Source organism: Coffea eugenioides, chromosome 2 (genome assembly GCF_003713205.1).
Source record: "Coffea eugenioides isolate CCC68of chromosome 2, Ceug_1.0, whole genome shotgun sequence".
NCBI lineage: Eukaryota > Viridiplantae > Streptophyta > Magnoliopsida > Gentianales > Rubiaceae > Coffea > Coffea eugenioides.
Genome location: NC_040036.1, coordinates 30,568,544 through 30,640,632, shown reverse-complemented (window position 1 = coordinate 30,640,632; position 72,089 = coordinate 30,568,544). Strand labels below are relative to the sequence as shown.

Genomic DNA, 72,089 nt, shown 5'->3' with positions numbered 1-72,089 from the left:
CAATAATGTGTTTCTTCCTTGTTAAAAGTCAACAAAATAAGCTCCTAAATTCTCCAAAAGTTGGTACAAAATGCTCTTTTGTATCTTGTTCAAAATAAAGAAAGAAAGAGAAATCATGCAAGTTGGCAAGTTGTAGCCACCATGAATCCCTTGGATGAATCTCTCGAGGGATTCTCTAAGGGATTGTGTAGGACAATGGATTTGCTGTGAAATAGCTTGTTGGCCACAAATCGCGGGGAAACCGCGATCGGATTCCTTGACAGTTTCTTTTTTTTTTTTCAACCTTTCCTTGCACCACTTCTTTTAGCCATTATTGTGACTTCTCAAGCTTCTAATTGTCACTCATTTCACTTCCAATTAAGCTTGATCAGTTTATCTACAAAAATAAAGAGATTTGGCAAGTAAAATAACAACAATAACAAATAATTCACTTATCAACATAAGGTGCAAATTAGTGACATAAAATGGACAATTTATACCAATTAATTTTACAAATTGACTCAAAACCAATATGAAACACATTAAAAAAGATCACAAATTTAGCCATTATCAGCCAATTTGATTGTTATTGCTTGGCTTGTAGGCTTCTCAATCATAAAATACTAGTGGGCGAGGCAAACTCTATGCATTATGTGCATATTTTAGGAAAAAATAAATAATGAAAAAATGTAGTAACAAATTAGTTACAGCAAAGGCACTACAACAAAAATGGCCTTTAGCGGCATTTAAAGGTGTCAGTATAGATAATCTAACCTGACACTTTATCTATCCTCACACCTAGGGCGAGTGTTGTCCCTTCCAATGTGGGGATAGCCTCAAATCTTTAGCAACATTCAAATGTGTCAGGAAAATCATGCTGCTATAGCATTCCCTCTGCCAACAAAAACTTTTTTTATGATAATCGAAAGTGTCAGTATAGCATTAGAACATCAGTAGCGAATCAGTAGGATATCCAATTTATGAAGGCATCTTGAGTTGTCTTAATATATGGCTTTAAGGACACGTAGCCATGTGAATTTACACTGCTTTGGACGACATGCCCATTTGTCATTAGTGTTTTTCGAAGCTAAGCTATGCTGACACTTTTAATTGCCAGGAGTTTTTTCCCTGTTTTTTTTATATGGCAAGCAACCTGCAATTAGTCCTCCCTGCTGTACATTCCATCAACCAGAATCCCAAGGGACTTGTAAAATTATCCCAAAGAGCAGAATGCATATAGCAATTTAAAAGAAGAAGTCGATACTCAAATATAATTCATTGAATTAAAAGTCGGTAACAAGTACAAACATAGCAAGTACTAAAATCCCAAACAAGTACTAAAACATTCTCATGTACACAAACTTGAAATACTCTCTTGTGCACAAACTAAAAGATTCTCATCCCTAACAAGTTGAAAGAACTAACAGTAGCTTCCAAACTTTCCAATGAAATGAGAGCTTTCAGTCATAACCACGAAGTCCCCATCAATCTTCAGCTGGTTCCACCTATGCACAAAGTTTGTGGGGAGATCATTAGATCATCATACTAACAAGAGCTTTCCAGAAAAGCCACAATGTATTTGCTAAAGATCAAATTAAATTGCCATGATTCCAGAGGCGAAGCCATTCATGATGAGACCTAAGAGCCACGATGTAAAGACATGAACCCCTTTTCCACTACTCTGGGTTAGGCCACGAGCCATGTCATTTTGTTTGATTCAAAGTTAGGAACCATTCTAAGGATTTAAATTTGTTCAAATTTTCTGTATTCCACGAAATAATCACTTCCAGGGGGAAATTTTGCAACCCACTCACACTTAAGATCAATCTGCTATCAATGAAAAACTAAACCTTGTATCCACTCAGTAACATAAAGTCAACTGCTAACAAAACTAGTTACATGCATTTCATATCGGCAATTACAGGACAGATCAATGCGTAAAGTTAAAAGCTTTCAGAATAAGTATTAGCAACTCAATGCCCATAAAGCCAATACATAAATGTGCAGCAGTAGCGGATCATGAAGCTTTAGTTGCATTTACTTCTTAAATATTAGCTAGAGAAAAGATCATAACGTTTCCCACCTAGAAGCTTTAATTTCATCTATTAGTTACCACCTCATACTTGCCAACAACCATAATCACACCACTCATCCTCTTATACCAACCACAAAGTCCAATAAACCCAATCTCCTGCCCCCTGACCCTCCTCTTCCCCACCCCCACCCAAAAAAAAAAAGAAAACTAAAAAAAGAAAGAACAGAACAAGAAATGGTTCTTGGAACATTTACAATTTTCACAACCCTTTCACAACAAACACATGTAAAGCACTAATGAACATCATCTGGAGGCCCAATTGAATCAAACAAAACTGACTACTAGTCTTCAATTTACTGTACAACCACTAACCACCGATATGATTACTACCAAAAATGCATCTACAAAGCAGAAGCAACCTCTTTAATTCATAAAACAGAGTACAAAATCAACCCATTTTAGTACTCAACTTCCATCCTTAAAATCCAGAAAAGGCCATGTAACATCCTTAATCTTCCTCACAAAGACTAAAGACCGTTCTTTGATCAGCTTATACCAAAACCCCACAAAATTAAAACACATATTTTTCAGTTTCAAGAAAAATCATGAGCCAAGATTTACCTTTAGAGAAAACTTAAAGCAACCCTTCCGGTACACAGACTGGAAAACTTAATGATGTATTGCTGTCCTATCCTTGACCAGGGCCTTTTAAATACTTAATGTAATTACCTAGTAGATCAAGAATTTAGTTTCTTTTTGGTGTTAATGTTTTCCACATGAATCAAGAGTTTGTTTTATCTTTTCTTGGCTTCCTCGTGAATCAGGGAATGTAGAAAATGGAAACATAAGAGAGATCACTCAATAAAAAATCTATACTAGGTTGTTTTCGTATTTATGGTGAAACCATATATTACCTAATAACTTTTCAGTACATCAAATTGCAATCATGGACAGCAAAATGTGCATTGCATCCGTTGCTTTCGCGAAAAATTTGAACTATACTAAAAGGAATGTCCTAAAATTTTTACCTCCAAAGGAGGGAAGTTCTGCATTAGTGCTCATAAGAAGCTGTGCTTTTGTTCCTGTGCAGAGTCTCCATTTCCTTTCTTTAAGGTAAAAGTGTTTTGAGAGGCATTCATTGCTAAAGTTTCTTGATACAAAGCCTGCAAAAATAGTTTCCCCAAATTTTAGCAAAGACAAAAGCGAGGCTAAATCAAATGCTTGTATGAGAAAGATAGTTTACCATTTATCATTGCCAGATATACTCTCATTGCCCTACTTCCTAGATTGCAATTCAACTTTCAAAGCCTTAAGAAGGTCTTGCATTTCAATTTGTTGGTTTTGCATTTCAGCTTGTCAGTTCTCTAGCCTTTGCATAAGTTGCTATTGAGTTTGGACTTGAATTTCCATCTTAGCTGAGCGCTTTTCAGCTTGTTCAGCATTTTTCTTGAATTTTCCAACCATGTCAGGTACGAATAACAACAATTCCTTAAAAAACAAGACAAATTATGTCCCATCACAGAAGATTCAAAAGAAAGCTCCAAAGTCTGAATTATAAGTTGTAAGTGTGATTATAATTTTAAGCTAGTCCTAAAATTATACATCTCAAACTACACAACATCAACTCACAAGTTTGAAAAAGAATAACCAAAGGAGATTTCAAGTCATGAACAACCCCTCCATATGATACATACCCAGCCTACTCAATCAGATTGAATTTGAGGGAAAAAAATAGGGTCAGATCAAGCACATAACATCCCATCTGTTCCAATTCTGCGTACCCATACAAAAGCTCTAATTAGCTTGCTGGATAAACTAAATCAATCCCAAAAACTAGTGGCAAAACACATCTAATTTAATGTTTTCTAAGTTTGTTGAGTAGGTTTGTCTAATGAGGGAAAGAAGCAGAAAGTATGGTCAACATTTTACACTACCAACGACAACAACCAAAATTTTCCAACCGCTGGTCAATTTTTGTTCAACTCTCCCCCTGCCAAGTCCAGCCGTAGTTGGGTTTTGTGCAAAACAGGGTTGGGAAGTAGCAAGTCCTTCCCAAACGGGCCAAGAGGCAGATGATGCAATTAATCTAGGGGATTCATGATGACAAGGCAAAAATTTTTAACAATTTTTCCCCTAAGTTAAAAATTAGGGCAATAAAATTTCTAGGGATGAAAAGATTAATCATGTAAATAACCATAAAATTACACCCTAAATGCAGATTCGACAAGAATGCAGGTAGAAATTTTCAACAAAAAAAAAAAAAGAAACAGGCTTAGGGCCAAAATATTTGCAAATTATTTTAGAGAGAAAAAGGAGAGGGAAAGAACTAACCTTTGCTGCAGACACTTGGAGAATTACTTGGTCTTCATGCCAGAGAGCCATGGTACTTCACTGGTCTTCAATCGTCAGAGAGATTGAGATTGCAGTAGTAAGGTAGAAGTAGAGGTGAGAGTGGGCGTCTGAGTGAAAGTGAGGTAGAGGTGATTTGTGAGAGAGTTCAACACTTAGAAAAGCTTTGTTTTGCTTCTACACGGTAAAAGACAATTAGACAAGAGTCCGCCACTTTTTTTGCCTTGAAGAAGAAAATTTTCACTAAGTCTTTTGGCCTCCAAAATGAAACTTTGGAGTTTCCGCCAAAATCAAACGCTATCGTTTTGTGTCTTTTTTTTTTTGTACATCTTACATTTTCTTAAATGTCATGATAGGTAGTCTAAAGGCACATTATTATTTTTATATTAGATAAAATAAAAAAAATTATAGTATATATTATTGAGTTGATAATAAGTGTCATGATAGGATTGCTATAATGACACAAACCAGAAAGTGTCCTCATAGGCATGTCAGGAAAAGCCATTTTTGTTGTAGTGAGGGATTAATTATGAGATTTTCTATTTTTTTATTGAAGTTGGTAGAAAGACTTGGGATAATATAGTAATAGAATATAAGTATGGTAGCAGTAGTTATCTAAACATGGAAGTGGTATAGCAATAGTAGTTACATAAATATGGGAGTATGGAGCATAAGGTGGTTGTATGTTATTAACTTATTATATCATGTAAGGGTAAATTAAAATAACAAATAATGACAGATTTTTTTTTAACACAAAACCCATTGCTCATATATATTAGATAACCCATTCCTTGGCCCTAGAAATTATATAACCCCTAATTTAATGTAAAACAAGTACAATGGGGTTTTTGACAAAAACATTGTGGTAGATTCTGTATACATCTTTTGGTTCTTGTACTATTTTGGAATTTTCTTTCATATAAAGCATCCCTTCAATGAACATGGATTAATTTAGGTGATCAAGGACAAATCAACGAATCACTAATCAACTAGTATTGTAACCTGTGCTATGCATGGATTTATGTCTAATAAAATAATAATAGTAGTAAATGAATTATTTATATTAGTTACTTGAAAAAAAGTTTAAAAAAATCAAATGAGTGCTATTTTAGTATCTAATTTATATTGTATTTATGTACCTTATCTAAAACCTTAAAGTATATTAAAAAATATGAACAAAGATTACAGAAATACCTAGAGAAATACTAAAAGCACACCAAGCATAACATTATTACCCCTCCCTCCCACATTCTCTCTTTTTTGTGTCATTTCCTCTCAACATTTTCCTACTTTTCATTATTCTCTTTCTCACCTTCTTAACCCAAACTTTTCACATCCCTCCAACTCTTCTTCCTCTCATGAACTCTACCTTCCTTTTACCTTCCCCTACTTTTATCAAATTGTACAATCTCTTACCTAATTTCGCAATCTATTTATCTCCTATTATACTACTATTTTCACCCATTTATGGTTGTAAATAGTGACCAAATTGTCAACTCATTTTTCAACAAATGAGTATGGGTATGCAATGTTATTAGTTTCAAATGAGTAACCCAATTAAATCCATTAATTAGTGGCTATTAAATGGATAGATTGGGATTACGTATTTAAAGTTACTTAAATTAGATGTAGATTCAAATTCGTTAGTAAGTAAATTTAAATCACTACCAATACAAAATTATGTTCTACCTTTTGCAAAGGCATATTTAACGTTCTTTTCCTATTCTTTAATTTTTATTTTTTAAAATTTTTGTTAAATTTCATCCTACTTCCTCCTTCCCTTCCTTCACAATTTTAATTAACTCATTGAGTGTTAATTGATTTCTTGTATTCACATCTAAATTATTTTGAGATTCTTATAGAGTGCAAAATTTGAAACTCACTACTATTGGTTCCTTTGTGTAATTTTTTTAGTTGAAAATCAATTTATTAATATAATGTGTTTTTATTTTTGTTGATTACAATGATATCTTATTTTGTTGCTCAAAGAATATGGGAAAAAAAATAAATAAACTTTGTAGTGGATTGTAAATGGGTAAGATAACCAAAATCATGTAAAACTATATCCATTTAACCTAAATAATTCACTCATTTTTGATAGTTTTATCGCAACCCATAACTACATATCCCTTGACCCTCTCCAACTCTATACTCCTATCTTTATACTTGTTTTACTATTTAGGTTCATTATCTCACTTTTGTGCTTCCCAACCTTGTACTCCTATCTTTCTATTCCTTTTATTATTTATGATTCGTTATCTCACTTTTCAAGTGTGTTTTTTTTAAATAAAAAGTTATAATTATAGTCGTCAAGGAAAAGTAATTGGGTATAATTTTTGTGAAATACTACTATTTTTTGTGATGACCACCCAAGATAATTATTTAAACAAATATTTGTTTAAAATTTTTGATAAAAACTCCAAAAAAACCATCTAAATGGCCCTTTTATTAATTTAAAATTCATAAAAAAATTTTGTTTTATGTGAACTTTTTGATATACATTTTACATGAAAAATTATCCAGATGAAGTTTTGCATATGTCAAAAATTATCTAGATAACGTTGTATGTTAGAATGTTTATTTCATTGGTTGGAATAATCATTTCATAGGACAAGTTTAAGGCTAAAAAAATTGATTTAGTTGTGATAGATTAAATGGTTATAATTGGATATGTTATCTGAACGTTTGACAAATCTATATATACTAGTGTGAATACCCGTGCTACGTACGGTGCTGACATTATTGAAAAAAATGAAAATAAAATGGTGAATAAAAAAAGGTTAAAAAATTGTACCAACACAATTAAAATGTATTATCTGTCTAACAATAGTTTAAAATATGATAGAATGTGTATATCATTCAAAAACTGCCTTTTTTTGGAAGATAGATCCTGAAAAAATAATAAAAATTTATATTAGAAAATGAATGATATATGAATAAAAATGAATGTAATTGAATGTTGTTAAAATGAAATACTTAAAAATATTATGCATTCGATTTGATAATCTTGCATGAAGGTGCGAACACTCTTCACACCAATAAATTTTTAGTACGAAAGCCAAAATTGGTGATTTAATTAATTCTGTTGAATTTTGTGGAGTGCGTACTATAAATGAAAATGCACAATCTTTGCATGAATTGATTCGTTGGTTGAACAACCTATCACTATTTTCCTGAGAATTAAGTACATACGAAATTCAAAATTAGTGTATTTTTTACCATAGTTTATAAATAGCATTATAAAAAATAAATATATATCAAGAAATTCTACCTTCCTTTGTAATTCTCTGAGATAAGAAGCATCACAACCAAATGCGAATCGTGCATGTCTGTCTTGTAGATTAAGATGCATGTTACCACTGGAATTTCTGATTTGTATGTTAACATTGTACTTGTTTGACAAATAAAATGTTATATACAATACAGAAAAATATATTGAAATTAAAAGTACATGAAATTAATTATCTAACAACAGTGTTGACCACGTCATTACAATGCAGACCAAAGTGACAAAGAATCAGATAATGACATTCTTTTTGTGATAAGAAACATTAACTATTTTGGCCTAAAGGTGCGGAAACTGTCATCATGACAATATCAAATACTGTACATAGTTATCGAACTCCAAGAACCCAAACTAAGTCGCAAACAATCTAAAGACGTAAATTTTCTAATGTAAGAAATTTCTCATATCAAATTCTATCATTTTTGTATCTGGAGGGAACTTGGTTCTATCAAAAGTCAAATACCAATGCTTGTGCCATAGGGAAAAAGATGACATAAAAACAGTGATGGACATCTATTGCTCTGACTATAAAATAAATTTTTATGTTTATTGTTGCGTAATAAGTTGTTATTGAATCATGAGAAAATGAGTCTAAAATGATGACCTATTACCTAACATTTCACTTCTATTTAAAGACGAAAAATAATAACAGCAATAATCGATCGAAAATATTACATTATTGGGAATACTATTTTAAAAAAAATGCAAATGTTTAAAGAATAAACAGTACTGGAATTTCTAATTTGATGCGAACGACGTTTTAATCGGTGTAGTTGGGATTTTATCCTTCGAATTTGATGTGAGATTTCTCTTTTGTCAACGCAAAGTTGCTGAAACTTTTCGAACTGCTATGTGGAATCGTTGCGGTGTACGTTTCATTTTTTAAACAAATGTTTCCTCCTTTGCAATCTTGTGAGTTTGAAATTTAGCTGTAGTTGAAATGCTTGTAGGCGGGCATGTTCCAAAGTAAAATTAGGTTAAGGGCTAAGATGGATACCATAAAAAAGTTGAAGGAGATAATAAGTTCTTGGGAAAAATGCAAGAAAGTTCTCTTAATTGGAGTGAGCACGCAAGAAAGTTGAATGAGGATGCTATGTTTTGGAGGACTTTTAATTGGAGCGGAATTCTTAAATTGAAGGACTCTTAATTGAATCGGAAAGTGGGGGAAATGTAGGGAAAACGTGAGCACGATTTTAGGATTTTAGGAGCGATTATAGGATTAGTTAAGAGATAAACATTTCTTAAATTGAAGGACTCTTAATTGGAGTGGGAAACGTGGGGAAAATGTGAGCATAATTATAGGATTTGTAGTATACTCAATAACTTGATAGTATACTCAAATCACCGATGAGGTAAAGTTTGTCTAAATAAGTTTTACAGTGTCCTAATTCCTTACAAAAAAAAAAATGCTAAATAGTCCTAATTGGCATTGCAAATTACGGCAACGTGCCAATGGCATCTAGTCCTAATTTTTTTTTGGGGTCAAAATGTAGTCCTAATTGGTTCTGCAGAAGTGTGGTAAATTTACTATAAACTCCTAATATTATCTTCCCTAATTTTTGTATACTTTTTAAAAAATTTAAACTTTTGTCAACAGTAGGCTGGTCACGCAAATAAAAAAAAAAAAGAACTGGTCACACATCTCATTCTTTGCCCTAAAGAACTCAATTTAGCAAATTTCTTAGAATAATGGTGAAAAAAATCATAACAATGGAGGAACCTGGGTTTGTTTCTTGTTTTTTTTTGGGATCTGAAACAGCCCTATTCATTTTTTAAAAAATAAATAAATTGGCCATCTTACATTCATTAAGAAAGGAAAAATTTTTTGGTCACTACACATGGATGCCCGGCCATCCTAAAGGGGGAAAAAAAACAATTGTTCCGCTCTTGCAATTTTTTTAAGGTTAAATATAGTAAGCCCCTTAACTTTACATTTAGTTGCACTTTACCCCCTTAACTTTACATTTAGTTGCACATTTGTGATTTTTTTGAAACGTGATTGTAATTTGCAAAGCTCATTTGTGGGGGTGGTAATTGGATTAGTTTAGTGATAAATATTTTTTAATTATAAAAATGTAAAATTGTATTAAAATAGCATATGAATGTGCATTTGTCTTTAATTAAGGAGTAAAAATGATTTAAAGTATAAATAACAAACTATAAACGGTTTATGAAGTAGATAGTAGGAAAGTTTTAAATTTTAAATTTGACTGGTGATAGGGTTGGTTATAACCCACTACTTTTTATGTATTAAAATAAATACAAAAATCTAGAAAAAAGAATGAGAAGTTTGGAAGCCATTGAGAGGAAAAAATTGACAGGTGTCGAGCCTGTCCAATAATAATTACCTACTCGAGAAAAATACAGATTTTGTATATAGCGGTGAGTAGGGTCGAATCCACAGGGATTGGGGATAACTTATTTCTTTTAGAGTCCGAAGTATGGGGGGTTTCTGGAGAATATGAAATAACTAATTAACTAACTAATAAAGCAACTAATAGAAATAAATAGAAAGTAATCAATAACCAATACGACTCTAACCAAAGGTACAACTTTTCAGATACGGTCCATTCAACTGATCATCGATGCAAAGATATTTCATCCATTTGTCACTAGGTTGGTTATAATTATCAACAAGCTCTGATAACCAATTCTTCCTTACCTTTTCGACAGTCAAGGTACGACCATTAACTGCTCCCCTAACCAGATAACAACCCTAGGTACGACCGTAGGAATTTAATTATCCAATTGCATTAGAACTAGAAGAACCCAACCCTAACCAATAAACACGCTAAGAGGGTTTATTTAAGCTAGATCTTGCGTTTCCCCATCATAAAGCCAATTATGGTGGTTGCCACGGGGTGTTAACTAAATGAACAATTACGGATTCTATTTAATTAACGTGGCAGTAGGCTATTAAATTAAATCAAATACCCGGCCGTTGATATTCAATTAATAAAATACCCATGAACAATTAATTCAGGAAACGCACGAATAGCAATTAATTGGAGGAAATAATGAAGATTCGGTTAGATCTCACAGATATTATGGACCGCGCCCTCGCGTCGACCTTTGGGTAGAGGAGAAAATTAGCCGCTCCTCATCGTGTCAATCCCGCATGATTTAATTGAATTCATTCAATTAATTTCCCAAGAATCAATTGCCCAGAAATTGGGGAGGATGAATTAATCGAAGAAACAATCAATGAAAAACCTGGCTCTGTCTTGTATTGGAGCCGCAATTACAAAGCAAAAGCCAACGGAGAATTGTCAAAGGCGAAAAGAGCGAATTCGGGAGTCAGAGTCGCATAAAAGCAAAAGCTACAGAAAAGGAGAAAGTCTCCAATGTCTGACCCAAAGCCGCAGAAGAAAACAAAAGAAAAACAAAAGCGTCTGACCAATCTTGCAAAAAGGTAAAACTAAGGCTAAAAGTAGTCTCTTGAATCTTGCTTTTTCCTTTCTTTATAGCCGCCGCAGGAGCTCTCCAGACGTCTGGCCCAATTCCTCCCAACAAAAGCTAGCCTTTTGGAGTTTTATCCCATGTTTCTCGCGGTTCACGTGGACCGCAGTCCGGCTTTCGGTTTCGTCCACCTTCTAAGACGTGGCCACGCCCTGAGACGAAAAGTCTTCTGGAAATTTAGCCCGCGAGATCATTTTTCATGCCTACCACCTACAATTCACACAAATATCGAATTTGAGTGAAATTCCAATTCTTAGTACCGTGAATAGCCAAAATTAGGACAAAATAACAGTGCAAAATACGCCAAATAACCGTTCTATCAAATCCCCCCACACCTAGACAATGCTTGCCCTCAAGCATTTCGGAGCTCAGAAGTACAACCAAGAGAGCAGAGGTCATGCAGTAGTCTATACTAACACAAGCATTTCAGATCCCTGACAATATCACCAAAATTAGACACACCGGACATGTTGTAACTCAAAGAAAATACATGAATACTAGGAACGCTCAAATCAACATCACAGAATGGCATTACCATAGGCTTGCAAATTTATCACATCTCCACCACTCAAAAGTGAACTAAATACACAAATCAAAGGGACTTTAATTGGGTTGTAATGGGGTTTAGGTAAAAGACGGGATAAGAAGGTAAAAATAGGGTGTAATGTGTCAAGAGAATGTCCAATATCCACTACATAACCACAATGCTTTACCGGGGCAATTTCTCAAGTATGGCGTTTTCATTTGCTGTTTTCATTGTGCAAGTGTCGAAAATCGTTCCTCTTTTTTTTTTTTTTTTTTTTTTTTTTTTTTTTGGAGAGGACGTCTAGCAAGGCGTGGGCACGCCCTGGAAGACAGAGTCTTCTGCTCACCAGCTTTTTGCCGATTTCTCCCTTTTTTTTTCTTCTTTTCTTTATTTTTTTTCTTGGCTTTTCTTTCGATCTCAGATGTACAGAAACAGCACCATACAACATCTTTTTGACAATACTTGCGCCCATAGATTTATTTGCCTTGCACAAGTAATGAATTTCAGACATCCCTTAATGACACAAGGTTGAACAAGAAAGTCTAAAAAGGTCATGGGTTATCAAACATGGCTAACAAGCAAAAGTAAAGGACAAAAGCTCAAGTTGGTTCACTATTGGGAAATAAGATGAAGGCATGGTTTGTAGAAAGTTAAAGAAGGTCAAATCCTAAATGCCCTTATCATTTCAAATGCATCCAATTCAACAAAATATGGTCTTGAAATGTATAAAATAGCAAGTTCTAGAATGTCAATACCATGTGCGATACCCACTCAATCAAACAAAAATAGAGCAAACAAGAATAATATGCTCAAGTAAGGCTCAAAAGCTCCCAAAAGTTTCAAGAATGGGTCAAGTCCAGCATATTCAACATTCAACACTATTGTCGAGGAGAAACAAAATGCATAGCTTGTATATACAACCACATACCCGTGCACCTTGATTGTGCAATCCATTATAGCAACATGCTCTAGCAGTTAACAAATGTAGGACTAGAGAAGTCAACTAACTACACCTTTTTTTCTTTTCTTTTTTCTTTCTTTTTTTTTTCATTTTCCTCATCTTTTTTTTGTGTTTCTCTTTTTTTTTTTTTGTTTTTTTAAAGCAAAGCAAAAGGAGATAATAATGGAAGCCATCCCCCCACACCTAATACCTACATTGCCCTCAATGTAGAAAAGATGAATGAAGTATAAGGAGAAAAGGAGAGAAACTTCCCTGACCACCGAGAAGGTGCAGCGAGACACTAAGACGAAGGAGGGTGAGATGGCTGGAATCCAATGTGAGCAAAGAAAACTGTCTGATGAGAGAGAGAGTCTCTAGCGGCGGTGGACAAGGGGGAATCCTGGGACTAAAACAAAACAAAGAAGATTGAAAAGTAGAAGCTGAGACAATGGAAATTGACAAGACCATACAAGACAAGAAAAGAGAAAAGTAGAAAGTGGGATTAGAGAGGGTCCTGGTCAATCTTTGACTTTCGTTGGCGCAAAGGCTGGAAGGCGTGGGCACGCCTTGGAAGCTATAGTCTTCTGACCGTCAATTCCAAAACTTCACTGCTTAGGCGTGACCACCTAGTGTGGGCATGTCCAACTGCCAGTTTCCTGCCACAAAACAACAATCCACTAAATGACACTAACACTTAATAAAAATTCCAAAAATATAAGAAAACTAAAGCAAAAGAATCCTTGGGTTGCCTCCCAAGCAGCGCCTTTCTTTAATGTCTTTGGCTAGACATCGTCATGTTTATTCACGGAGGATAAAATCGTGTAGCTCGTTTCAGTGCTTCATCTTCTATGTAATCCTGATACCCCTCGTAAATAGAGTAATTCTTGAGTCCACGAGCTACGGTCTTCCATGGATTAGTAGATGGCGGCAAACAAACAAGTGATGACACTAAATCTTCAGTCACTCCTCCATCACGAGCACTTATTGGTTCGAGATATTTTGCCATCGCAACCCTTAACTTATTCCTGTCATGAAATTTAAAATCTTCTGGTATAATAAAATCAATTTCACCAACAGGAATTGAAGAATAAGAGTTAGAAAAATATTGATTAAGGAATGGAGGAGATGTCACCGCATTTGGAGATTGTTCACTAGATTCATTCATTTGAACAATTTGATATTGGGGTCTCATGTCTTGCACTTCAACTTTCTTTTCAACTGCATCTTTAGATCCTTCTTCATGAGACTCTTGCAGTTTCATGTCATTTGTCAGGATAATTATACCCCCATCTTCTTCATGGTCGATAATAGTCACTGAGGGCAATTCTTCACAAAATGGAGAAATCAATTTGCTCATTGTAGATGCCAATTCACGCCTTCCATCTTCCATCTCTTTAATCAACCTTTGTGTCTCCTGTTGAAATTGACGTGTCTCCTGTTGAAATTGACGTGTCTCCTGTTGAATTTGATGTGTCTCCTGTTGAATTTGATATGTGTTAGTAGCTATTAATTCAACTATTTCTTCAAGAGACATACCTGACATGGATGACGGCCCTTGAGACTCTAGCTGTTGAAAATCTATTGGCCTTTGTTCATAATTAAAAGTGGAATCATCCCACCATCCTTGCTCATACCCGTTTGAATAAGGGTCATGCCACGTTTGATACTGAGGTGAAAAATCTCCAAAAGTATCGATTGGAGTACTTCGACCATCTTGAAATGCAGGGCATATGTCGGGTGAAAAATTCGAAGTAAAATAAGCTCCACAATTTGCAACAGCCCATTGATCATTAGAAAAAGTATGAGTCTCATAACCCCTTGTAAAATTAAAATCCAGTCTATCACCAAAATACGGAATGTTAGCAGCCATAAAATATATACAAAAAAAATAAGAGAAAAATAAAAAAAATGAACTAAAAAAGAAACAAATTAATCAGGCACCAGTCCCCGGCAACGGCGCCAAAAATTGACAGGTGTCGAGCCTGTACAATAATAATTACCTACTCGAGAAAAAATACAGATTTCGTATATAGCGGTGAGTAGGGTCGAATCCACAGGGATTGGGGATAACTTATTTCTTTTAGAGTCCGAAGTATGGGGGGTTTCTGGAAAATATGAAATAACTAATTAACTAACTAATAAAGCAACTAATAGAAATAAATAGAAAGTAATCAATAACCAATACGACTCTAACCAAAGGTACAACTTTTCAGATACGGTCCATTCAACTGATCATCGATGCAAAGATATTTCATCCATTTGTCACTAGGTTGGTTATAATTATCAACAAGCTCTGATAACCAATTCTTCCTTACCTTTTCGACAGTCAAGGTACGACCATTAACTGCTCCCCTAACCAGATAACAACCCTAGGTACGACCGTAGGAATTTAATTATCCAATTGCATTAGAGCTAGAAGAACCCAACCCTAACCAATAAACACGCTAAGAGGGTTTATTTAAGCTAGATCTTGCGTTTCCCCATCATAAAGCCAATTATGGTGGTTGCCACGGGGTGTTAACTAAATGAACAATTACGGATTCTATTTAATTAACGTGGCAGTAGGCTATTAAATTAAATCAAATACCCGGCCGTTGATATTCAATTAATAAAATACCCATGAACAATTAATTCAGGAAACGCACGAATAGCAATTAATTGGAGGAAATAATGAAGATTCGGTTAGATCTCACAGATATTATGGACCGCGCCCTCGCGTCGACCTTTGGGTAGAGGAGAAAATTAGCCGCTCCTCATCGTGTCAATCCCGCATGATTTAATTGAATTCATTCAATTAATTTCCCAAGAATCAATTGCCCAGAAATTGGGGAGGATGAATTAATCGAAGAAACAATCAATGAAAAACCTGGCTCTGTCTTGTATTGGAGCCGCAATTACAAAGCAAAAGCCAACGGAGAATTGTCAAAGGCGAAAAGAGCGAATTCGGGAGTCAGAGTCGCATAAAAGCAAAAGCTACAGAAAAGGAGAAAGTCTCCAATGTCTGACCCAAAGCCGCAGAAGAAAACAAAAGAAAAACAAAAGCGTCTGACCAATCTTGCAAAAAGGTAAAACTAAGGCTAAAGTAGTCTCTTGAATCTTGCTTTTTCCTTTCTTTATAGCCGCCGCAGGAGCTCTCCAGACGTCTGGCCCAATTCCTCCCAACAAAAGCTAGCCTTTTGGAGTTTTTATCCCATGTTTCTCGCGGTTCACGTGGACCGCAGTCCGGCTTTCGGTTTCGTCCACCTTCTAAGACGTGGCCACGCCCTGAGACGAAAAGTCTTCTGGAAATTTACCTTGCGAGATCATTTTTCATGCCTACCACCTACAATTCACTCAAATATCGAATATGAGTGAAATTCCAATTCTTAGTACCGTGAATAGCCAAAATTAGGACAAAACAACAGTGCAAAATACGCCAAATAACCGTTCTATCAGAGGCTCTCTCCTAAAAACCCACTCTGCAATACATATAGATATAGATAGATACTTAGAAGAAAAGTGCTAAAAATATTGCCATGTAAATGATTAAAAAATAGGACTAATCACATTGTTTCTCAAATTTGACAATTTGATCTTTATTAATCAAGGAGTAAAATGGGTTAAAGTGATGAAGTTGTAATGAGGTGAATAATTTTAATACGGGACTAATCAAATTATCCAAATTTATTTGCTTTAATTATGGAAGGAAAAAGGGGTTAAAGTCGAAAATCAAATTATAAATGATTTATTAAACACTCATAAGTGTGAAAGTTTTAAATTTTAAGTTTGAATTGACATAGGATCAGTTGTAAATCACTATTTAAAACTTTTTAATTGAGTTTATGAATTAAAATAAATGAAAAAATCAAGAAAAAAATATGTAAGATTTGGAAGCCATCTAGAGGACCTCCATTGAAACTTCCCCTACAATCTATATCTATATGTATTCAGGAAGGGATTTTTAGCAGAAACCCTCTCAATGCCTTCTAAACTTATCATACTTTTTTCTAGATTTTTGTATTTATTGTAATACATAAAAAAGTAGTGGGTTATAACCCACCTTATCACCAATCAATATTCCCACTATCTCACTCCCACTATCCCACTATCTTAACTCATCCTACAATCACTTCTACAAATTCTCTCCCGTTTCCCACTCCAATTAAGAGTCCATTCCAACTATCTCTTAATGACCCATTTTTTTTTAATTCAAAATTGTGTCTTCACATAACACAGGAAAATACCTGAAAGCTATCCCATCCTGGTACCAGAACTCCGGTGCTCTTCTTAGTACGCATCATACTTCTTTTCTTGAACCTTCGGCAGACGTCACGAAGCCGGCGGTGACTACCTTTCAATAAGTGACCCTGCTCATTTAGCTATTGATTAGTATTATTGTGTTTTTTCACCTTCGCCCCACTTATCTGCTGTCCCAAATTCAAGTTGTCCTATTATTTAATATATTAAAATTTTTCACTCAAAATTTGTAGGGAACCCATCTAAAGTTTCCTCACCATGGAATTTGCCTGCCTACAAGCATTTCAACAACAACTAGATTTCAAACTCGCAAGATTGCAAAGGAGGAAATATTTGCTTAGAAAAAGAAACATACGCCGCAACGATTCCACACACCAGTTGGAAAAGTTTCAACAAGTTTGCGCTGACGAAAGAAAAATCTAAAATCAAATCCGAAGAACAAAATCCAGGCTACACTGATTAAAACGTCGTTCGCATCAAATTAAAAATTCCGGTACCGTGTTTTCTTTAAATATTATTCCCCATATTGTATTCTTTTTATTTTCGATTTTTTCCAATAATATAATATGTCTATAATTTTTTTTCAACCCTTTACTGATCGACTTAATTAACTTATCGAGTCAATTCCCTCACCCTCTCTCTCAGTTTCTTATTTGTTTTGGGTTCTCTATTGATTTTGTAAATGTATTGATTTTGTTTCTTTTGTGAGCAGTAGTGGAAGATATTATGTGCAGAGACTCTAGCAGAAATCAACCTTCTTGCGGCCGGCTTAATTTTCCAGGTCGGTCCCCTCTGCCTTTTAAGTATGTTGTGCTTTTGCTTTACTTTTTGTCATGAATGATATTGCATTGATTTTCTGATCATCCATTTTTTCTGAAAATTTTTTACAAAATCCTATGAACGGTTGTTTGTTTATTGTTACACTGTAAAGCAAAGATAAAAAGGTAGTGCTTGCTTATATAATTGTGGATGGTATAGGTTCATGATTGAGGGTTCTACTATTTCTAACATAAATTGTATATTATAAAAATTTATTTGTTTGTATTACTGAAATTTTTTTAATTATTTTTTATTGCACATTTATCACATAAAATAGGTGTTACGATAGTTATTTTCATAATTTTATTCCAAAAATGATCGTGCATGAAATAAAAAAAGATTTTTTGATAATTAAAAATGGTTTATAATTGGAGAAAAACAATTCAGATACTACTAATAACTAAGGCACTATACGCCCATTATTAAAATTCGATTAATTTTTAATTTCGTCAGAAATCCTTTTGGCAAAGTTGCATTCTAGCCTTTCTTTTCTTTATCAACAATGACAATTATAACTACGTGATTCATCTATCTAGCAACAACACAATTCAACTCATGGAATAAATAGTTCATTGCTTAAAGTACTTAAACGAAAGGTTAGAGCCAAGTCCTACTTAACACTTGCAAGTAATATATTACAATTAGAAAAAAGAAAATGATTCAAGAGGAGCAAAAAACTCACCAAGCCCCTGACATATGTGCAATCGTCAAGGCACTTTTGAGCATTTAAAACTGCATTCCTTAGTTCAGGTAACCACTTCTCTGTAATTGTTTTCATTTGATTACAATGCAATTCTATTAAATTCTATTGATTCTATTTCTATATTAATTATTGTATTTTTTTGGTTAACAGTTCTCATACAATGTATCACTATTTACACATAAAATAAATACATAAACTATTGATTTTTAATTTAATATATATTTTATTTCTAGATCAAAGAAATGAAAAATCTAACTGTCTTCAAGATCGCCAGGCATCCACATCACCAATGATTTTGCGTGATCATGGTAAATATACAGCTTCTTATATCGTCATACTCATCTTACATACACACTTTTTGGCTGCACTATCTTGCTAAATCAACTATAGATACAATACAATACAATTGTATTACAATTGTTCGATTACAATACAATTGTATTACATTCTATTGATGCTATTTATAGACAACTTAGCAATTTTATAGATTAGCAATTTATTTTATTTTATAGATTACCAATTACTACATGTACCAAAATATATTTATATAGGGATTACTTCATTAACTATGGGTGCTAATAACAATTCAATTGGTGCGTATTTTTCATTTGATTACAACACAATTGTATTAAATTCTATTGATGCTATTCTATATTAACTATTGTATTTTTTTGTTAACAATTCTCATACAATGATAAAAAAAATTCTCATACAACCGAAAAAAGACGGTTCTTAAATGATATATACATTCTATTATATTTCAAACTATTGTTAAATAGATGTTATATTTTAATTTTATTGGTAAAATTTTTTCACCTTTATTTGTTCACCATTTTATTTTTTTTCCAATAATGTCAGTATCGTGCATAGCACGGGTATTCCCACTAGTACATATAGATAGAGATATAGATTGTCTAAAAAGATCAAATTACGACAAAATCTCCTAATTTATTGCAAATTAAACTCCAAAACCTTCCCCAACTAAGAAAAGCCCCAAGCATACACATCGTGGACAAGACATGTCACTTGTGATAAAATTTCCTCAAGTAGTGGCATCATTTAACTGAGCGAATATTCTTTATTCTGCATTTTTTCCACTTTTTATGACTTTTGTTAATAATTATTCACAATGAAGTGCATAATATTTTTGCAGTTCTAAGCTACAATGGTATTTTTTTTAAAATTTTGGGTAAACTATGAAGAGTTGCAAGATCGTATGCACAATATCCTCGAACAAGAACAAATACTCGAACTCCAATTGCATCCCAGCATACTACACGGGGTCTTCCATTCCCAAGGTCTCAGCAGAAGAACAAACCCGAAATGCCAAATAGGAAAATTACAATAAGGCAAGTAGAAGAATGAAAACCAATGAAAGTGAATAAAGACTTTTAATCGTAATACATAATTGCGTGCTCTTATGTGGCATTATTGCATTTGCGACTATTCTTACAATTGCGACAAATTTTGGACAACCAATTTGACCTAGACAACCAATAAATGAATTTAATGACTGATGGATATTAAATTGGGGTTCTTGGATATTACATTAATGAACTTGGTTTTGAAGATTTATCAAGCTTTGTTGGTGGTAATTAATTTTGGGCCCTTCCAAACTTGGAAAGTATCAGGCCCAAATCGCATTACCAGTTTTGAATCTGTAGCATTTCAATTGACGAAGATAAATGGGCTAGGAATTGCAAAAGTGCCAATGTTATGTCTTAGTTCACCATGTGGGCTAAATTTTCGGTCCATCTTTAGTACCGACAAAGTTGAGCCTACATCTCGTGGAGTGACCCAGACCCAATTCAAATTGTACACCAAAAGCACCCACCCAGGGAAGCTTTTTTTGAAAAAAAAAATTGCGATGGTTTCAAGGGAGACTTCAAGCAAGGGTAGAGGGAAGAGAGAGGACTTTGAGTAGGAATCTTGTATCATTTGGCTAATCTTCTTATCAGTTAAGTTGTTGAAAAATAGAGAAGTCTCTCCCATTAAACCCATTCATGCAAGAAACTAATTAACACAAAGGTTTATTTATTGCTTTTTATATTTGGTACACTTTTAATTATCTAGAATTTGTAATTTTTCAAAATTTCCCTTTCTATATGCAAAGTTTAAAATTTCCTTAATCCTAAAAAGATATGGGTCCAGACAAGGTATGCATGGATTTTTATCTTGTATAGAAAAGTATTACGAAACAAATAGAAGTTAGTAATAAGCTATTAGTTTAAAGTTCTCCAGATTTAGGGTACGTTTGATAAAACTGAACCTTGAAATCTAAAATCTGAAATTTGAATCCATTAAATTATTGAATGGTTAAATATTAAATTTAATACAGTTGAGTGCATATCACATTCAATGATAACTGAATAGCTTATCACTTAATTGTGGGAGCAAATTTTACCTAGAAAATTAATTCAGATATTCAATTTTTCGTTATCAAACGGTATGAATATATTAAGATTTGAATCCAATTAATTTAAGGGTGCGATTGATAAAACTGAAATTTGAAATCTGCAGTCTGAATCCATTAAATTATTCAATTGTTCAGTATTAAATCTAATACATTTGAGTATATATCACATTTAGTGATAAGTGAATAACTTATTACTTATTTTTTGAAACAAGTTTTGCCTAAGAAATTCAGCACCACTTAATTATTTTAGATGTTCAATTTTTGGTTATTAAATACATCTGAACATGTTAAGATCTGAATCCCTTAAATTTAAGTGCTGAGATGGTTATTAAACAGGGCCTTAGTTTAGTTAGTAGGAATATTAATTAGTTTTTTTTAACGGGTGCCCTATGTATACTAGTTAATACACCTGCATTCCATTCAACCTAATATATATATACACACACTAACAATTACTATTTTCTCTTGCACTTTTACACTTTCCCTAATTGATTCCATTATATTTATATATTTTGTGACGCCCCCACTTCTCCCAAGGGCGAATCCAAGGGTATCGGCGGAACGCCTGCCCAGTTCTCACCAGGACTCGAGACAAATCGATTCAAGCTTAACAATATATAACAATTTATATTAGTCTAATAAGGAAAAGTCGCTTCCATAATCAAATATCCAAATCTTGCACCACGAGTTCAGAATACATCAGTTACCCAATTCTTACATCAGGATCCAAAAGATACATCAATTCCCAAATATATACAACATCCAAAAGTTGTCTAGACAAATACATCCAATATGCCAAATCAAAAGTGCATCAAGTTTCAAAATACAACAATTATAAGTCGACTAAACAATTATAACCAAGGTACTAATCAAAAGAGTAATCTAGTCGGCTTTTCTCCAAAATCTTTCCATCCGATCCTGTTAAGGAAAACAAATCTAACGGGGTGAGCGAATGCTCGTGAGGCCAAGAAACACACATGCAAGCACGTATTCCAAATAGCAACAACAAATACACAGTAAGTAAAGCTATAAAGTTCGAATAATTCACATTTCCAGTAAGAAAAGTAGACAGAAACAATTCAAGGATACTGTAGCTCTCAGGAGCTAAATTCCACATAGTCGAGCCATGGTCTTGATCAAATTTCATGTTAACACTCCGTCAACCACATAAGTATCAAATCCTGTAGATACACCACTTTCTTCGAATCCCCTCACCGTTACACCCCCTTACCGGACCGACTCATCAAAGTTTTGATAATACTCGAGTATATCATGGCAATACTGCGCGAGTAATGCCGAACAAGATCTCTCCAATAGATCATGCTCTACGAATATCTCATGGTTTGCTAAGCTTACCGACCAAGCCCATGCTGGCTCGATTCGCAAAGTAACCAATGAGTTTGGGCGTCCCCCGAATACGAATATAAGTCGATGAGCAACGCTCAAATCGACGATTCCGACCAGGAATCACAAATACGAATCATATATACGAATCATATCCACATTACTACATACAAGTCGAATATGAATTCACATAGCAAAATTCGAATATAATTTCATTTGAAAGAGAACGAGTGCGGTAAAGTACACACTCGTATCTAAATTTCCAAATTCAAATAACGGATAAGAAGCAGTAAACACTTAGCAACAAATTCATGCACTTGACACTCACCGAGTGATTCAAGTAGCAAGTTCAAATGATGGTTTAGACGTCTCCCGTGAGATCCTCTGGAAGGTCCTCTTGAGCGCCTGAGCATTTAATAATAAACTATCACTTATAAACCCCAATTAATAAGGAAGATTGCACTCTTGTACAATTTAAGAAAATTTCACGAGAATGAGCCTTAATTATTCGTAAATTGAGGCTCAAAAGTGGAGTTTTAAAACACAAGCAAAATTTGATTTACATCCTTAAAATCGAGTGTAAAACGATCAAGTGATATTAAAAGGGAAAAGAGAGTTTGAAAAACTCCATTTCCTTTAAGTTAGAAATTTTCAGATTTGTTATACTTACTTTGAAAAATCGTATCTCATTCTTTACACGTCCGAAATTGGAAAATTTGGTACCGTTGGAAACTACTTCCAAAGTACTAAAAGTTTCTAGAATACACTTTTCCATGATTCCAAATGGAAGGTATCCAAAATTTGGCTCAAAGTTGCTGTTCTGGGGCATTGAAGACAGGTTTAGGTTGGTTTTTGGCCAATTTTGAAAATTCAGAAAAATTCACTTGATCCGAACTAACCTCTGAAATTTGGAACTCTATTAGAGTTGCAATCCAAGTTTAAAACAAAATAAACGGAACAAGATTCGGAGTTTTGAGCACCAAGATATGGTAGCTCAAAGTTACTAAAATTTCCTTGTTAATCAAGGATTTTCCAAACTCAAATCATGAACTTTGGAAGTTTAGTTGTGCAGCGAAACGGAGTCGGAATGGCACCAAATTTAGTAGTATAATACTACCATATAGGGACTATTCCTCTGCCAATTTTATTAGAAAAATATGTACGGAAAGTTGGTTAATGAAACCACTAAAGTCCCAAGAAGTTCCTCGGCAAATCTGCCTTGGACTTCCGTTTTTCCGTTTTCAAAACATTTGGCCAATAAAACACCTCAAACACGGTTCATTCCAGTAGGTAATGTCTAAAATATGTCCAAGGTACATTTGATAGGTGATTTACACTAAGAAGCTTCGGATATCAAGTCCCAAATGCTTGTTAGTTTCAAATCTGTCCAAATGCATGGTATTCCTTCACAAGACCAGATTCGAATTTTGATCATAAATCACTCAATTCAACTCGGAATCGAGCATGGTTGGAGGAGTTGGAAAACACATTCATAAAGCTATAATTTCTCAGAAGAAACCATTTTTAAAATCCGTCCATAACTAGCTCACATTTGAGCATCAAGTTGTAGTTCATGTTCTGCCCTGTAGTGAACCAATGAAACAGGACAGAAATTTTTAAACGGATGGTTTAGCTCACTCGAGTGGAACCAGAACGTGTATTTTATACCAAATGAAAGCTGGGAATGTCTAGTTTCCAGTGCCGTAAACGGCACTCGATTTCGACATCGGAGCGATGAATTATAGCCGAAACAAGATGACTGTTTGGGTAGTAAGGGGAATCATTTTCCAGTTTCTAAACTTTGGAAATCACTTCATTTAACCAACCAAATCATGTTATTTTTCCATGAAGTTTTTTACACAATCAATATAATATGTAAACAACATAAACAAGCCATTAGTCAATGCACCATACTTAAGTTTCTATCAACAACCCAACATTAATCCACTAGTTTAAGCACTAAATAAACATTATTACCATCAAAACACCACAAATCAGTCCATATATCCAAGGTGGGAGTTCATAGATCCCACACAACCAATTTTTCATCACAAACAAGCTACCCATAAACATGCAAGGGTTTAAACGTGCATTACTACTTCCATGAAGCAAGATTTGGAGAGTTGATCGGGCTCACCTTCTTAGATGCACAAGGACAGAATTTTCGGTCCCCTCTTGGTCCAAGAAATTTGTGAAAACAGCCCCTTTTTCTTAGTTAGATACAAACTCCAAGGGTTAAGCTATGTGTAGTTCAATTTTTGTGTGATTTGGTGATGTTTTTGTGCAAGAAATGAAGAGGAAAAATTTGGAAGCTTGGAGTTGTTCTTCCTTCCTCCTTGGCCGTTGGAATGAGAGAGGGAAATGAGAGTGTAGAGAGTGTTGTAGCTTCTTGAGAAAGCTTGAGAATTTGTGGCCAAGATTTGTCCTAAAAGTCAACTCTCTCTCTCGCGCGCACGCGCGCGTATTGTGCTCGATTCCTCTCAAGTTTATTTCATTAGTGCACTAAACCTCTAATGCACTTCCAATCATATCATCGTTATTCACTCTTAGTAGTCCCAAAATAATGGTCTAAAGGCTCTTAATTAAATGCGCACGCGAAAACGCGTACTTCCGATTTATACGTGATAGAGTGAAATTTCTAAGAAATTCTTATAACGATAATATTACTAACTAATAATTGAGCACTTAAACATAAAAATACCTATTTTGAGACTAATGTATAAGTTTCCAATTTTCCAAACTTATTGTATTCTCGAATCAATTATTTACTCCAGATCGCGTATTCACTATTTTCACTTAACGAGCCTTCGGAAATTAAATTTTGAAACGAGCCACTCTAAAAATATAAGTAAGTCATAGATCAATATAATTAGATCTCAAGAGGTTAGAAAATAATATTTGAAGCAAATGGCCAAGTAAATAATTAAATGAGCTCGAAATAAAAATTTAATATAAGAAAATTTGTGAGTCCTCACATATTTTCTCTAATTAATTTTACATTTTTAAAAATCTAACATCTGAAATACATCTTAACGAATGTTCATAGGGCGCCCATTAGAGAGACCATATTATTTAAGTGATTGTGATTCTTGAGATCCTTGATTTGGGTTTCAAATTCTTCTCTTATGCCCTTTCCTTTGTAAGATTTGGAGTCTACATTTGAACCAAAAAAAGAACTATTAGCTTAATATTCTTTTGTTTGTTATTATTAGTTCTCCTCTATTACTAGTATTTAGTCTCCAAAAAGATCAAATATTGGAAAATACAATTTTTCCTTCATTGAAACGAATGAAGGTGAAATTACACCAATGAGGTATTAGTTTAATGGCTAAGGTTAATAACTCTGGTATTAGAGGTTCTAAATTTAAATCTCCATGTCCCTTCTTGCTTCTTAAGTCTTGCCCTTTACCTGCTGGAAATTTTTTTTTAAAAAAGGTGGAATTACGAATTTTCCTTCCTTTTGATTTGTTATTAACTTAGGAAGCGGAAGAAGAAGTCCAGCTGTCTAAGAGAAGAAGTCCAAATTTGTACCTCCTGCTTACCTACACCAGCCAAACAGTATGCCACACAGGCACCTCTTGCAAGGTTAATTCTTCAATTTCCAAAGAATCATTTGAGAAAATTTATCAATTTGTGATGCACAAAATGTTCAAATCCTCAGATATTTGGGATGAATACCGTTTCTTGTCATTCCTATTCAAAGAAGTAGATAATTCGACAAATATCTATTAACGCAAAAGAAAAATGGCAATTTTTTTTACGGCTTCCTGGAAAGGAAAAGGAGTGATGAAGAAAAAAAAAGAGAAGAACGACGTTCATTCTAGTATGGTTCAATCAGACAAGAATACATTCTGTGTAGTTAACCACAGCCTTTGTATTTGTCGTCGATCTTTATTAAAAATAAGAGAGATTTATAAGTCCAACTTGGGACCAACAACACATGATTCAAACGTTTTACAAATCCAACTTTTGTATTTTGTTTCACATCATCTGAAGTAGCATAACTGCTTTTATGACTCCAGGAATTTCTTGTAGAAAAGAGTTGAAAGCTTGGGATACCTCTTCAATCCATTTTTTTAGTCCACGAAGACTAGGCCAACCCTTTGTGTAAAACCTGAACCCCATTCCCATGTATACAAAAAATGACCATGAAAAGTATCCCTTGCCGTTGGCGCCAAGGCTGCAAGATGTTCAAGAATGAGATAATGTTCAGGAATGAGATTATAATAGACTTTCTTTTCCCTTATGTTCTCTTCCCTCCTATTTTCAAGTAAAGAAAAATGATGTGGAAAATATAAATGACTTATTACTCTAAATAGAATACTAAAGATTCTGAGGTCTCACACAGACTCATATGGTATCCCTTCTCTCTCTATCTCTCTCTGGGTTACGGGGAAGGGCAAATTCAACATATACCCTGTATGATTAACAGCTTTTAAAGATACGAATTGTCCACTTACATCCCTTGTGTTCTAACTTTAAAATCTACTTTATTTATACAGAGCAACCATTTCAGTGTTACTCATTCTTATCATTTCGTCAAACACCTATATAACCCTTATAACAAAAAATAATAATAAAAAGAATCTTTCAAGTCTCTCATGAATATATTACAAATAAAGGAGTAACCTTCCACAATATTTCAAGATACATTGTTTTATAACTAACACAAAATTTTCTTTCCTAATTAAAATCACGGAGAGAGGTTCCAAATTAAAGTTGCTAATCCTAAATAAAAGGTATAAAAAAGGGGGTTGGCCTATGAATATTGTTGATGTGGCATGTCCCACATCGGTAAGGGAGTTTCTCCCTTATCCCACATCGGAAGAAGCCTAAGGAAAGCCTCCCCTTATTCACCTATAAACATAGGGGGTTTGTGTTAGGATTAAGTGCACCACTCAAGAGAGCATTATATGGGCTATTAGTTTCTTGGGTCATATCCATTTGTAGTCAAATATTTTAGACTCTCTTATTTTGAGTTTAGAAATATTTCCTAAACCTTATGTGTGCCTTATTGGCCTAGGAACCACTTTTCTATAGCTTTTTTATATCTTTTTCATAATAGAAATATTGCTCCTCTCTCACCCGTAGACGTAGGTCAATTTGACCGAACAACGTAAATTTTGGTTTCTTTTATTTTGCTTTGTTATTTGTCTTTATTGGGTTGTCACAACCTTTTTATATGGTCGATTTTACCGTCTAATTATTATATGACTGGTGTTTACCGCCTAACCATTATATAGTCGGTTATACCACCTATTTTATTCTAATTTTAGTTTGTTTATTCCTGGACCAATCCTAATAAACTGGTATCAGAGTTGGTTGATATATTTTGTAACACAGGTTCATCTCGTGGGACCCGTTCATCCTTTGGGGCCCGCTCATCTCGTGGGGCCCGTTCATCCTGTGGAACTCCTTTATCCTGTGGGGCTCGTTCATCCTGTGAGGTCCGTTCATCTTGTGGGGTCCGTTTATCCGTGGGACCCGCTCATCTGTAGGGTCCGCTCATCCCGTGGGGTCCACTCACCCTGTGGGGGCTCGCTCACCAGACTTGCATATTTGTTTGATCAATTTTTTGAGACAAATTTCAGGTTACAGGTTTTGTGGCAATAATGACGATAACAAAGACGGTTGTCGAAAAATTCAACAGGAATGTCAAATTCGACATGTGGCAACTCAAGATTGAGGTCATTCTTGTTCAAGACGGAATTGATTTGGCAATACAGGGAATTGAAAACAAGCAAGAAGATGTAAAGGATGCGGATTTCGTCGATATGGATAAGAAGGCTAAATCAAGTATAATTTTGAATCTCTCCGATGAAGTTTTACGGGAGGTTGCAACGGAGACTTAGGCTAAGACTATGTGAGGTAAATTGAAAGCCTTGTATATGAAGAAGACAGTCGAGAATCGGCTATATCTGAAACAGAGTTTGTATATGGTTCAGATGTCTGAGGGTACATCTATACTCTCCCATCTTGATAAATTTGATTCCATTATTATGGATTTGGAGAATATAGATTCTAAAATTGATGATGAGAATCAGGCCCTATTACTTTTGTGTTCCTTTTCCCAGTCTTTTAAGCATTTTCGTGATACTATGATTTATGGAAAAGAAACAATTTCGTATCAAAAAATTAAATCTGCATTAAAATCTAAAGAGCAGATAGATAGGGATATTATTGAAAAAACTAATGGGAGTCAAACCGATGGCTTGTTTGTTCGGGGTAGATCTGAAAAGAGAAATATAGAAAGTAGAAGTAGATACAAATTCAGACATAAAAATGTGGTATGCAAGTATTGTAAAAAGAAGGGTCATGTTATCTCTGATTGCTTTAAATTGAAAAAAAAAAAACAAAAGGAGAAAAAGAGTGAGACCACTGAGGCTAGTCTTGTAGTTTATGAGAATGGTGGAACTATTTTCTGTGCAACAGAAAATAATTTTAGGTCTAACAATGAGTGGATTATAGATTCGAGTTGTTCATATCATATGTGTCCCAATAGGGACTGGTTCTCAACATATGAATCAACTGAAGGTGGAGTTGTCTTAATGGGTAACAACGATATTTGTAAAGTTGTTGGCAAAGGCACAATCCGGATTAAAATGTATGATGGTGTTGTGAGGACACTCACAAATGTTAGACATGTTCCAGATTTGAAGAAAAATCTCATCTCTTTGGACACTCTTGAGTCTATTGGGTGCAGCTATTCAGGTGGAGGTGAAATTCTCAAAATCACTCGAGGTGCTCTTGTTGTTATGAAGGCACACAGATCTGGTACTTTGTATATTTTACAGGGATCTACTGTTACAGGTGTTACTGCTGTTTCAACATCAGCTTTGTCCGATTCTGATTTCAATAAATTATGGCACATGAGATTGAGGCACATGAGCGAGAAAAGCTTATCTATTTTATGCAAACGAGGTCTTCTTGGTAGTCAAAACATTGGAAAGATGGGATTCTGTGAATATTACATTTTTGGAAAGCAGAAAAGAGTTAATTTTCAATTGCCGACAGTTCACAGGACAAAATGAACTTTGGACTACATTCATTCAGACCTTTGGGGGCCTTCTCGTGCTCCTTCTAAAGGAGGTGTCAGGTACATATTGACTTTCATTGATGATTATTCAAGAAAAGTTTGGGTATATTTTCTTAAGTATAAAAATGATGTTTTCTTAACTTTCAAGCAATGAAAAGTTTTGATTGATAAACAAAGAGGAAAACATATTAAGCGGTTGAGAACAGATAATGGCATGAAATTTTGTGAAGGTGAATTTGATAGATTCTGTAAAAATGAAGGAATTGTTCGACATCGCACTGTTAGAATGACGCCTCAACAAAATGGTGTGATCGAACGTATGAACAGAACGCTTTTGGAGAGAACGAGATGTATGATCTCCAATGCAGGGTTGACAAACGACTTTTGGGCAGAGACGATCAATATAGCCTGTTATATTGTCAACCGTTTTTCTTCTGCATCTCTTGATTTCAAAACTCCTGAGGAAGTTTGATTAGGTACTCCTGCTGATTACTCCATTTTAAAAGTTTTTGAGTGCCCAGCATACATACATGTGAATGACGAAAAATTGGAGCCTAGGGCTAAAAAGTGCATTTTTCTTGGGTATGCTTTTGGGGTGAAAGGATATAGATTATGGTGTCCTGATCCCAAATCTCCGAAATTTGTGATCAGTAGAGATGTTACTTTTGATGAATTGTGTATGTTATCTTCCAAGAATGAGTTTTCTAGTTCTTGTACTACTGATAGTACACAGAAGCAGGTGGAGTTTGATATTGGCAGTTCTGGTCCTTCTCAGACCAAATCTTCTATTCAGTAAGAGCCAGTAGATGTACCTGAATCTACTATTGAAGATAGTTCAGAAGAAGAGGAATATTCCATAAACCAGTGATAGACCAAGGAGGAATATTCGACCACTACAAAGATATTCAGATTTTGTTGGATATGCTTTGTCTGTTGCAGAAGAAACTGATACAGTTGGTGAGCCTTCCACCTATTCAGAAGTAGTTTCTTGTGATAATTCTACAAAGTGGTTGATTGAAATGAATGAAGAAATTGAATCTCTTCATCAGAATGAAACTTGGGTTCTTGTAAAGCCACCGTCAGATAAGAAAATAGTTGGTTGCAAGTGGATTTTCAAGAAAAAAGAAGATATTCCAGGGGTTAAAGATGCAAGGTATAAAGCATGATTGGTTGCAAAGGGTTATAGTCAGGTACAAGATGTTGATTTTAATGAAATATTTTCACCTGTTGTTAACATAACTCTATTCGTGTTTTACTTGCTTTAGTTGCCATGTATAATTTGGAGTTAGAACAACTCGACGTTAAGACAGCTTTCTTACATGGCGAACTTGAAGAACAAATTTATATGAAACAACCCCAGGATTTTGAGATTGAAGGTAAGGAAGACCATGTTTGCTTGTTGAAGAAATCCTTATATGGATTGAAACAGTTTTCAAGACAATGGTATAAAAGATTTGATTCCTTTATGTTGGGTCATGGTTATTCAAGGAGCATGTATAATAGTTGTGTTTACTTCCGGAAGTTAGATGATAATTTTTTTATCTATTTGTTGCTGTATGTTGATGACATTGCTATTGTTGTCAAGAATTTGTCAGAAATTCATAATTTGAAATTACAGCTAAGAAGTGAATTTGATATGAAAGATTTGGAAGCAACTAGGAAAATTCTTGGCATGGATATTAAGCGAGATCGAGGAGCAGGAAAATTGTTTTTGACCCAAGAAAATTATCTGAATAAAGTCCTGAAGCGTTTTGGCATGAAAGATGCAAAACCTGTAAGCACTCCTCTTGCTAGCCATTTTCGGCTATCTGCTGCTCAATTACCATAGTCAGATGAAGAGAAAGAATATATGGCACGAGTTCCTTATTCCAGTGCAGTCAGCAGTATTATGTATGCAATGATTTGTAGTCGTCTGGATATTTCACAAGCAGTCAGTGTTGTTAATAGATATATGTCTTGTCCAAATAAAGAACATTGGCAGGCTGTGAAGTGGATTTCAGATACTTGCAAGGGACTTCAAACGCTTGTTTGGAGTTTGGAAGAAATAAAACCACTCTGGTTAGTTTTGTAGATTCAGATTATGCCGGGGATCTTGATAGAAGAAGATCATTTTTAGGCTACGTATTCTGCATTGGGGGTTGTGCAGTCAGTTGGAAAGCTACTTTACAACCCGCTGTGGCTCTATCTACTATGGAGGCAGAATACATGGCAGTGACCGAGAAAATCAAAAAAGTCTTGTGGTTGAAGGGGTTATTTTGCGAGTTTAATCTACATCAAGGTGTTACTATTATTCACTGTGATAGTCACAGTGCCATACACTTGACTAAAGATCAGATGTATCATGAGAGGACGGAACATATTGATGTGAAGTATCACTTCATTCGAGATATCATTGCTGAAGGAAAAGTCCTTGTTCAAAAGATCAATACCAAGGAGAATCCTACTGACATGTTTACGAAGCCTCTTCCGATTTACAAATTCAAGCAGTGCTTGGATTTGGTTGGTATTCGTTGTTGGTGATTTAGGCCCATTTGGCCTTATGTGGAGAAGGTGGAGCAGTTTTATTATTATCGATATCGAGGACACGCCAAGGTGGAGATTTGTTGATGTGGCATGTCCCACATTGGTAAGGGAGTTTCTCCCTTATCCCACATCGGAAGAAGCCTAAGGAAAGCCTCCCCTTATTCACCTATAAATATAGGGGATTTGTGTTAGGATTAAGTGCACCACTCAAGAGAGTATTGTATGGGCTATTAGTTTCTTGGGTCATCTAACCCATATGTAGTCAAATATTTTAGATTCTCTTATTTTGAATTTAGAAATATTTCCTAAACCTTATGAGTACCTTATTGGCCTAGGAACCACTTTCCTACGACTGTTGTATATTTTCTTCATAATAGAAATATTGTTCCTCTCTCGCCTGTGGACGTAGGTCAATTTGACCGAACCACATAAATTGTGGTGTCTTTTATTTTGCTTTGTTATTTGTCTTTATTGGGTTGCCACAACCCTTTTATATGATCGGTTTTACCGCCTAATTATTATATGGTTGGTGTCTACCGCCTAACCATTATATGGTCAGTTATACCGTCTATTTTGTTCTAATTTTAATTTGTTTATTCTTGGACCAGCCCTAACAAACATGAACAGCAGTCATATGCCCCTATGGGCATCATGACTAGATGGCTAAATTTGAAATTTCACCTTAACATGCTAGTATTGTACAGATTGAGTTGGGTTAGTGATACATTGGTTTTGTTGCCTTATTATGTGGCTAAATTTGAAATTTCACCTTAACATGCCAGCATACTACACGGGGTCTTCCATTCCCAAGGTCTCAGCAGAAGAACAAACCCGAAAAGCCAAATAGGAAAATTACAAAATCCATGTAGAAGAATGAAAACCAATGAAAGTGAATAAAGACTTTTATTTCTTTCGTAATACATAATTGCGTGCTCTAATGTGGCACGTTATTGCATTTGCGACTATTCTTACAATTGCGACAAAATTTGGACAACCAATTTGACCTAGACAACGAATAAATGAATTTAAAGATTGATGGATTCTAATCTTTTATTTGACATCACTCCACAGAGCTAAAATCAACGTATGGTACATATAACTGTTCATAAATTCACTTAGGACTGGAGGAATTTCTTGAACCAAAGAGCTGAACTTTTGGGGTATCTCTTCAATCCATTTTTGAAGTCAACAAAGACCAAACCAAATCTCTCTGTGAAACCTGAATTCCATTCCCAATCGTCCATGAATGTCCAAGGAAAGAAGCCCTTCACGTTGACGCCATTGCTGCAAAAAAAAAAAAAAAGGATTGTAATTATCTTTAGAAAATGTAATCAGGAGTTTCTGATCTATGAGAAATGTTGACAAATAAAAGAGGTGGAGTTACCCAATGGCTTCTTTGACTGCCCTTAGATGGGCTTGATAGAAGCGTGCTCTTTGCAAATCCTTGACCCCTCCTTCAACTTTAGTTATATTAGTCTCACCAAATCCTGGTAATAAATGGGAATGTGAATTTTAATTTGTGAATTTCAAAATAGATCACGTGGATTTACCATCAAATTAAGTTCTTACCATTTTCTGTAATATAAATGGTTGGATTCCCGTACTTGTTCTTTGTATAGACAAGAACATCACGAAGACCTTGAGGATACACATAAAGTGGTACTCCTTCCTGAACATCGTAACATGAGTTGGTAAAATGAGATAATACTCGAATTACTGCCCAAAAATTGAAAGAATTAAAACAGTTCCCGGGGTTCTTCCAATTTCATCCAGTTCGAAACTGATTCACCAAGGAAGTTCCTCTTTCATATATACCAGATCAAAATAGGAAAAAGGAGCATAAGCAAGACATGATTTCTTTCATGAACACTGCTAATTAAAATTTTCAGATGGTTTTGTGGAAAAGATCAATTTGAATAGTTTTCCTTGGATTGGAATAGTCATAAATTGACATCTACAATTGCCAAATTGAATCATATTACGAAAAATTTTCTTATTATGAGAAACACACGGTCAAATTCTTGTTTTTTATCTGCATTATCTTCCCTTTTCACTCGTTTCGAATATTATGATTTCCAAAAGTGACAGAGGTTTTGAAGATATAACATACCGCCTCACCAATAGCTAGTCCATTCCTTTCCGCTGTGACAAATAGAAGTTTTGAAAGATTAACAAACGCAATAAAAATCAGTAAAAGTTAATTGTTAACAAAATTACACACTATAAATTAAATCGGGATTATATATATTGGAACTCACTTGTCAGATTAACTTGATTGTCAGTTGTATAGCTATTATTAGGACCATTACGGAAGTGGGCATTTGCTGCAAAATTTGAGGTATAATAATTCACTCCAAGGAAATCCAAGGAACCTTTCACCAACTGGGATTGCTCCCTCGTGAATCTTGGTAACCTTTTACCCACGAGACGACGCATGCTTTGTGGGTAATCCCCGAAAACTAAGGGGTCCAAAAACCTGCAAATACCACAACGTTTTTGTCATTTTGTTTTTAAAAAAAAATTTACAACTAAAAGAATATATTAAGGCGATATTTAAAAAAAAAAAAGAAGAAAACTATGTAAACTCACCATCCATACACGAAGTCGATTGCGCGTTGTGCAGCTTCGGTGTCGGCCTTACTATTGGAATAAGGCACGTACCAAGTTGGGTTCAACACAATTCCTACTTCACCATTTTGTGATGCCTATATATAGAGAATATGAACACAAATTTATGTGTTATATTGTCAGATTAATTTTGCTTAAGATTTAACAAAATAGGCAATAAAAAAATTGAAACTGTATGTTTCGTTGTTTTTAAAATGGATAACCGTGATGATCATAATTTTGGTCATGCTTTGTCTTATTGCAGTCTCTTTTTTTTTTTTTTTTTTCCTTGAGATATTGTTCATTGACAAATACATTTGGCTTAAGGACTTGATCCAAAATTTTCATGTCTTCTTCTTCACTTTCATACCTAGATGTCAAACGTATGATACATGTATTTTTTGAAATAATTCAATATAGACATTTTTATTATTTTTTTGAAACTTCTATACTCCAAAAGTCATTTTTAATAATATGCAAATCCCCCAGAATCATAATAACACTAATTGATTTATCAAAATGAATAAGATAGCTATGGGGTGGTCACCTTGTACTTCTCCCTATACAGGTTAGAAATTGCTGCATGGGAGAGGAGAATATTGTGGGCAACCAAGTAAGGCTCAGCTGCGGAGTTGCCCGCTGGGCAGTCGTTGTTCCTCCAAGCTGAGCACCGGCCGGGGGCTAAGATGCCGGAGTCATACCCAGCTACACAAAATGTCAATGGCTCATTAACAGTGGTCCAATGCTTGACTCTATCACCAAATTCCTTGAAACAAAGTTCTGCGAAATCTAGAAAATCATCCCTGTGGGAAAAAAAGGCAAAGAAATAAATACACTTTAATCAGTACCACTAATGGGATTTTATCAGTTTGACTAGTTTTCATAATTGAAGATCACTTACACAATGCGCGGGCTTAGAAATCCACCATACTCATCTTCCAAAGGTTGAGGAACATCCCAGTGGAAAATTGTTACAAATGGTGTTATACCTGTTTGCATGGGGCAAATTATCTATATTAGTTGATAATTTGAGAGGTGAGAATTGTCAACATTAGCAAGAGACGGTTTTCTTTTAATTAATAAAGATATATATTGTTGTGGAATGGAGATTTCTGACCGTTTGCTAGAAGCTCATCAATGAGGCTGTTGTAAAATGCAATGCCTGCCTTGTTCACACCTTTACTTAGCTTCCCATCTGAGAAAAAGTTGAATATAGTCGAATTAATGATTGTACTATAAAGTAATAAAAGTTTACCGATTAATTTGTAAAGCAAGCAATTACACGCAAAAGTTTTTGTTGGAAAAAGAAAAGGTCAAGGATTCTCACGAGGTATAACTCTTGACCATGAGATGGACATTCTGAAAGAATCCAACCCTAAGAATTTCATGAGTTTGATGTCCTCCTGCATGTGACCATGGTGTTTTCAACTTAAGTGCATGCTTTAAAAGTAGTAAACTAATTTTTTGACATTATTGTAAAATTATAATTAATGATGAAGAAAATGTATGCATATCATACCTTGTAACGATGATAGAAATCAACAGCCATGTCACCAGTGCTATGATCCGCTATTTTATCTGCAATGTAAAACAAGCACAATATGATGGTATAAAATCCACATAAGCTTATTTCCTTGTTCATATAAATTCCTATAATTATGTTGAGCGATTTCTTGTAATTAAAATGTCCTTGCAGTTTAAATATAGAATACAATTTCCTCAATTTTGTTTAATATCTCAAAATTTTACTTGGATATTGGTGGCTAAAGGTATCCCATATACTCGGTCCCCTTCCATCTTCGAATGCTGCTCCTTCATACTGCAAGTTGATGAACACATTAAAATTTCACCAACAATATATGAGAAATATGACAAATAAATTTCACTGGAGTTGTAGGCTTGTACCCAGTACCTGATAGGCAGCTGAAGCTGCTCCAAATATGAAATCTTGAGGGAAACTTTTGCGGTTGAAAGTTGAAATATTTTTGGGTGCTACCCCAAATGAAAGCCCACTCAAGGAAAAGAAAAGAGCCAAGAATAGGAGGACATGTAAACCAATGCCTCGAGAAGCCATGCTCATTGAATGTTATTGCCTTTCTTAGATTGATTAATTTGGAGAAATACAAGCTTGCTATGAATATATGTTTTGGTTTCGTGTTCGGGAGTGGCTGATTTGTAAGGTTTCCCCCCTGATCAGAAGCCTTTTTATAGTCTTCATTATGCACGTGTTACTTAAGCAAGTCAGGATGGACCCATATGACATTTGAACTTGTCAATTTCTGAGAAAAGAAATAAAAAGTTGCTGGTCGAATTGAATTACTGATTTTTCAACATTAGATATATGCTGACGCCCCCATACTTCCATGTAGTCCCAAAAGCAATTTCTTAAACGATTATTTAGAATTTTCACTTTAGGTTGACAAATTAATCACACGTGTTACTTATTGGAACCTAACCATTAGGAAAATATTACGAACCTTTGAAACTTAGTCAATCCTTTGAAAAAAATACCAAATATATCAACCCACATTTATCGGAGTTTCGTGTCACGTACCTTGGACTGCGTAGAAGAAACCACGCATGGATCGTTAATGGACGTGGCTAAAGAAATGGTACTTCTCCAGTAACTTTGGATAGATTGGATGATTGAAATGGTGAGTAAAGAGAGAAAAATTAGAGGGATCACTCAGATAATTTTATCATTTTGATGACTGAAAACAGTTGATCTAAACCATGATGTCACGAAAACCATGATGTCACTTCAATATTTCTTCTAGTTGTTTTTCTATTTGACATTTCCCCCTTTACGTTTCACATTACCTCCCTGTTTCCACAAATTCAATTGCTGCTCTCTTTCCTCTTACTTTTAATCACCGTATACAATAATTTCTTTTGCATTTTTTTTTGGGTTAAAGCAACTCACAAGGAAAAGTAATAGTCCAAGATAGTAAAGGGTTGAAAACAGCAAACCTTTCAAGCGTCTCTAAGCCGCAAAGCTTACTTTTGAATCCATGCAAACCATTCAAAGTTGTTCTAAATCATTGTTGACTAACGGCAATTTGATATTTACTGTTAATTATTATTTCATTTTCATTAGTTGTTCTAAATCTGTCTAAAATCATAAACTTTGGGGACTAAATTTGTTTTGATTGAAACAATAGGCTAAATATTGGGGGATCAAAACTGTAATTTTTCCATACAAAATAATCAACATAGGTTGCAAAAAATCTACGTCTGTTTAAAAAGTATGAAAATTTTCTTTTTATTTGTGTTGCCATTGAAAAATTGTTGTGCCTCTGCTACAGAAATGCAAGGTATTCAAGGGGGAAAGTTGGATTAGGTGGTAAATAGGGAGGGATTGTAAGTAGGAGATTTTGGATTCAAAATTTCTCATTTAAAAAAAAAACAGTAATGGTATTCAAGTTTGAGACCACTTTACAGATTATTCCAAATTTTGCCTAAGACATAATGTTTAAAGGCTTAGCTAGAGTGGCTTGAATCCATTGCTCTTAAACCATTTACTATTGGGATGATTATAGAAACCTCCCCTGAGGTTTTTTCAGTAGCACTCACCTCCCCTATGATTTACAAAATAGCATTGACCTCTCCTAGGAACTAATTGGGGCCTATTGTTGTCAAAAGAGTGTGTGAATTTACCTAGTTACCCCAATTATTTGTGGTTATCTGATGAACGAATTTTACAAAAGAATGAATGTTGCTTGTGAACAAATTGAGGGAGTAAATAAGCTAATTAATTACTAATTAAACAAATTGAGTAACTAATTAAACTACTTTAAGAGTCCTTGTTTCTGCAGAGTTGTACCATCTTTAACCATCATTTGTAGAGCTAACCATCGGCGCCAATGGAGGAGGAAGATGGCACCATGAATTGGCGCCAATTTGTGAATGACAGCTCTTGAGGTGACAAGGCTGTCTACCAGCTCCATAGCTAGTGTTGTGACTGATAAAACAAACCATTGAGGGAAGGAAACATGAGGGAAGAAGCTGGAGCTTTTGCTTAGTTAATGAGAGGCAAAGCATTTGTGAGAAAAGAAGCACAATAGGTGGTAAAAAGCAACCACAATCTGAGTATCTCATTCATAATATTTGCAAGAATCACAGCTGTACAAGTAAATTATCCTTGATGTTGTCACTTGAAGAGAGAAAATTTTCATGTTAGTTGTTGTATGATAGAAAGCCCAAAATGTGATTGCTCAGTGAATGGATGATGTATCATGATTTGAATATGTTAGTAATGATCAATGGCATATGAATGTGATGTTATTCCAGTTGTTAAAGACTTGCTGCTCTGTTCGTAGTTAGAAGTTTTTTGACCTTGACAGCTCTTGTATAAACATGTTGTATTGGTCATTGTCTGAGTTCATGACTGGTTTATGATACAAATATAGAACATTGCAGTAGAATTGTAAGCTGTTGTGATTTCCTCTTTGTTCAATAACAATCACTTTTGGAACTTAGGATGGCTCTCCTTCCTGCTTATGACATAACTGTCCATTATGAGGGGAAATAATTAAGAATTTCAAATGTCGATCCAATTGGTTACTGTTACATTAACTTGCTGTTTGATGTTACCGAGAAGGTATTCAGTTAAGTCCTTAGACATCTGAATAAGTTACTGCACATGAGGTGCCTAATTCCTAAGACAGGGGACATGTTTGATATTACTAATGATGATAGTTTTAATGAAATGTTCAAAATGCATAAGTTTGAAATGGTGATTAATGTGCATGTGCTAGGTATGGATGTTATTCCCAATGATCAAACTAATGTTGAGGTGGACAATGGTCAAAACACCTACATGAACTTAGGAAAAAAAAGAAATGATAAGGTAATTGTTGTTGAGATTGATGATTCTGAGGGTGAATATAATGACTCCAGCTCTGATTCAAGCTGGTTGCACAACATAGGGATGACATAGATGTTGATAATGTGTCTCTGGCAAGTAGTGAGAATATTGACATGTCCTTTTTTGGTTTTGATGAGAATGAGAAGGGTGATGTTGTTTCTGATTCTGAAAGTGAGGAAGAATGTGACCCCATTCAGCAAGCCTTGAAATAAAAAATGTGGACGTACAACCCAAAGACAGACATAGAGTTTAAGAAAGGTCAGTTGTTCACTAATGTTGATGCATTTAGAACAGTTTTAAAGGACTACGCAATTCAGAAAGTATTTCGCATTGTCAGGGTGAAGAATGAAAATAGTAGAGTGACTACTATTTATGGTGTTGAAGGATGTAAATGGAGAATTCTTGCATCATCAGTAGCAGATTCCATCACCTTTATGATTAAGTCTTACCAAGAGAAACACACGTGTGTGATGGATAGGAAGAACATAGAAGTTACAGCTGACTGGATTGCAAAAAAACAAGTACCAGTATTAATAATTCACCCTAACATGTCCACCAAAAGAGTAGAAGCAGAGATGATAAAATATGGTGTGCATCCAAGCAAATGACAGATTTTATAGAGCACTTGCAAAAGTAAGAAATTAGATTGAAGGCAATCATAGTGAATCCTACACCAAACTGCCAAAATATGCTGAAGTCCTTAGAAAATACAACTCACAAAGCTAGATTTTGGTGCTGGTTCTGTACCAATACATTATGATTTGCCTACTCTCCTAGTTGAGCCTAGATTTTTGAGAATATTTATTAGTTTCAATGCTCAAAGTTGAGCCTAGTTGAGCCTAGTTGGTGCTGGATTTCTTGAAGGCTGTAAACCTTTTTGTTGATTTTGATGGATGTTTTTGACAGGTTGTCGAGGCTGTGCAATAATAATTACATACTCAACAAAAATATAAATTTTATATATAGCGGTGAGTAGGGTCAAATCCACAGGAATTGGGAATAATTTATTTCTTTTAGAGCCCAAAGTATGGGGGATTTTATAAAAATATAAAAATAACAAATTAACTAAATACAAGCAACTTAAGAAAATAAACAGGAATTAATCAACAATAGATACGACTCTAGCCAAAGATGCAACTTTTCAGACACGGTCCTTTCAACTGATCATCGATGCAAAGATAATTCAATTACTTATTAATAGATTAGTGATAGTTGTCATACACGCGATAAACAGCCAACTCTTCCTTATTTTTTCGATAGCCAAGGTACGACCGTTAACTATTTCTCTAACCAAAAAAATAACCCTAAGTACGACCATAGGATTCAATTCCTTAATTGCATTAAAAATTAGAAAAGTCCAACCCTAATCAACAAACACGCTACGAGGGTTTATTTAAATTAGATCAAACGTTTCCCTAACATAGGACCAATCACGCTAGTCGCCACTGGTATTAACCAATCAAATAATTACGGATTTAACCAATTAATTTGGCAGTAGATTAGTAGGTTAATTCAAATGTCGAACCTTTGACATTCAAATAACAAAATAATCATAAGAAATTAAATCAGAAAACGCACGAATACCAATGAATAAAAGAAATAAGTAAAATAATTCGATCTCACAGATGTTTGGAATCGAATTTTCAAGTTGACTTTCGACTAGAAAATGAATTTAATTGCGCATAGCCAATTGAAACAATTCACACCATTTTTCCAAAGCCAGCCGCATTAGTGTTTGATAAGAGAAAAACTAGAGAAAAAAAAGATTGGCCAAAAGGCCAAGCGGCCATCGTACCTCCCTTTTTGCCGAAACTAATCAATCCCCTAAATAGACTAAGAGACGGCCAAATCATAGTTTCACAAGTATTCCTAGTAGTTGCAACTTCCTTCCTTCCTTCCTTCCTAATTTTCCTAAGAAAAAGATAATTCCTAAATTGATAAAAGATAATTTAAATAGTTTCCCAACTGTAATTGGAAATATGTTTCGTAAGTCTTCGACTTGAATTAGGAAACTGCCACGCGCGAATCTTGGCTTCTCTGGACCTGACAGCAATTCTTGGAAAATTACCCATTTTAACCACGTTTTGCTCCTTTTCCTACAATTAGCACCATTAATCAAATTTAAGTAGAATCCATCAATTAAAACAATATTTGGTAAAATGAAAGAGGAAAACAGAGATAAAATTAATGACAAAAATGCAACCTATCAATTTTTTGAAAGATCCTTTTGGTGGTGCATTTCTCACAGTAGTTGCTTTAGATGCTAACAGCAGAATTTTTCCTATTGCTTTTGCTGTGAGGCTTCTCTGGACTTGACAGCAATTCTTGAAAAATTACCCCTTTTAACCACGTTTTGCTCCTTTTCCTTCAACTAGTACCATTAACCAAATATAAGTAGAATCCATCAATTAAAACAATATTTGGTAAAATAAAAAAGAAAAATAATCATAAAATTAATGACAAAAATACAACCTATCAGTTTTTTGAAAGGTCCTTTTGGTGGTGTACTTCTCACAGTAGTTGCTTTAGATGCTAACAACGGCATTTTTCCTATTGCTTTTGCTGTGACTAAGTGTGAAAATAAAGAAATCTAGAGTTAGTTCTTCCATTACTTTGAGGATTTCTTTGGGCCATTTGAAGATAATGTCCCTTTAACCTTCATGAGTGACAGGCAAAAGGTATACTTGTTATGCAGTAGTTTTTTTCAGTCCTAATTCTGCTGCTCATCAGCATAACAATGTGATGTTTTTGGTTTTCATTTTAGGGCTTGAATCTTGCTTATGAGGAGATAGTGTCTGTTGCTAGTGAAAGGCATTACTGTAGTAATATCTGCAGCAATTTTAAAGCTCAGTTTCCTGGTATTTTACTCAGTAACCTGTTCTGGAGAGCAGCTAAAAACTATGATAGTGCAGGGCATAATGAAGCCATAGCCACTATAAATGAGCTAAACAAGGAAGTTTGGAGATATTTGGAGAAAATTCCCAAGACAAGTTGGTGTAGATATACCTTTGCTATTGGAATTAAGTGTGATCACGTCACAAATAACTGCACTGAGTCCTTTAATGCATGGGTAGGTGAACTAAGAGGGAAACCTATCTTGACACTTGTTGAGGGACTGAGGAAGAAGTTTATGAAGAAAATGCACAAGAGATATCAGAAGGGGTGCACACTAACCACTTCTGTCACCCCAAAGATGGTGGATAAATTGCCAAAAATAGGACAAACACCAAGACAATGTCAACTGACAATGACAAGTGAAGACATATTTGAAGTAAGGGATATGAACAGGTCAAACATGGTCAATTTACTTGCTAAAAACTGTGATTGTAGAGCTTTTCAAATTTTAGGTCTTCCTCGTAAACATGCTGCATTAGGAATTATTTACAAGAGACAGAAACTGGAGTCCTACTATAACCATTGGTTCTCAAGAGATATGTACTTAAAGACATGTGCAAGTATGATTCATCCAATTCCTGATGAGAAGATGTGGCCACCTATGCCAAATGTTAACCCTTCAACAGTATTGTCTCCTCTTTTGAGGAGAGCTCCAGGTAGACTAAAGGTGCACAGGAGAAGGGAACATGATGAAGGACATTTTGCACCTCAACCAAAAAGGCTGAGCAGATTCAAGTGTGAAAATTGTGGCTCCTTTGATCACAACAAGAGGTCATGCCAAAGAGCTCTTGTGCAAAAGAAGAAAGGCAGCAAAACTCCTAGCCAACAGGTCTTATATGTGCTCAACTTGCTATTGAAAATAATGTGATAAACAAATAAAATGCACTAATGTTAGCTTATTCCCTAACAGTTGAGCAGTAAAAGAGGCAAACTAGGAAGAGGGACTGCAAACACAGGCCTGTCAAGAGCAACTCTTTGGCTAAATTATTTTTTGGTCCTACATCACTCATTTGTAACATATAGAACCTTCTAATATATGATGTTTCTCTATGTTTATTGCTAGGATTATGTACAAGGTAATGTGCCTGGTGTGAATTCAAGCCAAGAAAGCAATCCTTCTCCTACAAGTCAACCTGGAACTGAAAATGTAGAGCTTCCTGTTCCGACCAAAGCAATTGCTTCAAAGCAAAGGTTCAATCAAATGAGTACATTTTATACATGTTTCAATATAATATTTCACAAACATTCACTTTCACTCTAATATTATACAAATGCAAAGAGGAAGGCCATTGTACAATACTGGAGCAACTACTAAAGGAAGTAGCAAGAGAACTTGCTCAAATGCAACTACTCGGGTCACTCAAACTCTTGAACCTCCTCCAATTCAGCAAATTGCTGCATCTCAAGCTGCCACAGCTACATCTTTCTCAATTAGTGCAGCTACAACACTGCAGTCAGGAAATGTCAACAGTAGCAATAGTGTTAACTACATCTTTCTCAATTAGCAGTAGTTTTAGCATGCGATTCTGATGTACTTGCTGTAGTTTCCTGCTTATCGGTTTTGCTGAGCCTTATTAGTTTGATGTTAATTAGCTACTTGAATACGAATGTTTTTGTAAATGACTATTGCTGATACAAATTTGGAGCTGATAGGCCTTTGCAATCCTCACCGTCTGTTTCAAGTCATTGCAGCAGATTGTGTTTTGAATATAATGGATTGCTCTGTCATGCTTTTGTAGTAATGGATTGTTCTGGTGCTCTTTTGTAGCATTGAATTGCTCTGTTGCACTTTTGTAGTAATGGATTAATCTTGTAATCAAGCTGCTTTTTGTATCTGGTTTGGAAGTATTGATAGATGAAGTGGAATTTGTGCTGATGATAGTAGATTCAAACTCAATTGGTTGCATTAAATTGTAAATTCGAAATGGTGTTGAGTACATGATGTTCCATTTTCATTCTCCTATGTCTTGCAACAGCAATTTGAACTGTAACTACATCTTATACCCCCCTTGTACATTTATTATGCTACATTATCCTATTGACTTCACAATATGGGTGAAAACATACACAGCAACAAGTATGAGATTGATAATGAAAAGTATGTTGATTGCTACATTTAGAGCTCTTGCCCTTGCCACTACAATTGGCATTCCCCTTTGCATTGCTGAGGAAGAAGGTAGCTGTTGTTGAGATTGTAACACTAGAGCTATGAATGTTCTTCTATTGCTAACCTTTTCTTCTTTGGGACCATCATACCATTGGAAGTACTTGCATTTTGCACAATATAAATATAACTTGTTGGGATTCTTTTCAGTCTCAGAAATCTTCAGTGTTGCCTTTCGATTGTAGGTGTAGTATTTGTTCCTTATTGTGAAGGATGCTGGGGAGTTCCATGATTCTCCCCTGTGGCTAGAAAAAGCCATGCACTTCACCTCCAACTACCAAACTAAAATCAAGGAAACCAGCTGTGTTACCCCCAAAACTAGCTACAGTAGTGGATTGCTAAACCAGACCTCATTTATAAGCTAGTGCAAGTTCAGACCTCATTTAGCCGTTTAACTAGCCATTGCTTTCACCTGGTGCTTAAGCTGTTGCAAGTGCATTGAAAATTGTAGTGCCAATTGTATTTGTTCCTTATTGTGAAGGATGCTGGGGAGTTCCATGATTCTCCCCTGTGGCTAGAAAAAGCCATGCACTTCACCTCCAACTACCAAACTAAAGTCAAGGAAACCAGCTGTGTTACCCCCAAAACTAGCTACAGTAGTGGATTGCTAAACCAGACCTCATTTATAAGCTAGTGCAAGTTCAGACCTCATTTAACCGTTTAACTAGCCATTACTTTCACCTGGTGCTTAAGCTGTTGCAAGTGCATTGGAAATGGTTTGCACTTATACCCCTTGAAGTTTATTGATCCTTAATAACTTTTGTCCTTCCTTTGTTAATACTACTAGGCAAGCAAGATGAAGGGCAAATCTGACACAAATTTCTTATCTTACTTTTTAAAACAATTTTTCAATGGGACTCTTTCTAACTTGGACCGAATCTGCAACAGATTTCTTAAGTTCAGGGGTGGTCAATGCAATTTTTTAAACTAGAGAGGAGGTGAGTGTTACTGTCAGAAACCTCAGGGGAGGTTTCTGCAATTTTCCCTTTACTAGTCTTGGACTATTACTTTTCCTTGTGAGTTGCTTTAACCCAAAAAAAATGCAAAAGAAATTATTGTATACGGTGATTAAAAGTAAGAGGAAAGAGAGCAGCAATTGAATTTGTGGAAACAGGGAGGTAATGTGAAACGTAAAGGGGGAAATGTCAAGTAGAAAAACAACTAGAAGAAATATTGAAGTGACATCATGGTTTTCTTTTCTTTTCTTTTCTTTTTTTAAGTGACATCATGGTTTTCTTTTCTTTTCTTTTCTTTTTTTAAGTGACATCATGGTTTAGATCAACTGTTTTCAGTCATCAAAATGATAAAATTATCTGAGTGATCCCTCTAATTTTTCTCTCTTTACTCACCATTTCAATCATCCAATCTATCCAAAGTTACTGGAGAAGTACATTTCTTTAGCCACGTCCATTAACGATCCATGCGTGGTTTCTTCTACGTAGTCTAAGGTACGTGACACGAAACTCCGATAAATGTGGGTTGATATATTTGGTATTTTTTTCAAAGGATTGACTAAGTTTCAAAGGTTCGTAATATTTTCCTAATGGTTAGGTTCCAATAAGTAACACGTGTGATTAATTTGTCAACCTAAAGTGAAAATTCTAAATAATCGTTTGAGAAATTGCTTTTGGGACTACATGGAAGTATGGGGGCGTCAGCATATATCTAATGTTGAAAAATCAGTAATTCAATTCGACCAGCAACTTTTTATTTCTTTTCACAGAAATTGACAAGTTCAAATGTCATATGGGTCCATCCTGACTTGCTTAAGTAACACGTGCATAATGAAGACTATAAAAAGGCTTCTGATCAGGGGGGAAACCTTACAAATCAGCCACTCCCGAACACGAAACCAAAACATATATTCATAGCAAGCTTGTATTTCTCCAAATTAATCAATCTAAGAAAGGCAATAACATTCAATGAGCATGGCTTCTCGAGGCATTGGTTTACATGTCCTCCTATTCTTGGCTCTTTTCTTTTCCTTGAGTGGGCTTTCATTTGGGGTAGCACCCAAAAATATTTCAACTTTCAACCGCAAAAGTTTCCCTCAAGATTTCATATTTGGAGCAGCTTCAGCTGCCTATCAGGTACTGGGTACAAGCCTACAACTCCAGTGAAATTTATTTGTCATATTTCTCATATATTGTTGGTGAAATTTTAATGTGTTCATCAACTTGCAGTATGAAGGAGCAGCATTCGAAGATGGAAGGGGACCGAGTATATGGGATACCTTTAGCCACCAATATCCAAGTAAAATTTTGAGATATTAAACAAAATTGAGGAAATTGTATTCTATATTTAAACTGCAAGGACATTTTAATTACAAGAAATCGCTCAACATAATTATAGGAATTTATATGAACAAGGAAATAAGCTTATGTGGATTTTATACCATCATATTGTGCTTGTTTTACATTGCAGATAAAATAGCGGATCATAGCACTGGTGACATGGCTGTTGATTTCTATCATCGTTACAAGGTATGATATGCATACATTTTCTTCATCATTAATTATAATTTTACAATAATGTCAAAAAATTAGTTTACTACTTTTAAAGCATGCACTTAAGTTGAAAACACCATGGTCACATGCAGGAGGACATCAAACTCATGAAATTCTTAGGGTTGGATTCTTTCAGAATGTCCATCTCATGGTCAAGAGTTATACCTCGTGAGAATCCTTGACCTTTTCTTTTTCCAACAAAAACTTTTGCGTGTAATTGCTTGCTTTACAAATTAATCGGTAAACTTTTATTACTTTATAGTACAATCATTAATTCGACTATATTCAACTTTTTCTCAGATGGGAAGCTAAGTAAAGGTGTGAACAAGGCAGGCATTGCATTTTACAACAGCCTCATTGATGAGCTTCTAGCAAACGGTCAGAAATCTCCATTCCACAACAATATATATCTTTATTAATTAAAAGAAAACCGTCTCTTGCTAATGTTGACAATTCTCACCTCTCAAATTATCAACTAATATAGATAATTTGCCCCATGCAAACAGGTATAACACCATTTGTAACAATTTTCCACTGGGATGTTCCTCAACCTTTGGAAGATGAGTATGGTGGATTTCTAAGCCCGCGCATTGTGTAAGTGATCTTCAATTATGAAAACTAGTCAAACTGATAAAATCCCATTAGTGGTACTGATTAAAGTGTATTTATTTCTTTGCCTTTTTTTCCCACAGGGATGATTTTCTAGATTTCGCAGAACTTTGTTTCAAGGAATTTGGTGATAGAGTCAAGCATTGGACCACTGCTAATGAGCCATTGACATTTTGTGTAGCTGGGTATGACTCCGGCATCTTAGCCCCCGGCCGGTGCTCAGCTTGGAGGAACAACGACTGCCCAGCGGGCAACTCCGCAGCTGAGCCTTACTTGGTTGCCCACAATATTCTCCTCTCCCATGCAGCAATTTCTAACCTGTATAGGGAGAAGTACAAGGTGACCACCCCATAGCTATCTTATTCATTTTGATAAATCAATTAGTGTTATTATGATTCTGGGGGATTTGCATATTATTAAAAATGACTTTTGGAGTATAGAAGTTTCAAAAAAATAATAAAAATGTCTATATTGAATTATTTCAAAAAATACATGTATCATACGTTTGACATCTAGGTATGAAAGTGAAGAAGAAGACATGAAAATTTTGGATCAAGTCCTTAAGCCAAATGTATTTGTCAATGAACAATATCTCAAGGAAAAAAAAAAAAAAAAAAGAGACTGCAATAAGACAAAGCATGACCAAAATTATGATCATCACGGTTATCCATTTTAAAAACAACGAAACATACAGTTTCAATTTTTTTATTGCCTATTTTGTTAAATCTTAAGCAAAATTAATCTGACAATATAACACATAAATTTGTGTTCATATTCTCTATATATAGGCATCACAAAATGGTGAAGTAGGAATTGTGTTGAACCCAACTTGGTACGTGCCTTATTCCAATAGTAAGGCCGACACCGAAGCTGCACAACGCGCAATCGACTTCGTGTATGGATGGTGAGTTTACATAGTTTTCTTCTTTTTTTTTTTTAAATATCGCCTTAATATATTCTTTTAGTTGTAAATTTTTTTTTAAAAACAAAATGACAAAAACGTTGTGGTATTTGCAGGTTTTTGGACCCCTTAGTTTTCGGGGATTACCCACAAAGCATGCGTCGTCTCGTGGGTAAAAGGTTACCAAGATTCACGAGGGAGCAATCCCAGTTGGTGAAAGGTTCCTTGGATTTCCTTGGAGTGAATTATTATACCTCAAATTTTGCAGCAAATGCCCACTTCCGTAATGGTCCTAATAATAGCTATACAACTGACAATCAAGTTAATCTGACAAGTGAGTTCCAATATATATAATCCCGATTTAATTTATAGTGTGTAATTTTGTTAACAATTAACTTTTACTGATTTTTATTGCGTTTGTTAATCTTTCAAAACTTCTATTTGTCACAGCGGAAAGGAATGGACTAGCTATTGGTGAGGCGGTATGTTATATCTTCAAAACCTCTGTCACTTTTGGAAATCATAATATTCGAAACGAGTGAAAAGGGAAGATAATGCAGATAAAAAACAAGAATTTGACCGTGTGTTTCTCATAATAAGAAAATTTTTCGTAATATGATTCAATTTGGCAATTGTAGATGTCAATTTATGACTATTCCAATCCAAGGAAAACTATTCAAATTGATCTTTTCCACAAAACCATCTGAAAATTTTAATTAGCAGTGTTCATGAAAGAAATCATGTCTTGCTTATGCTCCTTTTTCCTATTTTGATCTGGTATATATGAAAGAGGAACTTCCTTGGTGAATCAGTTTCGAACTGGATGAAATTGGAAGAACCCCGGGAACTGTTTTAATTCTTTCAATTTTTGGGCAGTAATTCGAGTATTATCTCATTTTACCAACTCATGTTACGATGTTCAGGAAGGAGTACCACTTTATGTGTATCCTCAAGGTCTTCGTGATGTTCTTGTCTATACAAAGAACAAGTACGGGAATCCAACCATTTATATTACAGAAAATGGTAAGAACTTAATTTGATGGTAAATCCACGTGATCTATTTTGAAATTCACAAATTAAAATTCACATTCCCATTTATTACCAGGATTTGGTGAGACTAATATAACTAAAGTTGAAGGAGGGGTCAAGGATTTGCAAAGAGCACGCTTCTATCAAGCCCATCTAAGGGCAGTCAAAGAAGCCATTGGGTAACTCCACCTCTTTTATTTGTCAACATTTCTCATAGATCAGAAACTCCTGATTACATTTTCTAAAGATAATTACAATCCTTTTTTTTTTTTTTTGCAGCAATGGCGTCAACGTGAAGGGCTTCTTTCCTTGGACATTCATGGACGATTGGGAATGGAATTCAGGTTTCACAGAGAGATTTGGTTTGGTCTTTGTTGACTTCAAAAATGGATTGAAGAGATACCCCAAAAGTTCAGCTCTTTGGTTCAAGAAATTCCTCCAGTCCTAAGTGAAGTTATGAACAGTTATATGTACCATACGTTGATTTTAGCTCTGTGGAGTGATGTCAAATAAAAGATTAGAATCCATCAATCTTTAAATTCATTTATTCGTTGTCTAGGTCAAATTGGTTGTCCAAATTTTGTCGCAATTGTAAGAATAGTCGCAAATGCAATAACGTGCCACATTAGAGCATGCAATTATGTATTACGAAAGAAATATAAAGTCTTTATTCACTTTCATTGGTTTTCATTCTTCAACTTGCCTTTTTGTAATTTTCCTATTTGGCTTTTCGGGTTTGTTCTTCTGCTGAGACCTTGGGAATGGAAGACCCCGTGTAGTATGCTGGCATGTTAAGGTGAATTTCCAAATTTAGCCACATAATAAGGCAACAAAACCAATGTACCACTAACCCAACTCAATTTGTACAATACTAGCATGTTAAGGTGAAATTTCAAATTTAGCCACCTAGTCATGATGCCCATAGGGGCACATGATTGCTGCTCATGTTTGTTAGAACTGGATCAGGAATAAACAAACTAAAATTAGAATAAAATAGGCAGTATAACCGACCATATAATGGTTAGGTGGTAGACACCAACCATATAATAATTAGGCGGTAAAACCGATCATATAAAAGGATTGTGACAACCCAATAAAGACAAATAACAAAGCAAAATAAAAAACACCAAAATTTACGTGATTCGGTCAAATTGACCTACGTCCACAGGCGAGGGAGGAGCAATATTTCTACTATGAAGAAGATATACAACAGCCGTAGGAAAGTGGTTCCTAGGCCAATAAGGCACTCACAAGGTTTAGGAAATATTTCTAAACTCAAAATAAGAGAGTCTAATATATTTGACTACAAATGGATTAGATGACCCAAAAAACTAATAGCTCATACAATACTCTCTTGAGTGATGCGCTTAATCCTAACACAAACCCCCTATATTTATAAGTGAATAAGGGGAGGCTTTCCTTAGGCTTCTTCCGATGTGGGATAAGAGAGAAACTCTCTTACCGATGTGGGACATGCCACATCAACAAATCTCCACCTTGGCGTGTCCTCAACATCGATAATAATAAAACAGCTCCACCTTCTCACATAAGCCCCAATAGACCTAAATCACCAACAACGAATATCAACCAAATCCAAGCACTGCTTGAATTTGTAAATCGGAAGAGGCTTCGTAAATATGTCAGCAGGGTTCTCCTTAGTATTGATCTTTTGAACAAGGACTTTTCCTTCAATAATGATATCTCGAATGAAGTAATACTTCACATCAATATGTTTCATCCTCTCATGATACATCTGATCTTTAGTGAAGTGTATGGCACTTTGACTATCACAGTGAATAATAGTAACACCTTGATGTAGATTAAACTCGCCAAATAACCCCTTCAACCACAAGGCTTCTTTGATTGCCTCGGTCACTGCCATGTATTCTGCCTCCGTAGTAAATAGAGCCACAACGGGTTGTAAAGTAGCTTTCTAACTGACTGCACAACCCCCAATGTAGAATATGTAGCCTGAAAGTGATCTTCTTCTGTCAAAATCCCCGGCGTAATCTGAATCTACAAAACTAACCAGAGTTTTATTTCTTCCAAACTCCAAACAAGCGTTTGAAGTCCCTTGCAAGTATCTGAAAATCCACTTCACAGCCTGCCAATATTCTTTACCTAGACAAGACATATATCTACTAACAACACTGGCTGTTTGTGAAATATTCGGACGACTACAAGCCATTGCATACATAATACTGCCGACTGCACTGGAGTAAGGAACTCATGCCATATATTCTTCCTCTTCATCTGACTGTGGTGATTGAGCAGCAGATAGCCGAAAATGGCTAGCAAGAGGAGTACTTACAGGCTTTGCATCTTTCATACCAAAACGCTGCAGGACTTTCTTCAGATAATTTTCTTGGGTCAAGAACAATTTTCCTGCTCCTCGATCTCGCTTAATATTCATGCCAAGAATTTTCTTAGTTGCTTCCAAATCTTTCATATCAAATTCACTTCTTAGCTGTAATTTCAAATTGTGAATTTCTGACAAATTCTTGGCAGCAATGAGCATGTCATCAACATACAGCAATAAATAGATAAAAGAATCATCATCTAATTTTCGGAAGTAAACACAACTATCATACATGATCCTTGAATAACTATGATCCAACATAAAGGAATCAAATCTTTTATACCATTGTCTTGGAGACTGTTTCAATCCATATAAGGATTTCTTCAACAAGCAAACATGGTCTTCCTTACCATCAATCTCAAAACCCTGGGGTTGTTTCATATAAATTTGTTTTTCAAGTTCGCCATGTAAGAAAGTTGTCTTAACGTCGAGCTGTTCTAACTCCAAATTATACATGGCAATTAAAGCAAACAAAACACGAATAGAGGTATGTTTAACAACATGTGAAAATATTTCATTAAAATCAACACCTTGTACCTAATTATAGTCCTTTGCAACCAATCGTATTTTATATCTTACATCTTCAACCCCTGGAATACCTTCTTTTTTCTTAAAAACTCACTTGCAACCAACTATTTTCTTATCTGACAGTGGCTTTACAAGAACCCAAGTTTCATTCTGACGAAAAGATTCAATTTCTTCATTCATCGCAATCAACCATTTTGCAGAATCATCACAAGAAACTGCTTCTGAATAGGTGGAAGGCTCACCAACTGCATCAGTTTCTTATGCAACAGATAAAGCACAACCAACAAAATCTGAATATCTTTTTGGTGGTCGAATATTCCTCCTTGGTCTATCACTGGCTATGGAATACTCATCTTCTTCTGAACTATCAACAGTAGATTCAGGTGCATCTACTGGCTTTTGCTGAATAGAAGATTTGGTCTGAGAAGAACCAGAACTGCCAATATCAAGTTTCACCTGCTTCTGTGTACTATCAGTAGTACAAGGACTAGAAGACTCTTTCTTGGAAGATAACATACACAATTTATCAAAAGTAACATCTCTACTGATCACAAATTTTGGAGATTTGGGATTAGGACACCATAATCTGTATCCTTTCACCCCAAAAACATATCCAAGAAAAATGTACTTTTTAGTCCTAAGCTCCAATTTTTCGTCATTCACATATATGTATGCTGGGCACCCAAAAACTTTTAAATTTGAGTAATCAGCAGGAGTACCTGATCAAACTTCCTCAGAAATTTTGAAATCAAGAGATACAGAAGGAGAACAGTTGACAATATAACAGGCCATATTGATCGCCTCTGCCCAAAAATCATTTGTCAACCATGCATTGGAGATCATATATCTCGCTCTCTCCAAAAGCGTTCTGTTCATACGTTCGGCCACACCATTTTGTTGAGGCGTCATTCTGATAGTGCGATGCCGAACAATTCCTTCATTTTTGCAGAATCTATCAAATTCACCTTCACAAAATTTCATGTCATTATCTGTTCTCAACCGCTTAATATGTTTTCCTGTTTGTTTCTCAATCAAAACATTTCATTGCTTGAAAGTTAAGAAAACATCATTTTTATACTTAAGAAAATATACCCAAACTTTTCTTGAATAATCATCAATGAAAGTCAACATGTACCTGGCACTTTCTTTAGAAGGAGCACGAGAAGGCCCCCAGAGGTCTGAATGAATGTAATCCAAAATTCCTTTTGTCCTGTGAACTGCCGGCAATTGGAAGCTAACTCTCTTCCGCTTTTCAAAAATGTAATATTCACAGAATCCTATCTTTCCAATACTTTGACTACCAAGAAGACCTCATTTGCATAAAATAGATAAGCCTTTCTCGCTCATGTGATCTCATGTGCCATAATTTGGTGAAATCAAAATCGGACAAAGTTGATATTGAAACAGCAGCAGCACCTGTAACAGTAGATCCCTGTAAAATATACAAAGTGCCAGATCTGTGTGCCTTCATAACAACAAGAGCACCTCGAGTGATTTTGAGAACTCCACCTCCACCTGAATACCTGTACCCAATAGATTCAAGAGTGCCCAAAGAGATGAGATTTTTCTTCAAATCTGGAACATGTCTAACATTTGTGAGTGTCCTCACAACACCATCGTACATTTTAATTCAGATTGTGCCTTTGCCAACAACTTTACAAACGTCGTTGTTACCCATTAAGACAACTTCACGTTCAGTTGATTTATATGTTGTAAACCAGTCCCTATTGGGACACATATGATATGAACAACCTGAATTTATAATCCACTCATTGTTAGAGCTAAAATTATTTCCATTGCACAGAAAATGGTTCCATCATTCTCATCAACTGCAATACTAGCCTCGGTGGTCTCACTCTTTTTCTCCTTTTGCTTTTCTTTAATTTTCAATTTAAAGCAATCAGAGATAACATGACCCTTCTTTTTACAATAGTTGCACACCACATTTTTATATTTGGATTTGGATCTACTTCTACTTTCTGTATTTCTCTTTTCAGATCTACCCTGAACAAACAAGCCATCGACTTGACTCCCACTAGTTTTTCCAATAATATCCCTATCTATCTGTTCTTTAGATTTTAATGCAGATTTAATTTTTTGATACGAAATTGTTTCTTTTCCATAAATTATAGTATCACGAAAATGTTTAAACGACTGGGAAAGGGAACACAAAAGTAATAGGGTCTGATCCTCATCATCAATTTTCGAATCTATATTCTCCAAATTCATAATAATGGAATCAAATTTATCAAGATGGAAGAATATAGATGTACCTTCAGACATCCAAACCATATACAAACTCTGCTTTAGATATAGCCGATTCTCGACTATTTTCTTCATATACAAGGCTTTCAATTTATCTCACATAGTTTTGGGCTAAGTCTCCATTGCTACCTCCTGTAAAACTTCATCGGAGAGATTCAAAATTATACTGGATCTAGCCTTCTTATCCATATCGGCGAAATCTGCATCCTTTACATCTTATTGCTTGTTTTCAATTCCCTGTATTGCCAAATCAATTCCGTCTTGAACAAGAATGGTTTTCATCTTGAGTTGCCACATGCCGAAGTTGACATTCCTGTCGAATTTTTCGACAACCGTCTTTGTTATCGTCATTGTTGTCACAAAATCTGTAACTTGAAACTTATCTCCAAAAACTGGTCAAGCAAATATATAAGTCTGGTAAGCGGGCCTCACAGGGTGAGTGGACCCCACGGGATGAGCAGGCCCTACGGATGAGGGGGCCCCACGGATAAACGGACCCCACAGGATGAATGGGCCCCACGGATAAACGAGCCCCATAGGATGAACAAGCCCCACAGGATGAACGAGCCCCACAAGATGAGCGGGCCCCAAAGGATGAACGGGCCCCAGGAAATGAACCTGTCTTATAAAATATATCAACCAACTCTGATACCAGTTTGTTAGGATTGGCCCAAGAATAAACAAACTAAAATTAGAACAAAATAGGCGGTATAACAGACCATATAATGGTTAGACGGTAGACACCAGCCATATAATAATTAGGCGGTAAAATCGATCATATCAAAGGGTTGTGGCAACCCAATAAAGACAAATAACAAAGCAAAATAAAAGACATCAAAATTTACGTTGTTCGGTCAAATTGACCCACTTCCATGGGCGAGAGAGGAGCAATATTTCTAATATGAAAAAGATATACAAAAGTCGTAGGAAAGTGGTTCATAGGCCAATAAGGCACACACAAAGTTTAGGAAATATTCCTAAATTCAAAATAAGAGAGTAAAATATTTGACTACTAGATGAACCTGTCTTACAAAATATATCAACCAACTCTGATACCAATTTGTTAGGACTGGTCCAAGAATAAACAAACTAAAATTAGAACAAAATAGACGGTATAACAGACCATATAATGGTTAGGCGGTAGACACCAGCCATATAATAATTAGGCGGTAAAATCGACCATATAAAAGGGTTGTGGCAACCCAATAAAGACAAATAACAAAGTAAAATAAAAGACACCAAAATTACGTTGTTCGGTCAAATTGACCTATGTCCATGGACGAGAGAGGAGCAATATTTCTAATATGAAAAAGATATACAAAAGTCGTAGGAAAATGGTTCCTAGGCCAATAAGGCACACACAAAGTTTAGGAAATATTCCTAAATTTAAAATAAGAGAGTCTAAAATATTTTACTACAAATGGGTTAGATGACCCAAGAAACTAATAGCTCATATAATACTCTCTTGAGTGGTGCATTTAATTCTAACACAAACCCCTTATATTTATAGGTGAATAAGGGGAGGCTTTCCTTAGGCTTCTTCCGATGTGGGATAAGGGAGAAACTCCCTTACCGATGTGGGACATGCCACATCAACAATATTCATAGGCCAACCTCCTTTTTTATACCTTTTATTTAGGATTAGCAACTTTAATTTGGAACCTCTCTTCGTGATTTTAATTAGGAAAGAAAATTTTGTGTTAGTTATAAAACAATGTATCTTGAAATATTGTGGAATGTTACTCCTTTATTTGCAATATATTCACGAGAGACTTGAAAGATTCTTTTTATTATTATTTTTTGTTATAAGGGTTATATAGGTGTTTGACGAAATGATAAGAATGAGTAACACTGAAATTGTTGCTCTGTATAAATGAAGTAGATTTTAAAGTTAGAGCACAAGGGATGTAAGTGGACAATTTGTATCTTTAAAAGCTGTTAATCATATAGGGTATATGTTGAATTTGCCCTTCCCCGCAACCCAGAGAGAGAGAGAGAGAGAAGGGATACCATATGAGCCCGTGTGAGACCTCAGAATCTTTAGTATTCTATTTAGAGTAATAAGTCATTTATATTTTCCACGTCATTTTTCTTTACTTGAAAATAGGAGGGAAGAGAACATAAGGGAAAAGAAAGTCTATTATAATCTCATTCCTGAACATTATCTCATTCTTGAACATCTTGCAGCCTTGGCGCCAACGTCAAGGGATACTTTCCATGGTCATTTTTGTATACATGGGAATGGGATTCAGGTTTTACGCAGAGGGTTGGTCTAGTCTTCGTGGACTACAAAAATGGACTGAAGAGGTATCCCAAGCTTTCAGCTCTTTTCTACAAGAAATTCCTGGAGTCCTAAAGCAGTTGTGCTACTTCAGATGATGTGAAACAAAATACAAAAGTTGGATTTGTAAAACGTTTGAATAATGTGTTGTTGGTCCCAAGTTGGACTTATAAATCTCTCTTATTTTTAATAAAGATCGATGACAAATACAAAGGCTGTGGTTAACTACACAGAATGTATTCTTGTCTGATTGAACCGTACTAGAATGAACATCGTTCTTCTCGTTTTTTTTTCTTCATCACTCTTTTCCTTTCCAGGAAGCCGTTAAAAAAAATTGCTATTTTTCTTTTGCGTTAATAGATATTTGTCGAATTATCTACTTCTTTGAATGGGAATGACAAGAAATGGTATTCATCCCAAATATCTGAGGATTTGAACACTTTGTGCATCACAAATTGATAAATTTTCTCAAATGATTCTTTGGAAATTGAAGAATTAACCTTGCAAAAGGTGCCTGTGTGGCATACTATTTGGCTAGTCTAGGTAAGTAGGTGGTACAAATTTGGACTTCTTCTCTTAGACGGCTGGACTTCTTATTCCGCTTCCCGAGTTAATAACAAATCAAAAGGAAGGAATTTGTAATTCTACCTTTTTAAAATTTTTTTTCCAGCAGGTAAGGGCAAGACTTAAGAAGCAAGAAGGGACATGGAGATTTAAATTTAGAACCTCTAATACCAGAGTTATTAACCTTAGCCATTAAACTAATACCTTATTGGTGTAATTTCACCTTCATTCGTTTCAATGAAGGAAAAATTGTATTTTCCAATATTTGATCTTTTTGGAGACTAAATACCAGTAATAGAGGAGAACTAATAATAACAAACAAAAGAATATTAAGCTAATAGTTCTTTTTTTGGTTCAAATGTAGACTCCAAATCTTACAAAGGAAAGGGCATAAGAGAAGAATTTGAAACCCAAATCAAGGATCTCAAGAATCACAATCACTTAAATAATACGGTCTCTCTAATGGGTGCCCTATGAACATTCGTTAAGATATATTTCAGATGTTAGATTTTAAAAAATGTAAGATTAATTAGAGAAAATATATAAATATAATGGAATCAATTAGGGAAAGTGTAAAAGTGCAAGAGAAAATAGTAATTGTTAGTGTGTGTATATATATATTAGGTTGAGTGGAATGCAGGTGTATTAACTAGTATACATAGGGCACCCGTTAAAAAAAACTAATTAATATTCCTACTAACTAAACTAAGGCCCTGTTTAATAACCATCTCAGCACTTAAATTTAATGGATTCAGATCTTAACATGTTCAGATGTATTTAATAACCAAAAATTGAACATCTAAAGTAATTAAATGGTGCTGAATTTTTTAGGCAAAACTTGTTTCAAAAAATAAGTAATAAGTTATTCATTTATCACTGAATGTGATATATACTCAAATGTATTAGATTTAATACTTAACAATTGAATAATTTAATGGATTCAGACTGCAGATTTCAGTTTTTAGATTTCAGTTTTATCAAACGCATTCTTAAATTACTTGGATTCAAATCTTAATATATTCATACCGTTTGATAACGAAAAATTGAATATCTGAATTAATTAAGTGGCACTTAATTTTCTAGGTAAAATTTGCTCCCACAATTAAGTGATAAGCTATTCACTTATTCTTGAATGTGATATGCACTCAAATGTATTAAATTTAATACTTAACCATTCAATAATTTAATGGATTCAAATTTCGGATTTTAGATTTCAAACTTCAGTTTTATCAAACGTACCCTAAATCTGGAGAACTTTAAACTAATAGCTTATTACTAACTTCTATTTGTTTCGTAATACTTTTCTATACAAGATAAAAATCCATGCATACCTTGTCTGAACCCATTTCTTTTTAGGATTAAGGAAATTTTAAACTTTGCATATAGAATGGGAAGTTTTGAAAAATTACAAATTCTAGATAATTAAAAGTGTACCAAATATAAAAAGCAATAAATAAACCTTTGTGTTAATTAGTTTCTTGCACGAATGGGTTTAATGGGAGAGACTTCTCTATTTTTCAACAACGTAACTGATAAGAAGATTAGCCAAATGATACAAGATTCCTACTCAAAGTCCTCGCTCTTCCCTCTACCCTTGCTTGAAGTCTCCCTTGAAACCATCGCAAATTTTTTTTTTCAAAAAAGGCTTCCTTGGGTGGGCGCTTTTGGTGTACAATTTGAATTGGGTCTGGGTCACTCCACGAGATGTGGGCTCAACTTTGTCGGTACCAAGATGGATTGAAAGTTTAGGCCCAGATGGTGAACTACGACATAACAGAGGCACTTTTGCAATTCCCAGCCCATTTATCTTCGTCAATTGAAATGCTACAGATTCAAAACTGGTAATGCGATTTGGGCCTGATACTTTCCAAGTTTGGAAGGGCCCAAAATTAATTACCACCAACAAAGCCTGATAAATCTTCAAAACCAAGTTCATTAATGTAATATCCAAGAACCCCAATTTAATATCCATCAGTCATTCAATTCATTTATTGGTTGTTTAGGTCAAATTGGTTGTCCAAAATTTGTGGCAATTGTAAGAATAGTCGCAAATGCAATAACGTGCCACATAAGAGCACGCAATTATGTATTACGAAAGAAATAAAAGTCTTTATTCACTTTCATTGGTTTTCATTCTTCTACTTGCCTTATTGTAATTTTCCTATTTGGCATTTCGGGTTTGTTCTTCTGTTGAGACCTTGGGAATGGAAGACCCCGTGTAGTATGCTGGGATGCAATTGGGGTTCGAGTATTTGTTCTTGTTCGAGGATATTGTGCATACGATCTCGCAACTCTTCATAGTTTACCCAAAATTTAAAAAAAAAATACCATTGTAGCTTAGAACTGCAAAAATATTATGCACTTCATTGTGAATAATTATTAACAAAAGTCATAAAAAGTGGAAAAAATGCAGAATAAAGAATATTCGCTCAGTTAAATGATGCCACTACTTGAGGAAATTTTATCACAAGTGACATGTCTTGTCCACGACGTGTATGCTTGGGGCTTTTCTTAGTTGGGGAAGGTTTTGGAGTTTAATTTGCAATAAATTAGGAGATTTTGTTGTAATTTGATCTTTTTAGACAATCTATATCTCTATCTATATGTATTGTAGGGGAAGTTTCAATGGAGGTCCTCTAGATGGCTTCCAAATCTTACATACTTTTTTCCTAAATTTTTCATTTATTTTAATTCATAAACTCAATTAAAAAGTTTTAAATAGTGATTTACAACTGATCCTATGTCAATTCAAACTTAAAATTTAAAACTTTCACACTTCAAATGAGTGTTTAATAAATCATTTATAATTTGATTTTCGACTTTAACCCCTTTTTCCTTCCATAATTAAAGCAAATAAATTTGGATAATTTGATTAGTCCCGTATTAAAATTATTCACCTCATTACAACTTTATCACTTTAACCCATTTTACTCCTTGATTAATAAAGATCAAATTGTCAAATTTGAGAAACAATGTGAATAGTCCTATTTTTTAATCATTTACATGGCAACATTCTTAGCACTTTTCTTCTAAGTATCTACATCTATATGTATTGCAGAGTGGGTTTTTAGGAGAGAGTCTCTCAATGGCTTCCAAACTTCTCATTCTTTTTTCTAGATTTTTGTATTTATTTTAATACATAAAAAGTAATGGGTTATAACCAACCCTATCACCAGTCAAATTTAAAATTTAAAACTTTCTCACTATCTACTTCATAAACCGTTTATAGTTTGTTATTTATACTTTAAATCCTTTTTATTTCTTAATTAAAGACAAATGCTCATTCATATGCTATTTTAATACAATTTTACATTTTTATAATTAAAAAATATTTATTACTAAACTAATCCTATAACCACCCCTACAAATGAGCTTTGCAAATTACAATCACGTTTCAAAAAAATCACAAATGTGCAACTAAATGTAAAGTTGAGGGGGTAAAGTACAACTAAATGTAAAGTTAAGGGGTTTACTATATTTAACCCTAAAAAAAATCGCAAGAACGGAACAATTGTTTTTTTTCCCCTTTAAGATGGCCGGACATCCATATGCAGTGACCAAAAAATTTTCCCTTTCTTAATTAACGTAAGATGGCCAATTTATTTATTTTTTAAAAATGAATAGGGCTGTTTCAGATCCCAAAAAAAAAAAAGAAACAAACCTAGGTTCCTCCATTGTTATGATTTTTTTCACCATTATTCTAAGAAATTTGCTAAATTGAGTTCTTTAGGGCAAAGAATGAGATGTGTGACCAGTGCCCTTTTTTTTTTATTTGCGTGACTATGTGAGGACCCGAAATTTTCTTATTTTTATTTTATTTTTCTGGCTTAATTAATTATTTACTCACCCGTTTTCTCTGAATATTTTATTCCAACCTCTTTATACTTAATTACATGGAACTATGACCTAAAAGTATTTTAAAAGTGCCTTGATTCGAAAATTTATTTCTGAAAGCTCGTTTAGAGTGAATAGTGGATGCGCGTTTAGAGATAATAATCGATTCAAGAATACAATAAACTTGAAAAATTGGAGACTTGTACATTAGTTTTGAAATAGGTATTTTTATATTTAAGTGTTCAATTATTAGTTAGTGATACTATCGTTATAAGAATTTATTGAAAATTTCACTCTATCGCGCATAAAACGGAAGTACGCGTTTTTGTGCGCGCAATTAATTGAGGGACTTTAGACCTTTTTTTAGACTATTAAGAGTGAATAATAATAATATGAATGGAAGTGCATTGGAGGTTTAGTGCACTAGTGAAACAAACCCGAGAGGAATCGGACACGAAACGGGCGCGAACGCGCACTATTGAAGGGTTGACTTTTGGAACATTTTTTGCCACACACTTAAGCTTCTTCAAGAAGTTTTTCCACCAGCCATTTCTCTCTCCTTTCTCACTCAAGACAGCCGACTCTCTCAAGCAAGAAGGAGCAAGAAACTTTCTTCTTCATTTCTCCCAATCCAACCATCCATTTCACTCCAAACTTGCAACTTAAACTCAAGACCACTTGGAGATTCACTTAGGGAAGGAGAAGAGCTTCATTTCCATGGTTTTTTGGAGCTTTCTTGTGGCAAAAAATTTGACCTTTAGCATCTAAGAAGGTATCACATGATCTAAGCCTTGAAACTTGTTATTTATGAGTTAGATTGAGTTTAGAAACTTGTAGCTTCTTATGGGTAACTTTGTTTGGTTATAAATCTTGTGAGTGGGCTCTATGAAATCCCACAATGGCTTGGTGGACTGATTTGATGATATATTATGTTGTTTATGTTGGATTGGTGTTTAATCTAGTGGATATAAGTTGTGTTGTTGAAGGAAAACTCAAAGGAGTGAGTTGAGCAAAAAGGAACAATTTTGCCCTTGCCATTGCCGTGACCCTTAGTGCATTTTTTTTGTGGTTCAAATGACTAGATTTTGATGTAAATGTGTAATATAGGTTGTGTAGAAAGTTTCATAAAAAAATTTCATGATTTGGTTGGCCAAATGATGTGTTTTCGGAAGTCAGCAAAAAACTGAAAATTTTCCCGTAACTACTCTGGTAGTATTTTTGTTTTGGCTATAACTTTTTGCTCCGACGTCGAAATCGAGTGCCGTTTGCAGCACTGGAAACTAGATATTCCCAGCTTTTTAACGGTATAAAATGCATGTCCTGGTTCCACCTGAGTAGTCCATACCAATCATTTGAACATGACTGTCCTGTTTCGCGTCTACACTGGGAGCTCTGTTTTGAGCTGCGAATTGATGCTCAAATATGAGCTAGTTGTGGATAGAATTTTAAAATGATTCCTTCTAAGAAATTGTAGCCTTATGAATGTAGTTTTAAATGCCACCATGTTCAATTCCGAGTTGAATTGAGTGAATTATGGCCAAATTACAGACCTGCATCATTGCTTGAAAACCCTCATTTTGGACTGATCAATGGCCTATCTTGTTTGGGACTTGTTATTTTGAAAATTTTGGTGTCAATCACTTACCAAATGTATATTAGATGTTTTTCAGACTTTTGTTTCATAAATGGACCAGATTTGAATCGTTTTCATTGGGCAAAATGTTTGAAAAGGAAGAAGAAAGCAAAAGACAGATTGGTCTTGGGATTTTCTTGAACTTTGGTAGTTTAGTTTACTACCTTCCCGTGTGAATTTTCAAATGAAATTTGGGAGAGAAGTAGTTCTCATATGGAAGTTGAATTGTACCAATTTTAGTGTCAATCTAAGACCATTTCGATATACAAATGATATCCCAAATTTGCTCTTCGAATCTGGAAAATTTTTCCTTTTCTCTTGGCTGAATGATCAAATCTGATTTGGGAAGTTATATTTTGAAAACCTTGATGTCAATTACTTCTAAATTGCTTATTGGATGTTTATGGAGCATTTAGTTTCAATATTTGAATTAATTGAAGTTGATTGTGTGGAACAAAGCTTTTAAAAAGGAAAATTGAAGTACAAGGCAGAATTGCCTTGGAAATTCTTGGAACTTTAGTGGCTTTGGTAACTGACTTTCCGAATGAATTTTTATATGAAATTTGACAGAGGAATAGCCCTTATAAGGTAGAGTAATACTACCAAATTTTGTGCCATTCCGAGTCTATTTCGATGTCCAACTGAAGTCCCAAAGTTCATATTTCAAATCTGGAAATTCTTGATCAATGAGGAATTTTTGGTCAACTTTGAACTACTATATCTTGGCGCTCAAAACTTCGATTCTTGTTCTGTTTATTTTTTTTTAAAACTTTGATTGTAACTCTAATTGAGGTCCAAATTTTGGAGGCTAGTTCGTATTGTGTGAATTTTGCCGAATTTTTAAAGTTTGCCAAAAATTAACCCGAATCTGTCTTGGGAGTCCAAGTCAGCCACTTTAAGCCAAAATTTGAGTGTCTTCCATTTTGAATTTTAGAAAAGTGTCTTCTAGGAACTTTTAGCACTTCGAAACTAGTTTCCAACGGTTCCAAGTTTTCCATTTTTGGATCTATTGATTGTAAGATATGATTTTTCTAAATTTGACACACAAAGCTAAATTTTGCCAATTTCTTAGAAAATGCAATTTCGGAACCTTGACTTCTTTTCTCGATATAGATTGAACGTTTTGAACTCGATTTCCTGGACGATGTTAGATTCTCTTCGAACTTTAAAACTCCACTCTTGAACCTCGAGTAGAGAGAATTGAAACTTTCTTTTAAGACTTTGATTTAATCTAATTGAGTGTGCATCCTTCTTGGTAAATGCATGATTTTAAGTAAAATTAATTATTACTTGCTCAGGCGCTCAAGGGAACCTTCAAGAGGAACTCGGAGCGGACGTCTAAATACTTGTTTGAGCACTTACTCATTTGTTTTGACTAGATGAGTGTTCCATATAGGAGTACGTGATTTGAATAGTTTTATGACATGTTTACTCCATGGTCATTATGTGTTTAACTGTTAAGTACTACTGATAATTGTTTCTATGGACTTTTCCACCATTTTGAGTCGAGTATGTCCTTTGTCGCACTCGTTCTCATTTAAGTAAAATGTACTTGAATTATTCAGTGCATATTTACGTTAGGTGTTTCAATGATTGATTATACTATGGCTGCATAAGTCGATTGGAGTGAATCTCCTCGACTCTTAAGTGATAAAAGTGGGGAACGGCCAATAGGCGGCCTACTAAAATGATAAATGTCTACCTATCAACTGTGAACTACTACCGTTTACAGATTATCGTTTACCGTTAACCGTGATTACTTACCGTTTACCGATTTATTTGATTACCTGCTTACTCGATTACTTGATTATCGTAAGTTACATGTTCATATGAAATTACCGCATATTGCTTATGTGTTTAAGTATTAAGTGTTAATGATAATTGCTCATATGAAATTGGCCACCGTTTTAAGGCGAGTGTGTACTTTATCTCACTCGACCTACTAAAATGATAAATTTTTACCGTACACCAATTTACTTGATTACTTGTGCATGTTGTAAGCTCTCAGCTGAACTGGGCCCTGCCCTTGGTTACTGACCTACTCGAACCAGGATTGGGCTCGGTCAGATAGGTTGGAACCCTGGGACACCGTTTCGGTATACTCGAATATTACCACTGGAGGGATAAGGTGATGGCCAGACAACCGAGGGGATCACTGGAGCTATAAGGTGAAGTTGACCGAAATGGTTCCACTGGAACACCGTATCCTTTAATGTGTGTTTATTTTTGCACACTAATAACTGTATCATGCTAATGTGCCAAGATGCAACCTTGAACCATGCTTGAGTTATACTCAAATTACTCGTACAATGATAACTATTTCATATTAATGTGTCAAATATGTAACCTGGAACCATACATGTGGTATGCTCAAATTCCTTGATTTATTAGAACTGCTAGAGTGTCCTGGAACCTCACTGGGTTGTGTAGCTCATTCCACGTTTTTGTTTTCCTTAACAGGGTTCGAGACCAAGGGTGCTCGTGTATTATTAGATGGTTGTAGTACATATTCTTTTGGAGTGTATCAAGCTTGAAAAAACTAACTAATTGTAAGCATGCAATACTTTGGAGTACTTTGAATATATATTGAAGTTATTCGCAGTATTTCGAGCTTTTGAATTGTGGATTATAGTGAGTCCTGGCAAGAGTTGGGCAAGCGTCCCGCGGATACCCTTTGGTTCGCCTTAGGAGAAGTGGGGGCGTCACAGACTAGCCTATTGTTGACAAAAGTTTAAAATTTTTAAAAAGTATACAAAAATTAGGGGAGATAATATTAGGAGTTTATGGTAAATTTACCACACTTCTGCAGAACCAATTAGGACTAGATTTTGACCCCCAAAAAAAATTAGACTAGATGCCACTGGCACGTTGCCGTAACTTGCAATGCCAATTAGGACTATTTAGCGCTTTTTTTGGCAAGGAATTAGGACACTGTAAATCTTATTTAGGCAAACTTTACCTCATTGGTGATTTGAGTATACTATCAAGTTATTGTGTATACTACAAATCCTATAATCATGCTCACATTTTTCCCACATTTCTCCCACGTTTCCCACTCCAATTAAGAGTCCTTCAATTTAAGAAATGTTTATCTCTTAACTAATCCTATAATCGCTCCTAAAATCCTAAAATCGTGCTCACGTTTTCCCTACATTTCCCCCACTTTCCGATTCAATTAAGAGTCCTTCAATTTAAGAATTCCGCTCCAATTAAAAGTCCTCCAAAACATAGCATCCTCATTCAACTTTCTTGCGTGCTCACTCCAATTAAGAGAACTTTCTTGCATTTTTCCCAAGAACTTATTATCTCCTTCAACTTTTTTATGGTATCCATCTTAGCCCTTAACCTAATTTTACTTTGGAACATGCCCGCCTACAAGCATTTCAACTACAGCTAAATTTCAAACTCACAAGATTGCAAAGGAGGAAACATTTGTTTAAAAAATGAAACGTACACCGCAACGATTCCACATAGCAGTTCGAAAAGTTTCAGCAACTTTGCGTTGACAAAAGAGAAATCTCACATCAAATTCGAAGGATAAAATCCCAACTACACCGATTAAAACGTCGTTCGCATCAAATTAGAAATTCCAGTACTGTTTATTCTTTAAACATTTGCATTTTTTTTAAAATAGTATTCCCAATAATGTAATATTTTCGATCGATTATTGCTGTTATTATTTTTCGTCTTTAAATAGAAGTGAAATGTTAGGTAATAGGTCATCATTTTAGACTCATTTTCTCATGATTCAATAACAACTTATTACGCAACAATAAACATAAAAATTTATTTTATAGTCAGAGCAATAGATGTCCATCACTGTTTTTATGTCATCTTTTTCCCTATGGCACAAGCATTGGTATTTGACTTTTGATAGAACCAAGTTCCCTCCAGATACAAAAATGATAGAATTTGATATGAGAAATTTCTTACATTAGAAAATTTACGTCTTTAGATTGTTTGCGACTTAGTTTGGGTTCTTGGAGTTCGATAACTATGTACAGTATTTGATATTGTCATGATGACAGTTTCCGCACCTTTAGGCCAAAATAGTTAATGTTTCTTATCACAAAAAGAATGTCATTATCTGATTCTTTGTCACTTTGGTCTGCATTGTAATGACGTGGTCAACACTGTTGTTAGATAATTAATTTCATGTACTTTTAATTTCAATATATTTTTCTGTATTGTATATAACATTTTATTTGTCAAACAAGTACAATGTTAACATACAAATCAGAAATTCCAGTGGTAACATGCATCTTAATCTACAAGACAGACATGCACGATTCGCATTTGGTTGTGATGCTTCTTATCTCAGAGAATTACAAAGGAAGGTAGAATTTCTTGATATATATTTATTTTTTATAATGCTATTTATAAACTATGGTAAAAAATACACTAATTTTGAATTTCGTATGTACTTAATTCTCAGGAAAATAGTGATAGGTTGTTCAACCAACGAATCAATTCATGCAAAGATTGTGCATTTTCATTTATAGTACGCACTCCACAAAATTCAACAGAATTAATTAAATCACCAATTTTGGCTTTCGTACTAAAAATTTATTGGTGTGAAGAGTGTTCGCACCTTCATGCAAGATTATCAAATCGAATGCATAATATTTTTAAGTATTTCATTTTAACAACATTCAATTACATTCATTTTTATTCATATATCATTCATTTTCTAATATAAATTTTTATTATTTTTTCAGGATCTATCTTCCAAAAAAAGGCAGTTTTTGAATGATATACACATTCTATCATATTTTAAACTATTGTTAGACAGATAATACATTTTAATTGTGTTGGTACAATTTTTTAACCTTTTTTTATTCACCATTTTATTTTCATTTTTTTCAATAATGTCAGCACCGTACGTAGCACGGGTATTCACACTAGTATATATAGATTTGTCAAACGTTCAGATAACATATCCAATTATAACCATTTAATCTATCACAACTAAATCAATTTTTTTAGCCTTAAACTTGTCCTATGAAATGATTATTCCAACCAATGAAATAAACATTCTAACATACAACGTTATCTAGATAATTTTTGACATATGCAAAACTTCATCTGGATAATTTTTCATGTAAAATGTATATCAAAAAGTTCACATAAAACAAAATTTTTTTATGAATTTTAAATTAATAAAAGGGCCATTTAGATGGTTTTTTTGGAGTTTTTATCAAAAATTTTAAACAAATATTTGTTTAAATAATTATCTTGGGTGGTCATCACAAAAAATAGTAGTATTTCACAAAAATTATACCCAATTACTTTTCCTTGACGACTATAATTATAACTTTTTATTTAAAAAAAACACACTTGAAAAGTGAGATAACGAATCATAAATAATAAAAGGAATAGAAAGATAGGAGTACAAGGTTGGGAAGCACAAAAGTGAGATAATGAACCTAAATAGTAAAACAAGTATAAAGATAGGAGTATAGAGTTGGAGAGGGTCAAGGGATATGTAGTTATGGGTTGCGATAAAACTATCAAAAATGAGTGAATTATTTAGGTTAAATGGATATAGTTTTACATGATTTTGGTTATCTTACCCATTTACAATCCACTACAAAGTTTATTTATTTTTTTTCCCATATTCTTTGAGCAACAAAATAAGATATCATTGTAATCAACAAAAATAAAAACACATTATATTAATAAATTGATTTTCAACTAAAAAAATTACACAAAGGAACCAATAGTAGTGAGTTTCAAATTTTGCACTCTATAAGAATCTCAAAATAATTTAGATGTGAATACAAGAAATCAATTAACACTCAATGAGTTAATTAAAATTGTGAAGGAAGGGAAGGAGGAAGTAGGATGAAATTTAACAAAAATTTTAAAAAATAAAAATTAAAGAATAGGAAAAGAACGTTAAATATGCCTTTGCAAAAGGTAGAACATAATTTTGTATTGGTAGTGATTTAAATTTACTTACTAACGAATTTGAATCTACATCTAATTTAAGTAACTTTAAATACGTAATCCCAATCTATCCATTTAATAGCCACTAATTAATGGATTTAATTGGGTTACTCATTTGAAACTAATAACATTGCATACCCATACTCATTTGTTGAAAAATGAGTTGACAATTTGGTCACTATTTACAACCATAAATGGGTGAAAATAGTAGTATAATAGGAGATAAATAGATTGCGAAATTAGGTAAGAGATTGTACAATTTGATAAAAGTAGGGGAAGGTAAAAGGAAGGTAGAGTTCATGAGAGGAAGAAGAGTTGGAGGGATGTGAAAAGTTTGGGTTAAGAAGGTGAGAAAGAGAATAATGAAAAGTAGGAAAATGTTGAGAGGAAATGACACAAAAAAGAGAGAATGTGGGAGGGAGGGGTAATAATGTTATGCTTGGTGTGCTTTTAGTATTTCTCTAGGTATTTCTGTAATCTTTGTTCATATTTTTTAATATACTTTAAGGTTTTAGATAAGGTACATAAATACAATATAAATTAGATACTAAAATAGCACTCATTTGATTTTTTTAAACTTTTTTTCAAGTAACTAATATAAATAATTCATTTACTACTATTATTATTTTATTAGACATAAATCCATGCATAGCACAGGTTACAATACTAGTTGATTAGTGATTCGTTGATTTGTCCTTGATCACCTAAATTAATCCATGTTCATTGAAGGGATGCTTTATATGAAAGAAAATTCCAAAATAGTACAAGAGCCAAAAGATGTATACAGAATCTACCACAATGTATTTGTCAAAAACCCCATTGTACTTGTTTTACATAAATCAGGGGTTATATAATTTCTATTACTATATTATCCCAAGTCTTTCTACCAACTTCAATAAAAAAAAAATAGAAAATCTCATAATTAATCCCTTTGCTGTAACTAATTTGTTACTGCATTGTTTCATTATTTATTTTTTCCTAAAATATGCACATAGTGCATAGAGTTTGCCTCGCCCACTAGTATTTTATAATTGAGAAGCCTACAAGCCAAGCAATAACAATCAAATTGGCTGATAATGGCTAAATTTGTGATCTTTTTGAATGTGTTTCATATTGGTTTTGAGTCAATTTGTAAAATTAATTGGTATAAATTGTCCATTTTATGTCACTAATTTGCACCTTATGTTGATAAGTGAATTATTTGTTATTTTTGTTATTTTACTTGCCAAATCTCTTTATTTTTGTAGATAAACTGATCAAGCTTAATTGGAAGTGAAATGAGTGACAATTAGAAGCTTGAGAAGTCACAACAATGGCTAAAAGAAGTGGTGCAAGAGAAGGTTGAAAAAAAAAAAAAGAAACCCTCAAGGAATCCGATCGCGGTTTCCCCACAATTTGTGGCCAATTAGCTATTTCGCAGCAAATCCATTGTCCTACACAATCCCTTAGAGAATCCCTTGAGAAATTCATCCAAGGGATTCATGGTGGCTACAACTTGTCAACTTGCATGATTTCTCTTTCTTTCTTTATTTTGGACAAGATACAAAAGAGCATTTTGTACCAACTTTTGGAGAATTTAGGAGCTTATTTTGTTGACTTTTATCAAGGAAGAAACACATTATTGAGGAGAGAGATTAGCTCTTGTAGCAAGAAGAAGAACTTTTCTTTCTTTTCTCCCTAGCTTAGTTTAGTGATAGTTTTAGATTTAGTTTTCATTTCTCTTGAAGAAATTGAAGAACTCTTGATGTAATAATGTATTTTTTATGACAATGAAGATGATGAAACTTGAAAATCTTGTTTCTTCACTTGAATAAACATTTCTTTCTCTTTACTCTCTTTATTGTTTCATTAGTACTTAGTTCCACTGAAAACATGAATTTAATTGTTAAATATATTATTTTAACTAAATCTTCTTGTTCTAGAAATAGATGAAACTATTTGTGCCTTGATTATTGCTATATCTTGTACTTGCCAGTTCATTTATTCTTGCTTTAACACTTGTAAATGCTTGATCACTATTTACAAGCCATGCTAGTTGTTGTAATCTATGAGAGTAGTTAACAATGATGAAAATGGAATAGATGGAACCTAAAGAGTAGGCACACAAAAGTAGTGGTGCACTTAGGTGGATGTTTTTAGCATTTCTTGATCTAGATTAAGTTTTCACTTTAGATTTCACCATGAGAGTAGGAAAACTATAGTGTTGGCTAAGTTCGGTTTATTGGCGAGAATGAGTTCTGATGATTTGAGTGAAATGCATCCTTAATAAGATAAGAATATTAGTGATAAATGACCATTTCATCCATAAGTAGGTACATTTAGTGGATTCTATACCCTAGAATACTTGTGTTTAGTTGAGTTTCTTCAAGTTGCTAGTTTGCCTTGCATTAGTTTTTGCATTGTGATGGTTTTATTTGGCTAAAATCTTTGATTAGTTTAGACAATAGAGTGAGTTAGAAGTCTTAGTAGTTGAAAATAATTCTCGTGGGATCGATCCTAACTCCCTAGTACTACGAGCCATCACCTGTATACTTGTAGTGAACGAGAGAATTAGGTTAAAATTTAGAATGTAGATTTAAATCTCGTCAAGATTTTGGCGCCGTTGTCAGGATCACGGCAATATTAATGTTAAGCCCAATAGTTAAGATTAAGTAAGCTTTATTAGTGTAAACATTGTATTATATTATGAATATATTTAGACTTAGTAGATAAAGTAGTCTAAAGTAACTTAGTAATTTAATTTTTAGTTTTATAAATCTTTTGATTATGGTTTCTTGTGGTGTCTACAGAGAGGTCTAATAGTCACTATTCCATTGGATCCAGAAATTGAAAGGACTTTAAAAAAGCAAAGAAGGCAAACACTATGAGAAGCTGTGGAGACTTAAAGTGAAGGAGAAATAACAATTGAATTTTCACAAATCAAACCTATGGTAGAGAAGGCGAATAGAAGAGCATTGTGGGACTTCATATTGTTCGGAGGTAATAGTTTACAAATGAGCATAGTGAGACCTACAGTAAATGCTAATAATTTTGAGACTAGACCATCTCTTATACAAATGGTGCAACAATCTCAATTTGAAGGTAATGCAACCGAACACCCGAATTCTCAGTTATTTACATTTTTATAAATTTGTGATATAATTAAACTTAATGGTGTTAGTGATGATGCCATTTGACTTAGATTGTTCCCATTCTTATTAAAAGATAAGACCAAGATTTGGTTACAATCTCATTCTCCTAATACCTTTACAACTTGGGCCAATTCAACAAAAGATTTTCTTAATAAGTTCTTTCCACCAGGCAAGACTGCTAAATTTCGTATGGATATAACTAGTTTTTGTCAACAAGAAGGAGAGACATTGTATGAACCTTGGGAGCATTATCGGGAGTTACAACGAAGATGCCTTACCATGGTTTACCCGATTGGCTCATAGTCCAAATTTTCT

The 72,089-nt window shown here is 34.5% G+C and overlaps 3 protein-coding genes across 3 annotated transcripts; 2 read left to right on the top strand and 1 right to left on the bottom strand.

The window, feature by feature from the left end:
- Positions 1 to 32,599: 32,599 nt before the first annotated feature.
- On the bottom strand, positions 32,600 to 36,256 carry LOC113761599 (furcatin hydrolase-like). Its single transcript, XM_027304668.1, has 13 exons — positions 36,171 to 36,256; positions 36,008 to 36,077; positions 35,778 to 35,836; positions 35,586 to 35,661; positions 35,376 to 35,453; positions 35,160 to 35,247; positions 34,806 to 35,061; positions 34,241 to 34,356; positions 33,910 to 34,127; positions 33,762 to 33,793; positions 33,221 to 33,320; positions 33,036 to 33,138; positions 32,600 to 32,935 (listed from the first exon to the last, which is right to left on the bottom strand). Exons 3-13 carry the CDS (start codon positions 35,805 to 35,807, stop codon positions 32,767 to 32,769), a joined length of 1,266 nt encoding a protein of 421 aa, XP_027160469.1. The 5' UTR covers positions 35,808 to 35,836; positions 36,008 to 36,077; positions 36,171 to 36,256; the 3' UTR covers positions 32,600 to 32,766.
- A 3,084-nt stretch (positions 36,257 to 39,340) lies between these two features.
- On the top strand, positions 39,341 to 43,525 carry LOC113759455. Its single transcript, XM_027302034.1, has 5 exons — positions 39,341 to 39,713; positions 41,766 to 41,803; positions 41,890 to 42,849; positions 43,084 to 43,211; positions 43,300 to 43,525. Exons 1-5 carry the CDS (start codon positions 39,341 to 39,343, stop codon positions 43,523 to 43,525), a joined length of 1,725 nt encoding a protein of 574 aa, XP_027157835.1.
- A 2,663-nt stretch (positions 43,526 to 46,188) lies between these two features.
- On the top strand, positions 46,189 to 49,678 carry LOC113759454 (furcatin hydrolase-like). Its single transcript, XM_027302033.1, has 13 exons — positions 46,189 to 46,274; positions 46,368 to 46,437; positions 46,609 to 46,667; positions 46,784 to 46,859; positions 46,992 to 47,069; positions 47,198 to 47,285; positions 47,384 to 47,639; positions 48,089 to 48,204; positions 48,318 to 48,535; positions 48,652 to 48,683; positions 49,125 to 49,224; positions 49,307 to 49,409; positions 49,510 to 49,678. The coding sequence occupies exons 3-13, from the start codon at positions 46,638 to 46,640 to the stop codon at positions 49,676 to 49,678; spliced, it is 1,266 nt and encodes a 421-aa protein (XP_027157834.1). The 5' UTR covers positions 46,189 to 46,274; positions 46,368 to 46,437; positions 46,609 to 46,637.
- Positions 49,679 to 72,089: the final 22,411 nt, after the last annotated feature.

Excerpts from the sequence above, each read along its gene's own strand:
- LOC113761599 (XM_027304668.1), bottom strand. The coding sequence starts at position 35,807 with ATGGCTGTTGATTTCTATCATCGTTACAAG. Across the intron at positions 33,794-33,909 it reads CAATCAAGTTAATCTGACAA|CGGAAAGGAATGGACTAGCT; the intron begins GTGAGTTCCAAT and ends TATTTGTCACAG. Across the intron at positions 32,936-33,035 it reads GCAGTCAAAGAAGCCATTGG|CAATGGCGTCAACGTGAAGG; the intron begins GTAACTCCACCT and ends TTTTTTTTGCAG.
- LOC113759455 (XM_027302034.1), top strand. The coding sequence starts at position 39,341 with ATGTGGACGTACAACCCAAAGACAGACATAGAGTTTAAGAAAGGTCAG. Across the intron at positions 42,850-43,083 it reads GCAAAACTCCTAGCCAACAG|GATTATGTACAAGGTAATGT; the intron begins GTCTTATATGTG and ends GTTTATTGCTAG. Across the intron at positions 43,212-43,299 it reads GCAATTGCTTCAAAGCAAAG|AGGAAGGCCATTGTACAATA; the intron begins GTTCAATCAAAT and ends ACAAATGCAAAG.
- LOC113759454 (XM_027302033.1), top strand. The coding sequence starts at position 46,638 with ATGGCTGTTGATTTCTATCATCGTTACAAG. Across the intron at positions 48,536-48,651 it reads CAATCAAGTTAATCTGACAA|CGGAAAGGAATGGACTAGCT; the intron begins GTGAGTTCCAAT and ends TATTTGTCACAG. Across the intron at positions 49,225-49,306 it reads CATTTATATTACAGAAAATG|GATTTGGTGAGACTAATATA; the intron begins GTAAGAACTTAA and ends ATTTATTACCAG.